The following is a 70,304-nucleotide window of genomic DNA, read 5'->3' on the forward strand; positions in this document are numbered from 1 at the left end:
TCCCAACACTATGCCCACGATCAGCGCCTGGGACAGGGTATGACGGGGGTTACCGGCCACTGTGTCCTACCACTGTGCCCATGACTCGCCGCCCGCTCGAGGCCTCGGCACTATACACCAGGGCCTCGGCAGTCTCGGGGTTCGTGCCTGCCGAGACCCCCCCACCGCAGTACAAGCCTCGGCACCGACCAGGCCTCAGCCTCGCGCACAATCTGTCCACCGTGGCTTGCACGTTCGCCTGCCACGTCTGCTCCGAGACACTCCCTGGGCTCCCACGACGCACTAGGACCTGATGTGACGACCACGCCGCCCCTTTACTCCCAGGATGGACTACTCCGACGGCCACGCCGCCACAGGAACAGGCCACAGGGTTCGGACATGCCGCCCCTGTTGGCACGATGCCGCACAGTAATACATGTACTGTCCCTGCCCTCCCTTCAACTATAAAAGGAGAGGACTAGGGCCACTTAGGGGGGACCGAAAAAACACACACGCACACATTCCAGCCGCTTGAGAGCAACGTCTCAGACGGTCTACACGACACCCTGCCGAGACCTGGGACTAGTTCCCTCTCTCCCTTAGCTTGTAACCCCCTACTACGAGCACTTCGGTGCAAGGAATACAAGTTCGATCTCTTAGACTGGACGTAGGGCACCGATTGCCTGAACCAGTATAAACCTTGTGTCTCTTTGCATCACCATCCGGAATCAGGAGCACACAGAACAAATTCACTAGTCGGTTGAGGACCCCCCTGGTCCAAAACACCGACAGTGCCCGTAGGGATAAACAAGCTAAGATTGAAAGAACAAAGTGGTGGAAACTGAAAGGGGAGACGTCAGAGGTATTTAGGGAAATGGTTATCAAAGAGGGCTCTTGGAAGGAAGAAGACGACATAAACAACATGTGGGACAAGATGGCAACCAACATTCAGAAGGTAGCCTTAGAGGTGTGTGGAGTAACCAAAGGAAGAGGACGCGAGGCTAAAGATACTTGGTGGTGGAACGAGAAAGTCCAAAAAGCTATTAAGGAGAAGAAAGAATGCTATAGACGCTTGTACCATGACAGGAGTGTGGACAACATAGAGAAGTACAAGGTGGCAAAGAAGACTGCAAAGCGAGCTGTAAGTGTGGCAAAGGGTAGAGTGTACGAGGATCTTTACCAACATTTGAGTACGAAGGAAAGAGATAAGGACATTTATAGGATGGCTAGGGTTCATGAGAGAAAGACATGGGACTTCAACCAAGTTAAATGTATTAAGGATGAAATGGAGCATCTCTTGGTGAAGGAGAATAAGATCCGACATCGATGGCAAGAGTATTTTGACAAATTATTCAATGGTGAGAATATGGACAACATTTCAGTTAGATGACTCTTTTGATGACACCAATAGGCGCTTTGTGCGGAGAATCCAAGAATCTAAGGTCAGAGAGGCGTTGAAAAGGATGAAAGGAGGTAAGGCGATGGGACCGGATGGTATCCCAATCGAGGTGTGGAGATGCCTCGGGGACATAGCTATAGTATGGCTAACCAAGCTGTTCAACCATATTTTTTGATCGAACAAGATGCCTGATGAGTGGATGAGAAGTATATTGGTACCGATCTACAAGAATAAAGGGGATATTCAAAGTTGTACGAATTACCGGGGAATTAAATTGATGAGCCATACTATGAAGCTATGGGAGAGAGTTATCGAGCATCGCTTGAGAGCAATAACGCGGGTCTCTATAAACCAATTTGGTTTCATGCCCGGAAGGTCAGCCATGGAAGCCATTTTCTTAGTAAGACAAGTTATGGAGCGGTATAGGGAGAAGAAGAAGGACATACACATGGTTTTTATTGACTTGGAGAAGGCTTATGATAAAATACCAAGGAATGTTATGTGGTGGGCTTTGGACAAACATAAAGTCCCAACGAAGTACGTCGAGCTCATTAAGGACATGTACAACAATGTTGTGACTAGAGTTCGAACAAGTGATTGAGACACGGATGACTTCCAGATTAGGATAGGACTACATCAAGGGTCAGCTTTGAGCCCTTATTTGTTTGCTTTAGTGATGGATGAGGTCACAAGGGACATACAAGGGGACATCCCTTGGTGTATGCTTTTCATGGACGATGTAGTGCTAGTTGATGAAAGCTGGACAGGAGTGAATCAGAAACTGGAGTTATGGCGGGAGACTTTGGAGTCCAAAGGTTTTAGACTCAGTAGAACTAAAACTGAGTATATGAGATGTGACTTCAGCACTACTACTCGGGAGGAGGAAGATGTTAGTTTAGAAGGTCAAGTAGTGCCTAGGAAGGATACCTTTCGATATTTAGGATCGATGCTTGTGGCAGAACCTCCTAAGTTATAGGGCCCACATGCACCTGTCACTGTCCAACGACCTTTGACATTTTATGCATATGTTTCCATTAACTTAAAAAGACTGTCGGGTGTCCTCGGGGAACCCCGAATCATCCACGATTTCTGAGCAGGATCACGTTACAGAGTCATTGCAGTATTACAACATTTATTCAAGTATCAATACCAGAGTAAAAACAGCGGAAGTCTTACGATAGCATAGTTTACAAACCAGTTATTTCAAACCTTATAAACTAAGTTCGATAATTATTACAAACCATAGTAGTAGTGGAGCGGCATAATTAATATATACATAACACACAAAATAAACATCCTGCCCAAGGATCACACATTTTACTTCTCATCGTCAGAACAAACGATAGTCATGCAGCACGATCCAAAACAGATCTGCTCATGAGGCTCACCTGCAACAAGGGGTCAACGAACCCTGAGTACAAAAGTACTCAACAAGACTTAACCGAAACAAAATTGAGAAGACTCAGGAATGCAGGCTCAGGGATTCAAGGTATAGCTTTAACAATAATCAAAGTTCTTTTGCGTAAAAGCTCTTTAATAAGATTCTTTATATAGAAAACTTTATAAAATCATATACAAAGCTGACACGATCCATGTTGAGATCATGAACTTCATATCCAACACCTTCACAAGCCTTATTCGAGTTCCAGTTATTAATACTACGATGATGAACAGAGAAGTGAGTCTCCATAACCGAGGAGCAACGACGATTCGAACCGATTAAAACCCAGCTGGGGATTCCAGACCACACGATATATGTAGGTCCTCGACCTACATATACCAACCTACCCTCGGGTCCTCTAAACAAGAACGGGTCCACGCCACCCGAGAATACAGTACTCCACCAATCCAGCCCATTGCCACATGGGTACATGCTATTCCCGCCATCTCTCCACTCCCAGTGCGCGAGTAGCCATTCTCGTAATAGAATCGCCAAGTTCAGGCTTACCAGAGTATGTGGTTAGTACTACAAAGTCTCACCACACACAGTTCAACAATGGACGTGCCTTAATCGACCCAGGCGGAAAGAACCCGCTCACAAGACCTCCATGTCTTGTGGCTCACACACACCGAGTCCACCCGGTCTAGATTTATTACTCCACATGCTCATATTTCATGATAACATAAGTAACCAAAGATCCATTTAAAACCTGCAGGTGACAGGTAATCATCTGGCTAAGCATGACTAAGCATATCTAGTCATTTTCGAATTAAAACTGGTAACAAGGTAGATATGGAAAAACAAGGTTGGTAATGCACCAATTAGGTTTCCACTTAACTCCTAATCACTTAATGCAGTAACGGAAAGCAAAAGCAAATTTAATTTGTAAAACACAAGGTAGGGTTGTATGCATCCGGGGCTTGCCTTCGTTGATGGAAAAGTCCGGCTCCTGCGACGTTACACAAGTATTCGATCCCACCTCAACAGACGGATTAACCTCCTCCACAACTTGATTAACTACCACGTGCTCACCTTCGTTTACTACACGTAGTAACATTGCCATGTTTAACATGATGCGAGATACAAAATATGATGCTCGATGATGGATGCCAATTAACAACTAATTAAACATATTCATAAAACTTATTTCAATTGAACTCAAATTTTTTTTTGTAAAAGTTCATCACATGATAACTAAGTGGCAAAACAATTTTCATAATTTTTGGATAATTAATTAAGCCTAGAAAAATCATGAAAACTCATTTATTAATTAATTGAGCATTTTTTATCACATTCAAAAATGACTGAAAAGTAACATTTAATATTTTTCCTAAATAATATACATCACAGAGAGGTCACACAAAAATTTTCATAATTTTTGGAGCTCTAAATAAATCTACACAAAAATAACAAATTATAGCACTATTCAATCATTTCTGAAAAAGGAAAAATTCCATTTTGAACTCACCCGCTCACACAAACAACTCGGAAAGAACCAGGAGTCACACAAACAACTCAGAAAAAAAACCTAGAGCTCACACAAACAACTCGGAAAAAGAACCTAGAGCTCACACAAACAACTCGGAAAAGAACCTGGAGCTCACACAAACAACTCGGAAAAGAACCTGGAGCTCACACAAACAACTCAGAAAAGAACCTGGAGCTCACAAAAACTACTCGGAAAAGAACCTGGAGCTCACAAAAACAACTCGGAAAAAGAACCTAGAGCTCACACAAACAACTCGGAAAAGAACCTGGAGCTCACACAAACAACTCGGAAAAGAACCTGGAGCTCACAAAAACAACTCGGAAAAGAACCTGGAGCTCACAAAAACAACTCGGAAAAAGAACCTAGAGCTCACACAAACAACTCGGAAAAGAACCTGGAGCTCACAAAAACAACTCGGAAAAGAACCTGGAGCTCACAAAAACAACTCGGAAAAGAACCTGGAGCTCACAAAAACTACTCGGAAAAGAACCTGGAGCTCACAAAAACAACTCGGAAAAGAACCTGGAGCTCACAAAAACAACTCGGAAAAGAACCTGGAGCTCACAAAAACAACTCAGAAAAGAACCTGGAGCTCACAAAAACTACTCGGAAAAGAACCTGGAGCTCACAAAAACAACTCGGAAAAGAACCTGGAGCTCACAAAAACTACTCGGAAAAGAACATGGAGCTCACCCCGAACGCACTGGAGCATAAAGCTGGATCAAAAGAGCAATGGATGAGTGGTTCGACGTGCACAGGAAGCACCAGTAGCTCACCCTAAACTCGATGGAGCAAAGAACAGGGCTGGAGAAGCAACGGTGAAGCAGGTCGACGATCCGAGCAACCACGGCGGAGCAAAACGTCGACGGTGGCGGTGCTCCGGCGACTGCGGTGGACAAAACTATCGAGCAATAAGGTATTAAGCACCACGGCATCAAGGCAAAGCTGGAGCTATGCCGAGCAAGGACAAATACGCACCGGAGAGCTCTGGCCACGGCGACACGCTCACGACGGCGGTGCTGCCGGCCGCGAGGAAGAAGAGCAACGAACGGGGGTTCCCGGCGAAATCAAGTGACCAAAACTGGCTGGCTGGGTGCGCAAGGATCAGGCAAAGCTAGGACAGGCTTTGCTGGGACGGCAACGACGCTGAATCGACGGTGAAAGCTCGACAGAGCAGCGGCGATGGCGACGGGAGAAAACAGAGGAGAAGGAAAAACGAAGAACGACGACTGCACAGGCTTTATAGGACGGCCAGGAAGCAAAGAGAAGCCACGCAGGGGCCTTTCCCATGCCAGCGCAAAGCCAAGGGTGGCCACAGTCGCGTCTGGAAGCAGAAGGAAGATCGTAGGCGGTGAGTTGGCTTTCGCGGTTACTGTTCATCAGAATTACCAAACTGCCATTCGATTTAAAAATCCAAATTACTCCCAAATTTATGTAACAACTCAAAAATCTCCAAAAATAAAAGTTGTTCCAAATTTAAAGTTCTACAACTTTGCTTTTATAACCATACCCAAATTCGGTCTACATTTTGAAATGCAAATTTGAATTCGAAAAGGGAACATTTAAAGAATCTCGCCTTTTCAAATTACTTCAAATTTTTCTAAACAACTTTGAAAACTCCAAAAACAAACTTTGTATAACTTGACAAGCTGTACACTTTTGCTTTTAGGCCCAACCCCAAAATATGCTTAGATTTTGAAATGAGTTTTTCAGGGTAGGCTTTAAATACTGAAAAATCAAGGTTTTCTTGAAAATTCAAAATCCAAACCAATTTTTTAACTCAATTCAAACCATACAAGGCAACACTCATAACATAAATGTAGACTTGTTTTAGTGAATGCATATCAAAGTTTTCCATATAACCAAATGCTTTGCAATGCATATGATGACATGTCCTGTTTTAGTATTTAAACACCCGAGGTGTTACAATCCTCCCCCCTAAAAGAAATCTCGTCCCGAGATTCAAAGTCATAGGGTAAGTAATGGAAAAGGAAATGTGTCAGTCCAAAAATATCCAAAATCTGTTCATAACAAACCAAACTTTATTCACAAGCCTTTATTGAATTGCACAAAAGCTTACTCTAGACATATTACATAGGGTTTACTACTATAAACACCAGACCCTATAAGTACCAAAACAAGATACATAGCTTAACCATAATTAACTATTATACAACTCTACTCTTTTCCGTGATTACTTCAAACTTCAGGCTCGGTATCCATTCCGGAATTATTACCGCCTTCATCATCACTTTCATTGATCATTACTAATTCTTCAGGATCTTCTTCTTCTTCCTCTTCCGATTCGTTATCATCGGCAAGGATGACACCGGGGTCCATGGCATCAGCTTGAGGCTCATGATTTGGATTTAGTAGATTGCTAAGCCTATGAACTTCCTCATGTAGATAGGTATTATGTTTTTCTAAATCTTCTACATAGAATTCTAGCTCATTAGTTCTAGCTCTAGCTACATTTTCCCTATGCCAAGCCTCATTTCGTCCCTCCACCGTACGAACTAACATGCTTTCACAGTTCCTGTGTGCGGTGGTGAGACGCCTTAATTGATCCTGTAATTCTCCTACCTGTATAGCATCCAAAGCCCTATCTCTAGTAACTTATGCTAATTCTGCAGAAATTCTCTGTATCTCCACCTGGGGATCAGGCCTAGAGCTGCTACTACTAGCACCGTCATTCCTAGGGGCAAGTTGGTGATGAGGAACTCCTTTGGGTCCAGTGGACTTATGGGGCGTCATCTTGGTACGAGCCATACTGTAGGAAGCTAATTTAATCCAAGTAAGACCACTTGATCAAAGTCTAAAGAGCAGCTATGATGGATTACATTACTTAAACCAGACTCACTACTCAACTCTAGACTCAGAGGTGAAGGAAGTAACGAGTGAATTAATAATGATGCATGAATCGTTCTTACGAACAAAATCATCAAAGCTTATAATGCACATAAACAACATTTATTTCTATATAGGGCATAGTAATATTACTACTCCACCACACAAAACCTTTTTAATCAAATAAGGAATGGTGAGAAAGAAATAAGATAAGTCGGAAGCAATTTGGACCAAATTAGCAAGTTAAATTTAGTCATCCCAAATCATTTTGAAGTTTTTGTAAATCAATACAACAAAAACCTTGTAACGATAGCTCTGATACCATTCTGTGGCAGAACCTCCTAAGTTATAGGGCCCACATGCACCTGTCACTGTCCGACGACCTTTGACATTTTATGCATATGTTTCCATTAACTTAAAAAGACTGTTGGGTGTCCTCGGGGAACCCCGAATCATCCACGATTTCTGAGCAAGATCACGTTACAGAGTCATTGCAGTATTACAACATTTATTCAAGTATCAATACCAGAGTAAAAACAGCGGAAGTCTTACGATAGCATAGTTTACAAACCAGTTGTTTCAAACCTTATAAACTAAGTTCGATAATTATTACAAACCATAGTAGTAGTGGAGCGGCATAATTAATATATACATAACACACAAAATAAACATCCTGCCCAAGGATCACACATTTTACTTCTCATCGTCAGAACAAACGATAGTCATGCAGCACGATCCAAAACAGATCTGCTCATGAGGCTCACCTGCAACAAGGGGTCAACGAACCCTGAGTACAAAAGTACTCAACAAGACTTAACCGAAACAAAATTGAGAAGACTCAGGAATGCAGGCTCAGGGATTCAAGGTATAGCTTTAACAATAATCAAAGTTCTTTTGCGTAAAAGCTCTTTAATAAGATTCTTTATATAGAAAACTTTATAAAATCATATACAAAGCTGACACGATCCATGTTGAGATCATGAACTTCATATCCAACACCTTCACAAGCCTTATTCGAGTTCCAGTTATTAATACTACGATGATGAACAGAGAAGTGAGTCTCCATAACCGAGGAGCAACGACGATTCGAACCGATTAAAACCCAGCTGGGGATTCCAGACCACACGATATATGTAGGTCCTCGACCTATATATACCAACCTACCCTCGGGTCCTCTAAACAAGAACGGGTCCGCGCCACCCGAGAATACAGTACTCCACCAATCCAGCCCATTGCCACATGGGTACATGCTATTCCCGCCATCTCTCCACTCCTAGTGCGCGAGTAACCATTCTCGTAATAGAATCGCCAAGTTCAGGCTTACCAGAGTATGTGGTTAGTACTACAAAGTCTCACCGCACACAGTTCAACAACGGACGTGCCTTAATCGACCCAGGCGGAAAGAACCCGCTCACAAGACCTCCATGTCTTGTGGCTCACACACACCGAGTCCACCCGGTCTAGATTTATTACTCCACATGCTCATATTTCATGATAACATAAGTAACCAAAGATCCATTTAAAACCTGCAGGTGACAGGTAATCACCTGGCTAAGCATGACTAAGCATATCTAGTCATTTTCGAATTAAAACTGGTAACAAGGTAGATATGGAAAAACAAGGTTGGTAATGCACCAATTAGGTTTCCACTTAACTCCTAATCACTTAATGCAGTAACGGAAAGCAAAAGCAAATTTAATTTGTAAAACACAAGGTAGGGTTGTATGCATCCGGGGCTTGCCTTCGTTGATGGAAAAGTCCGGCTCCTGCGACGTTATACAAGTATTCGATCCCACCTCAACAGACGGATTAACCTCCTCCATAACTTGATTAACTACCACGTGCTCACCTTCGTTTACTACACGTAGTAACATTGCCATGTTTAACATGATACGAGATACAAAATATGATGCTCGATGATGGATGCCAATTAACAACTAATTAAACATATTCATAAAACTTATTTCAATTGAACTCAAAATTTTTTTTGTAAAAGTTCATCACATGATAACTAAGTGGCAAAACAATTTTCATAATTTTTGGATAATTAATTAAGCCTAGAAAAATCATGAAAACTCATTTATTAATTAATTGAGCAATTTTTATCATATTCAAAAATGACTGAAAAGTAACATTTAATATTTTTCCTAAATAATATACATCACAGAGAGGTCACACAAAAATTTTCATAATTTTTGGAGCTCTAAATAAATCTACACAAAAATAACAAATTACAGCACTATTCAATCATTTCTGAAAAAGGAAAAATTCCATTTTGAACTCACCCGCTCACACAAACAACTCGGAAAGAACCAGGAGTCACACAAACAACTCGGAAAAAGAACCTAGAGCTCACACAAACAACTCGGAAAAAGAACCTAGAGCTCACACAAACAACTCGGAAAAGAACCTGGAGCTCACACAAACAACTCGGAAAAGAACCTGGAGCTCACACAAACAACTCAGAAAAGAACCTGGAGCTCACAAAAACTACTCGGAAAAGAACCTGGAGCTCACAAAAACAACTCGGAAAAAGAACCTGGAGCTCACACAAACAACTCGGAAAAGAACCTGGAGCTCACACAAACAACTCGGAAAAGAACCTGGAGCTCACACAAACAACTCGGAAAAGAACCTGGAGCTCACAAAAACTACTCGGAAAAGAACCTGGAGCTCACAAAAACAACTCGGAAAAAGAACCTAGAGCTCACACAAACAACTCGGAAAAGAACCTGGAGCTCACAAAAACAACTCGAAAAAGGACCTGGAGCTCACAAAAACAACTCGGAAAAGAACCTGGAGCTCACAAAAACTACTTGGAAAAGAACCTGGAGCTCACAAAAACAACTCGGAAAAGAACCTGGAGCTCACAAAAACAACTCGGAAAAGAACCTGAAGCTCACAAAAACAACTCGGAAAAGAACCTGGAGCTCACAAAAACTACTCGGAAAAGAACCTGGAGCTCACAAAAACAACTCGGAAAAGAACCTGGAGCTCACAAAAACTACTCGGAAAAGAACATGGAGCTCACCCCGAACGCACTGGAGCATAAAGCTGGATCAAAAGAGCAATGGATGAGTGGTTCGACGTGCACAGGAAGCACCAGTAGCTCACCCTAAACTCGATGGAGCAAAGAACAGGGCTGGAGAAGCAACGGTGAAGCAGGTCGACGATCCGAGCAACCACGGCGGAGCAAAACGTCGACGGTGGCGGTGCTCCGACGACTGCGGTGGACAAAACTATCAAGCAATAAGGTATTAAGCACCACGGCATCAAGGCAAAGCTGGAGCTACGCCGAGCAAGGACAAATACGCACCGGAGAGCTCTGGCCACGGCGACACGCTCACGACGGCGGTGCTGCCGGCCGCGAGGAAGAAGAGCAACGAACGGGGGTTCCCGGCGAAATCAAGTGACCAAAACTGGCTGGCTGGGTGCGCAAGGATCAGGCAAAGCTAGGACAGGCTTTGCTGGGACGGCAACGACGCTGAATCGACGGTGAAAGCTCGACAGAGCAGCGGCGATGGCGACGGGAGAAAACAGAGAAGGAAAAACGAAGAACGACGACTGCACAGGCTTTATAGGACGGCCAGGAAGCAAAGAGAAGCCACGCAGGGGCCTTTCCCATGCCAGCGCAAAGCCAAGGGCGGCCACAGTCGCGTCTGGAAGCAGAAGGAAGATCGTAGGCGGTGAGTTGGCTTCCGCGGTTACTGTTCATCAGAATTACCAAACTGCCATTCGATTTAAAAATCCAAATTACTCCCAAATTTATGTAACAACTCAAAAATCTCCAAAAATAAAAGTTGTTCCAAATTTAAAGTTCTACAACTTTGCTTTTATAACCATACCCAAATTCGGTCTACATTTTGAAATGCAAATTTGAATTCGAAAAGGGAACATTTAAAGAATCTCGCCTTTTCAAATTACTTCAAATTTTTCTAAACAACTTTGAAAACTCCAAAAACAAACTTTGTATAACTTGACAAGCTCTACAATTTTTGCTTTTAGACCCAACCCCAAAATATGCTTAGATTTTGAAATGAGTTTTTCAGGGTAGGCTTTAAATACTGAAAAATCAAGGTTTTCTTGAAAATTCAAAATCCAAACCAAATTTTTAACTCAATTCAAACCATACAAGGCAACACTCATAACATAAATGTAGACTTGTTTTAGTGAATGCATATCAAAGTTTTCCATATAACCAAATGCTTTGCAATGCATATGATGACATGTCCTGTTTTAGTATTTAAACACCCGAGGTGTTACAATGCTACAGAGGGACGGAGATATTGATGAAGATGTTAGCCATAGAATCAAAGCAGGGTGGATGAAGTGACGGCAATCATCTGGTGTCCTATGTGACAAAAGGGTACCACAGAAGCTAAAAGGCAAGTTTTATAGAACGTCGATTAGACCTGCTATGTTGTATGGTGCAGAATGTTGGCCTACGAAAAGACGACATGTTCAACAGCTAAGTGTCGCGGAAATGCGTATGTTGCGTTGGATTTGCGGTCATACAAGAAGGGATCGAGTTCGGAACGATGATATATGTGAGAGATTAGGGGTAGCGCCAATTGAAGAAAAGCTTGTCCAACACCGGTTGAGATGGTTTGGACATGTGCAACAGAGACCTCCAGATGCACCGGTACGTAGTGGAATCCTAAGTCAGGATAGTAACGTGAAGAGAGACAGAGGAAGACCAAAGTTGACTTATGCAATAAAAGAAGACCTAAAAGGATGGAATATACCCAAAGACTTAGCCTTAGATAGGAGTGCTTGGAAGACAGCTATTCACGTGCCTGAACCTTGATTGCTTCTGATGGGTTTTAACTCTAGCCTACCCCAACTTGTTTGGGACTTAAAGGCTTTGTTGTTGTTGTTGCTGCTGCTTATCCAAAATTCAGAAAATGACAATGTCAAGAAGTTCTAGGCTACATAATCAGTCAAGGAGACAAGCAGGCAGGCCCTGCTGCATGAATAATTTCAACATGATTGAAAAGTTGATAATGGGAACATTCAATCCAAAAGTGAAGATGGCAAGTTTCTTTCGAACTACATACTAGTGTGGTCTTCATACTGCTAAGATCAAAGTGCTTGGTGCTGATGTATTCCCTCCGTTCCAAATCGTTTTGACTTTTTTGGTTCATCCATTTTGCTATGTATCTATACATATTATTATATCTTGATGCATAGCAAAATAAATGTACCAAAAAAGTCAAAGCGACTTATAATTTGGAACGGAGAGAGTATGTATCAATTTCAAAGGTGATCCATTATACAGATAACAGAAACAAAAAGTACCTAGCTGTCCATCATACTCGCTGCTATGATACTTAGCAATTGGTAAGTCAACAAGGCATATAGAGATAGACCATGCAGTTGCGAATAAGATATTTCTAGACGATTGAAGTTGTCTAGGAAGCAAGTCCATTGCAATAATAAACTTCAGAGCCCTATTGCTAACAGTAGAAGCAAAAGAAATATCTACAATAATATAGGTTACCAGAATTTTAAATGCATCAACAATCTCATTAAAATGAAAAAATGCATATTGCCGTATTATAGGAAAGCTGAACAAAAAACTCTTAGAAGACTAAGGTGCTGTTTGGTTCGAACATTTATGGACGTGAACCGATTACAATGTAAGCTGATCGCGGTACTTTATGTTTGTTTCACAACCAACGGGATCTGGTAGCAGGGTAATCGATCCACGCTTCAGTGCGCCGATTACGTCGAATTGATCGGCCAACCATTCCCATTCCCGTCCGTGCTATTACCATGGCCGAACCAAACATTTCACGTAATAAACTATTCCCTTCCCATTCCAGCAGTGGAAAGGTTCCATTTACGTTACCGTTACCTTTTTTCAACCAAACAGTACCTAAATGGATTTCTGATTTCAAATTACCCTCTCTAAGGCGGGGAGTCGCCAAACATGAGGGACACCAAATGCTGCTACAACATTTTTTCTTAAAAATATAATATTCTTGCATCGAGCTATGTTACTGTAAATCTTTTTCCTACAGTGACTGTAATGCCAAGAGCAATAATGGAAAGTAAAGACACCAACTAATAAAAGTATAGAACTAACCTTCTAATGCTTGACCATTAATATGTCCAAAAGTACATAGATTGGCACAATGGAAACTACATTACTAGTTCTGATATTCAAAACACTTTCATCATATCAGTCCTATTGTAATTTTACTAATAGACATTAAAACGAAGCTACAAAACTAATGGTAAAAAAAATCATTGTTGCAACCTTGTGAAATACTTCCTTTGTCTGTGAAATGTAAGGCACATTTTGTTTCGTTAGGACAAGATATCGGCGATTACTCCAATAATGTCATTTTCGAAATACAAACTTTTAATCATAAATAAGTACTTCTGAATACGAATCTAATGACAACAATTTTGTATAAAAAGAGTAATAGATTACTCCCTCTGTTCGGAAAAGAACGCAATTCTAGTATAGTACTAAGTCAAACCATCTTGAGTTTGACCAAGTTTATACAAAAAGATGTTAATACTTGTAATATCAAATAAGTACTATTAGATTCATCATGGAATATATTTTCATAATACACCTACATATATATTGCTAATCTTTTCTATAAACCTGATCAAAGTTTAGATAGTTTAACTAGAGACAGAAGTATAATTGCATCCTTATCCGGACAGGGGTAGTCAGTAGTAGTAGAGTACTTGTTGGTCAAAGTGTTATCCTAACAATACAAACTATACATTACATTTGCAGACTGAGGGAGTAAGGAACATCAAATAAAAAATAACAGAGAGTGCCTAATGAAGTTTTGACGTGTTTCCTCAAAGCAGGGTTAAAAACTGAATTTTAAAACTTCATGGGAAACCAATTAAGGAAACATGACTTTACCAACTACTCTATCCATTCCAAAATGTAGGCCGCTTTAGACTTTGGTTTGTCCTAAGTCAAACTTCTGTAATATTGACCAAGTTTATACAAAAATACACTCTATAACATCAGATTAGTTTCATCAAATCTACCATGAATATGTCTTGACAGTGCATTTATTTTTCTTAGAGAAAGATGGTCCCAGCTTCATAGGAAGCTAGTAAGAGTGTGTTACAAGAATGCTGGTGTTACCAGCACACATTACAGCACAAGATGCTCATTTACTTTGTATTGTAGATGCTGATATATTTTCCTACACAACTGGTCAAAGTTAGAGAGGTTTGACTTAAGACAAAACTAAAACGACCTACATTTTAGCCCATAAAGAGATTCAGAAGGCATCCGGTTTTTTACAGTTAACAAGTATTTGATTCATAAGTAAGCAACAGAATTGACTAATACTAATACTAAACGAAATGATTTAGAAGCGAAGACGAAACAACAAAGGAAGAATAGGATACTTGGTATATCACAAAATTTCATTTGCTTTTGAAACATATATAAATAATTTAAGAACGAACAGAGGAATTTAAGTCACCCATTTGGAATATATGTACGCAGTCAAATGGAAGAATTACCTGAGCTGAGTATTATTGATACCATGATATGTACATAGTTTGCTTCAAGTCCCACACACTGCATGAAGTCTTCAATTAGTAATGATCTGATGCCTAGAAGGCTTTTCAGAACCCTATGTGTGCTTCTTCTACAGGCACGATGAAGGGCGTACCCAGTGCAGAGAGCTCCCGCTCTGTGCGGGGTCTGGGAAAGGGTGTCAGTGGCAAGCCTTACCCTCGCATGTGCAATGCGAGGAGACCGCGACTCGAACCCGGGACCTTCCGGTCATAGGCGGTAAGACTCTACCGCTTGCACCAGGCCCGCCCTTCCTACAGGCACGATGAAGAATTAAGTAAAAAGAAGTAATATCCAATCACGACCTGCAATACTGCATGACCTATGATCTGCAAGAAATATTGCGCAAATACACCTTTTTCTCATTCCACATCAACAAATTGAGTACAGTCAATATCTTGAAGAGTGATCTTGCCAAGAAAGAGATCATTTGCATGCATAGAGCACAAGGGGAGACATTTCTTGTTCAGACTCTCATGAATAGCACCTAATCCGTGGACCCATTTCTTTTCATTCAACGGATCAATATTTAGGCGATTTTGCAGCAAACGTATTCTGTACAGCACAGTTTCTGTTTTTGCACAAAAATGGGCTAGGCATGGATAGGAGGTGCCATCAACTGCTAATCTCACCAATATCATCGTCAAGGCACCATCCACAGGCTTTGGGTCAGACAAGTTTTTATCACCCATCATTTTGATCTCACGTTCTGTTGGGAAGTACACTTCTGCCATTCCATCATCATTTGCTACCTTTAAATCCTTTGTGAAATGGCTAATTGCTTGCCTCTTTGTGCACTCATGCTTCTCTGCTAGTGTCAAGAAGCAGGAGAACCTCAAGTGGTAAGTGACAACAGTCTTGACCATCTTGAAGTTACGGCAACAGCAGAAGAAATCTAACCACCTCCTCCCGACGCCAGCATACCATTTGATGATATCCACATCATCCAAACAGAGAAGTAGCTTAATTGGCCGTGGCCGGCCCATGGAATTTGTGAATCCAGTAAGCTTTACTGCCTTCCTTACAAGATCTATCGGCACATTGGCCCTCATCTTAAGCTCTGTCAAGTCCTCAACAGTCCTCTTCTCATATTGTTTCTCTTCTTCCTCCTCAGCTAGCCTCTCCTCTTCTTCTGTCATGTCATGACTTCTCATCGGCATCAAAAACCTGTCAACTGTCTCTTGAAATTTATCATATGAGTCCACCAAGGCAGGTGGCAATTGATCTCTCACCCTATTCAATGACAAGAAGTCACCTGATGTAAGCAATCGGTGCCAATATTGGCAATGCTCACGTGATTCGAAGTATTGTGCTACTGTCTCCTCTGCCCAGTCCCTGAAAACTTGCTGCACCTCTTTCTCAATCCGGAAATCAAATTCAAACTCCTCACCCCTCCTCATCCTCTTGAACAAGTGGTTCAGTATCTTCAAGCCGAGCTTTTTCCGCCTCGTCTCCCGTGCATTTTTCAGCTCCTGTGCCTTTTCAGCCTTCATCTTCAGATACTTCTTCCTTGCCCTCTTCGCTTTCTCTGACATGGGTGGGTGCAAGACTGACGGTGGCACAGCTTGGAATTCTATCCCCAGGAACTCAATCTTCTCTGATACAGCACTGTGGATTGAGCTCCCCAACCTGTCCACCTTCACCTCCAAATCCCTCTCCAAGGCTGCAATTATCCTGTCCCTGATCTCAATTGTGAGCATCTTCGACCCAGACGTCACAACCAGAATATCATCTAGATACCGAACCGCATACACTCTCACAGGTGTATGCCGAACCCTGTCATCCTTCATTCTAGGATGCTTTTTGTGCACTTCCTCACGGATGGCCATTATCTCTCCATCCACAATATTGAAGAATATGTTCACTAGCGTGCCAGTGAGCTCTGATTCCTGTGGCAGCCCGCGTCCGAGCTCGCAGCCACCAAACTCAAACGCGACACCATCAGAGACGAACAGCTCGTTCAGGAACTCCAGGAACCCGGGATCATCGACCTTACTGGAGATGGCACCGAGCAGACGGCGAACGTGGCGAGGGGCGAAGGGCTGGCGCGGGATGGCGACGCGGAAGAACCAGGACGCGCTGGGAATGGACTTGAGGTATCGGACGGCTGCGTGGCGGCCGCGGTAAGCGAAGGTGGCCGCACGCGGGGCGAACACGGCGTCGAGGACGGAGGCGGCGCAGCGGAAAGCGAGGCGGAGCGGGAGCGTGGGGACGGGGAGCGGCTGGCCCTTGAGACGGGACGGGAGGAGGAGGCGGAGGTGGGATGATGGGGAGGAGAACGCGGCGGCAGCGGCGGCAATGGTGATTGGTGGGGGTTGGGGCGGGGTGGGGAGGGATGGGTGCGCGCGGCGGCTTAGGTGGAGCGCGGAGGAGAGGAGGACGGAGGGGTGCGAAAGGAGGGGGAGGAGGGAATGGAAGCGGTGGGTGGAGGCAGAGTAGTGACAGCGGCGGAGGAGTAGCTCGAGGTCCGCGGCCGAGAGCGGCGGCGCATCGGGTGGAGTAGGAGCGGGAACGGGAGCGTTGGAGAGCGCGCGGGATGTGGGGAGGATGAAGCATCGGCACACGCGGGTGTGGGCGAGGCGGTGGAGCATGAGCGGCGGGGAGATGGAGAAGGTGGACGGGCTGCTCGGCTGCGGCGGCCGGGCGGGAGGAAGGCAGATGTTTCAGTCGCCGATCGCCGCTCGACGGGGAGGAGAGGAGGGGCCGTGGCGCGCGATTTGGGCTGAGCAGTGAGAACGGGCCGACGCGCGTGTCCATTTGCTTAAGCCGGCGAGACGAGCTGACAGACGGAAGCCCATGACCTTATAGCATCTTCAACAAACCAAGGGCCTGTTTGGTTGAATTTTTTTTTTCCTGTTTGGTTGAGTTTTCACCATCTGATTCTTAACTCTAGCTTCTTCATTTTTAATCTTAGACAACTAATCGATACAATTAAAAAGAATAACTCATAAGATATAGTTCATATTTTTTATAGTTAAAAAAATAAAAAAAAACTGCAACAAAAAATTAGGCACCAGAAATATAAGAGAAATGTTATCTCTTACAAGACGAAAGTTGCACCATGAGATCTAGCATTTTATCTTGCCACGTGTTCAGCTATTACAAGGCCACGTTCACAAGGCGCCACTCCAAGGCGCACGCAAAGGCCGGGAGGGAGCCTGCTCTGCCTTTGTTCCTTTCCTTATTAGCTTGAATGACGTCATCTGATGGTAAGCTTACAATACGGCCGTTTTCCTTCAGGAAAATAAATTTAATAATACATTAGAAATACACATATACTAGCAATAAACCTCGCAAGTCATCACCAGATCTGTGGTATGGTACGCTGGCTAAAAGTGTCACCTAAAATAGCTTATATTATACGAGAGTGCAAAAAAATAATTTATTTCTATAAAGAGTATTTTTTTGTGACTTATATTTCTATAAAGAGTAGAACTAACCGAAAAATGATGAAACTAGTATAGTAATATTATTACTGATTAGTCAATACAATTCAAAGATGACAATATATATTTTCCATTTTCCAAAAAAAAAAGGTTTGCTTTGCCTCTACGACTACGGGTATGCTCTGCTCTGCTCAAAATGTCAATCTGCTCTGCTCAAAATGTCAATAATTCATCATCTTCATCTTGATGTCATTTCGATGAACAACATCAACAGGATAACGATATAACATCGAATCAACAGATTTTTTTCATTAGCTTTCCCACTTGACATGAGCAAGTATAGCTCTTGACTCAAAATCAATAGGATCCTCTAAAAAGCATTAACAAATAGACGTCCTAATTCTACAGCAAATATAGGGAGCCTCAAACCAAATGAACAATACAAGTTTTGTACCTGTTAAAATTATTTTTTATTGAAACAAACATATTACATAAGCTGGACCTTACATGTATTAGCACTACCATAATTTTCTTGTTTTTTTTTTTTGAGAAATACCATAATTTTCTTGGTAAAGCCATATATTTAAAAAAAACACGAATGTCGGTATATACAGGGAAAATCATGGAGAAGCGCGGCAACGCCTCGCACAGTTTTCTAGTTAGGCACGGGAACCTGATGAACCTTGCGGCTATTACTGTCGTTTAGACGTTAACCACATGTCCACGCCCATCGCCCATCTCCCTATGGCTGCGGGGCCACCGGGTACGTAAACGAAACAGCTAGCTTCCGGCGCTTCAAATGAAAACTTACTCCCATCGCCCATCTCCCGGCTGAGGGGGAGGAGCAGAAGATGAACGATGTAATCATGTAACCATCCAATCTGCGGTGCCATCTCTTTAGACACCATTGAGACCTGTCAACTTTTTTCATTTCGACTCACAGTTAATTGCACTAAAATATGTCGCCAAGAACGTGTGCTCTGGCCTCGTTCGCTGAAAAAACCGAAACACTGTTCCGGCTGAAAAAAAAACAAGCTGAAAAGTACGGATTATAAGACAAGCGAACAGGGCCAGAGCACGTGTTCTTGGCGACATATTTTAGTGCAATTAACTGTGAGTTTGCTGGCATTTGCTAGAGAAATCAACTCGGTTTTAAGCCTGGAAATTCCAGCATGCCAAGTAAACTCTCCAGGATGGCAACCAACGCAACAACCAAGTACAGCTTGAACATCAAAATAAGCAAGGTAATCATGAGAGACAATAAGTATCTGGAAAAAATTACAAGCATGATCTGTTATCACGGAAACAAACAGGAAGTACAAAACAACAGCCCCCAGAAATAACATTTTACAAACTCTTTTGTACAGCATGATCTGTTGTCTAAATTACATCATATATATATATATATATATATATATATATATATATATATATATATATATATATATATATATATATATATATCCCTTATTATCCCGGGACTCTACTTTTTAAAAAAATAGAACAAATATGGCTTCACAGGGGAAAAAAGGGTTCGCAAGCTCACAAACAAACCTGTGATCTTGGGTAGGAAAGAATCGGAGTGACCGGATCACCAATGCAGTGATCTGGCACAAGTCATCGCACATGCAAATTGTCAGTGAAGAACACAAATCTGGAGCATGAGCAGCTAAAAACTCACTGGACTTGCTCCTCCAAAACCCACCGAGGGTCCCTTGACCCTGGTAGGCTACACTTACAATGACATTATGACTCTTACCACTTCTGAATTAACTATGAGAGATTGCGAGTGCCTGTGCCTGAAAAAATGGTTTTACCTTTGAAAACAGTGTCATTGTGTTTTGACTTAGCAAAGCTAAGCGCAGTCTGTTTGACAGTAGCAGGTTTCAGAACAGCTGGAGGGCAATCTTGAGCCTGTTCTGCTTCCACTTTGGTAGCTTCCCAAATGCCTCCTTTGTCATCCCAAACTTTTCTCTGAACTCCGACGAAGACAGATATGTCTACAATGTGCCAGTATTGTAGTTTTAGGGCTTGAGTCAGTTAGGCAATGGTGCTGTAAGGGCAGAAAGATTTACCTCTCGCTTGGTAACATCAATGTCTGTGGGGGGATTGGTGGAAGATGTCCTCAAGCGGTCATATGGGTATATAGGAAGCCCTGCTTGACCCTCTGCCTGACTCTCTTTTACATCTTCCTCTACTGTAGGAGTTGCAATTTGGACTGTCCTTTGTAGGGTTAATTTCCTTGGCGTTCGTCTCTAGTTTAGGTTTGCTCGCTTCAATTTGGGGCTTGCTTGCATCAGGGCTCGCTTGACACCAAAAGAAGATAGAAGGTAAGAGAAACCAAGCTTGAAATGTAAAATGCCACTATCCTTTTTAGGGATGCTAGCATACCTTTTATTGACTTTGGTATTAGAGTTGCTTTAGGTCGCTCAAAAGTAGAAGAAATTGCAGCGATTGAAGCTGTCCTTGGAGGTGGCTTCGAAGAATCAGGAGATACAGGCTTCGGAAGTTGTTTCCTAACAACTGGTGGAGGAGTTGATAGGTTTCGGGCATTTGGGTTCTCGAAGTTAGCAGCCAATGCATTGAAAGCAGGCGACCTTCCTCTGACTCTTACACGATCAGGACTGAATGACATACTTCTGGAACGTTGAGATTTATCAGGTACACTAGACCTTCCAGTGTGTGTTGATGTTGTTGGCCTTCTTTTTGGTTTCTACAAATATTATAACCATGGATTAGCCTAATTCTAGGAAAAACAGCATTAGGAAACTGAGCTAAACACAGTGAATGCATGTGCTACCAGCTACTTCCAATTTGTTGTTTTGTACGTTCTTGCATGTATGTTCTTGCAAGTTGCAAAACACAAGATATCAAGAAATGCTAAAATTTGAGATCTGACTAGTGATACTTAGCCTTTCATTATTATGAGTTCAACAACAACGTAAATAACTAGCCAAAAGTATCTGGTGAAAATGCACCATTGGTTGCATAGAGTCATGTGGTAAACACCAATAAATGAATGTGCCAAAATACAATGCTACCATAACTCACACATATACAGTACTGCATTTTGTAACAAATTTTATTTTTCTTTATTTCACTTCATTTTTAGTTGACTTAGGACATGTTGATCCAGTCAGCCACGCGTATGGTCCCAACTGCCTGACAAGATACTCCCTCAATCCCAAAAGGATGCAATTCTAGAATAGTGCTCAGTCAAACTGTCTTAAGTTTGACTAAATTTATACAAAAAGGTATTAATGCTTAGCATACTAAATAGGTATCATTTGATTTGTCATGGAATATATTTTCATAATATACCTATTTGGAGTCTTAAATGTTGTTACTATTATTCCATAAACTCAATCAAATTTAAGTCAGGGTAAAACCTATGATTGCATCCTTCCTGGGACGGAGATAGTAATTGTCATTATTGGATACAGAAATCTTACATCTGCTCTTGGTTTTACTCCATCCTTCACTATAGATAGCCTCCTTTCAAATGAGTTACCATGCATCTGAAACAACTCACAAGGCAAAAACATGAGTTTAGCACGTGATATTTGCACAAACTCCAAAGCCACTATAATCCAGAAGGGAGTGCTTACTGCTGATTTTGCTGAATCCCAACTGAAGAACCTGGTGAAATATTGGGGTTCACTTCCTTCAGTGATGACATAAAGTGGTGTTTCTCGTGATACATTCTCCATTAGAATGTCAAGTTCTAGAAATTTCTGCCACAAAGCATGGTTTCACAATCCACTTTAAATTTTGAAAAAAAAAAGCTTCTCGTTTATAGCACTCTATACAAAGAAAATATGAATGTATCATATACCTCTCCAATGTTCAAAGCTTGTGCTCGTATTTTTGTGTCCACACGTTGTCCAACCCATACAAAGACACATGAGTGACAATCCAAAATAAATATATCCTCCGTCATCAAATCATCTTGAGTGAAGTTGAATATTTCTCTGACCTACAAAACCAGTTCACCAGCATTAATTATTCAGCACACTATTTTCATGACAAACAATATATAAACTTCAGCATACGCACCTTAAGCACCCCTTCTCACCCAAAGTATGCCCACGGGAAAAAAATAAAAAAGAGGAAATCAGATAAGGTGCACAATGAATTATAAAGACCAATTAAGATATTAAGATAATGAATAAATGCAGTGGGAAACTTTCAAATTTGTCTTACCCTTTATAAATGTACAAGCAAATAAATGAGGGTCACTTTCTTGATCCCTCACAATCTTCTGGCTGCCATACTCAGACTTGACTCCAAGTAACTTCCAAAACTGATCATATTCAGATCCTTCTTTGAGCATTCTGGATTGCAAATTTGGCTGCATATATAGTGGATAGAAGAATGGAAAGGTTCAGTGTTGTAGTAGTTTATATGATGATAGAGCAGTGAGCAGCGCAACCAGGACAGAAACATGCTCAGGTAAAGTATAAATATAAAGTTACACAGAAGCAATCAACAAGCCAACATGCAAGTTGGGAAGATATGATCAGGAAGCATATATGTTGTCATAATACAACTAGACAAGCAATGAACTGATTTACTGCCATACAATGACTATGTTGATTTAGTAATAACATGATGTACACATGACAGGAAATTAGAATAAGTAAATAATATTGTATGATGTTGATGGTGTGCAAATAAGTTTCGAAGATAACGTTGTACAACATATTAGTAGAAAATATATAAATGGCTGTAGTGATTATTAAGTCATCATAAATGCAGTAACTAGCAATCTACTACATAACTAATTTTGAGAAAATCTTTAGCTTAGATGCTTGACTAGTCATTACACACTGGTTGCCATCAATCTAGAAATAACAGAAAAAAGAAACACAACTAAGGCCTAAATTATCATGTGGATAATGAGTTCATTGAAGTGCAGCGGCAACATAGCAGAATGTTCATTTGAATGGTCAACCATGCCAACATGAAATAATCACTAAAAAACACTCCTCAAACCTTGATCACATCTAGCTGCCTCTCAGCAAGCTCTTGGTCCATTGATGAGCTTAGATTACCGATCCATGTAAATACTGTATCTCCATCATGCAGTATATAACAATAAGAAGAGTTCAGCGATGATGCTGCCTGGTAATAAGAATCATAGCATTGTCATAACTTTTGCAATGTGGTAGAAACATAACCCACTAAGATAACAAGGCCATAACACAACCATAATGCCTTGTTTGGAGAAGACAATAATAAAAAATAAAGTACCGTGTCAACTTGAATAGCTTGCATATTCTCTGGCCCTGAGCCCTGAACTCGAAAAAGTGCAACCCCGTTTTCTGAATAGGTATCATCTTCAATGCCATTTTCCGAGACAAATTTCTTATACCCAGTACTTGTACCTCCCTGTATTTAGTGAACAAAGTAAAATACACATATGCAACAATCATATTACCGCTGTAAGGAGAAAGAATTCACAGAAGCTTATTCACATGAATTTGGTTAAAGAACAACCTTGTATATAACCAAGTTTTGAAATATTGGGAAAAATTCAATGGGTTCCTTTCCTTCATAGACGCGAACCTGTGATGACCAAAGAAAATGAGGTTAGGATAGTTAACCAAGATTTACAAAAAATCTTTTAAGATAAGACTGGAAGAATATTAACCAGAACAGCCTGGAATTTTAAAGACTCAATCATCTTGTCAGCTAGTGAAATGGCTGCACTTCTTTCCTCCTGTTTATATATGGAAAAAGCAACAACATGGTTAAGTAATCCAACTCGATAGCATTTAACAAAGAAACAAAAGTGTTCAGAAGGCCATAACTGAATGCTCCTCGGAAATAGTGATTAATCTAGAAATGTTGGTAGTGTAAGCAACATAGAATCAGTTCCTAGACTAGAAGTTGGATGCTTTGATACTCGTAAGATCATCTTCTATAATACAAAGTGGTATGGTCTCACTAATTTTGATTTTTAAGAATATGCAAGGCTCAATCTTTCTTTTAATGATTCAGCTTAGAACAGCATATGCATTTCCATTTTCTCACAGAACACAAAGCACATTGTTAATAAAAGACATGCACTAAATAATGAGACGTTGCGTAAGTTTCATGGCAATGTATCAATCATATGTGCAATACAGCAAATGGAAAATGCATTAAACAGTTACCTGGACACTCTTCTTCCCAAACCAGGTACCAATAAGGCATTCATCTCCATTGTCTCCAGGGTAGGTGTATTGAAAGATATAGCAGTCTCCACTGTAAAACTTGCATTGCTCAGAGAACGAAAGGAAAGTCTTATCACTGCCATTCACGCGCCAAACCTGTAAGATATCGGCTACCTGAGATTATGTAGATCTAAATGACACTTTAGTTTCTTTTTTCTCGAACACGCAGGAGAACTGCATATCTTCCCAGTGTGCTGCATATTACTTTGTATCGGCTGCCTCTTGGGTTTCTACCCAGTGTGCTGCCTAGGGACTCCAGGCATGTTGCCTGGGACTTCCCCCCTCTTAACTCTCTAGCTTAGCCTCTCTATATATATATATGTAACCGAACTCCTCTTCATATTATCAAGAGAAATATAGAAGCATGTTTATGATCTATTATTTATATTAAGAAGAAAAAGGGGCAAGACCCTTACAACACACACCCTTGTTTCTGAGATTACATATCTGCCCTTCTGTTACAACGAACACGACCATGACACGAGAATTAGAATACCTACTGGTTCACTGCCAGCCCTAGGGCAAGAAGGAAAGAAATGCACTGGGCCCCTGCTAAGCTCCAGTAAAACATTTCCTCAAAGGTGAGCAGCAAAGCTCCAGAAAAATGGCACTTTAGTGTTATGGTAGGAAAGTCTTAAGTGAATGTGTTATGTGGCTGCTAGGATTGAGAGGGAGAGGCGGCGTCGGGTGGGCTACAGTACCCGCGGTGCTACAGTAACCGGGTACTGTTCACACCCGTGATTGTGGCGGCTGGGGCTGCGAGGGAGGCCGGGGGCCTTGCCCACGCCCGAGCAAGAGGGAAGGGATTTCCTTCTTAATTCTTGCTTGATTAGATTAATACATCTTCTCTCCTTATATAGAGAGGTTTCCTTGACTCCCAAGCAAGGCTTACTTGACCCTTAAGCAAGCGACCCTTATCTCTAATTAACCCTAACACTAGCGGGTTATACTTATACCAGCCCAGGCCCAATAGGCTTATGACGTACTCTAACAGAATGAGTGCATGAATGGTAAGAGCAACACTGCACCCCCCCCCCCCCCCCCCACCCTCCCCCAACACGCCCACCCACGCCAAAAAAAAAAACACAAATGTAACAGGCTGTTATATAGCAGTACAATCCTACTATCAGTTGTATTATGTCACAAGCTCAATAAATGATAAATCAATAGCTACAACTGATTGTGGTCTGGTTGCAATATCTTTTCTAAGAAAGGAAGTTCACTGACCTGTAAATTGCCAGTGCAATCAATCTGAGGTTCAGGCTCTTGCTTTACAGGAGCAGCTTTTGCTGGACCCTTAAAATTAAATCCTTGTCGCTTAAGAAGAGCTACAGTAGGAAATTTAGTTATAAAGAATTAGTTGTGGCAAATAAAATACAACAACAACAACATGCCTTTCAATCCCAAGCAAGTTGGGGTAGGCTAGAGTTGAAACCCACCAAGAGCCCCAAGTCAAATAAAATGAAAATAAAAATTGTGGCTCAGATGATAACCTGCCACTTTTCCTCTGCTTTCATCCGACACAACTGCATCAGCTTTCTTGGGCCATTTATCAAACTTTGATTTGAATGTAATAGTCTCAAATCCTTCCATGAGACGGATAATATGACATTTTGGCCGGTTTCCTTCACGTAGTAATTCCTGCAGAAGTCTGTATGTTTAGAGAAAGAAATAGGCCAAATATTGTCTAAAATATGTGGCAAATTGGAAAATGAGAAAAACTGGAACGCCAAGGCATCTTCTCAGATAATGGAATTTAACTAATATTGGGGTTAGTAGTCTGCAACACCAGGGATATCTTAAACTTGATGAAAACCCATATTGTGGATCATGCTGATTTGCTGAACTACCCGCCAAGTAAAGTTGAATTGGTCAAAAGGCCTTCTCTTGCACATAAACTTTAACTTACGTCAAACATGGCACTACTATAATATAGTCAATACTCGCTATAGGAACTCTTTATTATTGATGCGGGTGGGCCCAAACTCTTTTATAGGCAATTTCTAGTTTTATGCCTAAGCTTCCCATGCTTGTCAACATTGGCTGCAAAATTTCTTAGCAAATATACATCTGTGGTTGCCACATTGGTGATGGACCTTAGCTCTATTACATCTGTGGTTGACCTCTCATAGGCCTCCTTTTTTCCCTATATCTGCCTAACTTGTGAACTTTGTAGTGGCTGGTTCACATAAAGTGGAGCATTATCATAGCCACTAAATCAAGATTGCAGAAGCAAGACAATGTTACCTCAGCAGCCGAGCCTCCTCGTTTCCTTTCTTCAAGAGTTGTTTCTCTACCCATCCAGACATAAATTTCAGAACCACAGTCTAGTAGGTAACATTTTGTTGAATCTAATAGCTCTCTTTTCAGAATTTCGCAATCAATAGGAGCTGATTGGCCCTTATTGACACTGGTAAAAAAAATTGAAAAAAACATTTCAGCAATAGACATGCTATAGCATAACCATGAAAGATATAATTCATTCAAAAAGAATCACAATGTTTTGTCCCTTGTGATATATTACCAAAGCAATTTTGTAGTGGAAGTAGAATCTTTCCCGTTGATTTCAGAAAATGTCTTTCTTGGTAAAGGAGCAAATCCGCCAAAGAGACCCCAGAATTCACCAGCATCAGCGTCTGCCATCAACTTTCCATCCTCTGTTTGAAAGACTCAATTATAATTCTGAAAGAATACTGGACCTTGTCCATTTAAGCTTGTATAAACCCTTTTGGGCAAAATTAACTTACCAACTGCCGCTACTTCACATTTCCCATCATGGTTGGTATCTTTAAGATGTTGCACAACCTCAAGTGCTTTAGCCCTCTCCTGAATACTTGAATTTGATCCATTGAATTGGAATATCTTAGATTTTGTATCTAAAATAAATATGTCATCATGGTTGAGTGATGCTCGTGCAAAAGGAACCTGTTGAAGAGGGGAAAAAAATTGGAATGTGGTATCCGTACTAGGAAGCTATGAATGTACAGGGACCAATTGACAACGAAATTCACCTCTTTAACATGAACAGTATGCTTTCCTCTGCAGACAAATAATCGTGTTTTATGCTCCCGCTCATTTACTTCAGCATGCCTGAAGCCAGATGCAACACCACCTTCCTCTGGTATAATACACGGCTTAAAGTACGAAAGAAATTTCTCAGTCTCATTTCCCTGTATTTCACGGTATTGGACAGCTCTTCCACCAAGAGCAGCATCGAGTTCCACAGTCTTGATTGCAGCTGTACCAGCTTCATCCTATTCATTAATAACAATGCAATTTGTAAATCTTCTTGTTCATTAGCTACATTGCAAGCAAATGAAATGAACTTAAAATGTGAAAGCAAACCTGACTGGTATCTTTGCCGAGCCAATAATGGATATCATGCCGAAAAGAACCATTCTTAAGGGCAGTTGTCTGTTCAAAGAACAAAATAACTAATTAATAACAATCAGGATTTCACTCCTGATCGATATGAATATGAGCATATAACTGTAATCTGAGTAACTGCACAATATAAACATTTTATTGTAGCATAAACAATATACTGAAATGATCAGTAGCATCAGAAACAACTAATCCCTTCTAGTATGAAGGATGCATGATTTGATAAGCATGTGAACTGGGGAAGTAAAGATGTAGTGATCTTTGGAGTAAAGATGTAAGCAATGGAAACAGTTGCACTCCTGACATCAGGCAGCTCACAACATTTTCTCCCATAGAACTAAATATAGGAATTGACACATTTACTATATGAGCAAAGCTGAGTACCTTCAGTACTATATAGGAATCTCCTGTGAAAAATTTCCCATACAACTCCTTGGGAACAGGAACAGCCTGTAACTTTTCAATCCGCCATATTTCCAATCCACTGATCGTTGTTAAGGATAGTACTACAGAGATGAATTAATAAGAATCATAGACAAACAGAATTGAATGTTAGCACTGCAGCACCATGCTAACCTAATGTCCCCACTTATTATCACAAAGGTTTACCGTGGACTCGCGGTTCATGAAATATAGTTTGTGGTCAACCCACAAGTTTTTTAAGGATTTTCTACTGGATACTATGGCAGCAGGGACTAATTCGAAATAATAATACGACTGTAATGAGAAAAATGATGGCACATGACATTCTTGGAACGAAACGACTGGCAGCGATAAATATAGATATTGTGACCAGTACAGACTAGAAACTGAAGGATACTCTTTTTGACCTGCACCTTGAAAAACAGGATCCACCTCCCTCATTGAAACAGCCATAGGACCCCTAGATTTTGTCGGACTAGTCTTTGGTGGTTTTTGCTTCAGGAGAGAAGAAAAGGTGTGCTGAAACAGGGAGGAAAAGAAAAGATGAATCCTCAAAGCAAGCCTGTATAAAAGCATTCTTAAACAAGAACATAAATACAGATCCTTTAAAAATATTTTGACATGGATAGTTAAAGTCCAAAGTGAGATGAATCACATGCGGATTTTTGGACAACACTGCATGCAAAAGTTTCCTATTCAAAGTGCCCACTGATAGAAACACAATGTCGCTTGTGAGTTTGCCCTTCATAAAGGCTGAGGACTTCCTTCTATGTCATTAAAATGTCTAGCAATTCCCAAGACCTCTGGTCTGCTCCTGTATAATGATTGCAGCTCGAACAACACCCAAGAAACATCCACAAACTAAAGGAGTTGGCATGACATAGAGCAAGCTAGCATCCTGATCACAGTATCATCCGGCTTCAACAATGTGACAGAAATTGCTTGCATCCAACTATGATGCAGAAAGTACTGAGCATAAGATTTGCAAATACCAGCTAATTCACTAAATTCCAGATAGAACATCACATCTTTTGTGTGCTCAAACTCCTATACCCACAGAATAGACAGGTGCTTGACATGTTTCCAGGATGTTATGGAACTGCTCAGTGAGCTCCCACCTTCCATTCCGATGAAGTACCAGCTGCCGAATTTGATCAGCCCATGTAACAGAAGGTTGAAAGCTAACCTGAGAAATGCGATGTTTCTTTGTGCAACTCCCGGCCAAAGTCCAATTGAGAAGACATGGCATCCTAGGTCCAACAAAACATCCATGTCCAGCTCACTCAATCCAAAACAAAATGGATGTGTGGGAACTTGCATGACTCATACTCCAACACACAAAACTAACCGAACCTTGCTTCCAAAACAATCCAACTGGGTAGCCAAAACCAATGACTTCTGGAGCACGAATCAGCAAACAGAGCCATCAAGTGGCAGATGAACAGGCACAAATCGGACCAAATTCCGGCCAACCCAGATCCACCTCACGCCCAAAAAGAAAAAACAAAATCGCTCCCCTCATAAGACTAGTCTCCAGACAGCGGCTTAAACCATTACAGTGATGCAACGTCTGATCTAAATCGCACAAAATGGGCATTCCCATTCCAAATGCCAAACGGCCAGATCCCAATCCGCCATCCAGAAATCAACCAAGCAAAATTTCCCCACCACTACAACATGCTAAACCCCATAATTCATCCACGACCCACTAACAAATCCCAAAAACTCACAGAATTCCCACAGCCCAGATCCAACGCACCCAAGCCGGGCAGCCAAGCAGAGACCCCCGCGTACCTTGATCGCTGGCCCCGGCGCGGCCATGGTCAGACCTCCCAGATCGCCAGAAGCCGAAGCCCCGATCAGAGGACCAACTTAACCACCCCCGCCGCGGGCACCATTAAACAAATCCCCGGCCCTTCCTTCCCCACATCATTCCCTAAAAAAAATGCTGAAATGGAGGATTCGGTCGCCACGCACCTGGGCCGGGGGCGGTGGCGGAGTCGAATCGTGGGGAGGACTAGCTAGCCAGCGGGTTACTGTCGCTGCTGCCGTTAGCGCGCGCCCGGGCTGGCGTTAGCCTTTTGCGGGGGCGGAACGAACGAGGTGAAGCCTCCGGATTAACTAATAATCCGTTAATCACCCGGTTAAACGGGACGGAGCGGAGAGAGGTTGTGTTGGGGAGGCGAATGATTGGAGGCGAAGGCGAGGCGTGGCGGGTGGCGTGCTCGCCACTATGGCGGAGGAGGAGGACGAGGAGGAGGGAGAGGAAGACAGGACAGGCGAGGTGGAGGTGGAGCAGGTGTTTGGGAGTTTGCGCCATTTATATTTTGGATGGAATTCTTCGCTGCGCCGTTATTCTGTCGTGGCTCCTCGTTCTGACGAGCTGGGGAAAACGGCCGTCTGCAGGCGGGTGTTCGGAGAGACACGTCACGCGGGGTGTTCGGATAAAAAATAAAACAAATTATAGAAGAAGTGATTATTCCGCGGGACGAATTTATTAAGTCTAATTAATTCGTTATTAGTACATGTTTACTGTAACACCACATTGTCAAATCATGGACTGATAGTCTTAAAAATATCGTCTCGCAAATTAGTCTCAATCTATACATTTAATTTCATAATTAGTCTACATTTAATATTTCATGTATGTGTCCAAATATCTGATGTGATAGCAACTAAAGTTTAGGAAGTGCCCCTCGGCCCTGATGCTAACGGCGTAGAGGACGACATGGACCAGATCTACATAATTAGGGAGAAAAAGAAGGAGAAAGGGAGATAAAGCGAGAGACTGAAAGGTTGTTGAAAATGATAGGAGCAAAATGCTAGTCAAACTTTGAAGGTTCCAGCAGCCTGCTTCATATGATAAACAAAACAAGAAATGATGGATAATGTCGCCTTCAAGGAAATGAAAATTCACACACCGTTTGAAATTCATGCCATATTTGAACTCGGGGACAAGAATGGTTCAACTTATGCATTTTAATGCCAACTTAGATGGAGTACTATAAAGATTATCGGGTATATATACGAGTTAGTCTAAGTGTTGGAGAAAAGTTGTGGAGAAAAATACAAAATTATGAGGAAGCTTGGACTCCGGCTACAAAGAAAAAAAAAATCACCGTGAAGTGGTTTGGATTATTTTGACCGTTAGACTAATGGTTATTAGGAAAAATACAAATTCACAAGGAAGTTTAGCTGTGACTCCTGTGAGTGACTCTACTTCTGAAAGAAAAAAAAACTAAAACAAAGCAAAATTACACGCACACTAGGTGGCTACAAGGATACTCATCGCGTGCATTGGTTGATGGAAGCATACTCGGGTATACCGCATACTTGGGAAGTACGAGGGGACAAGGATGCTAATATGCTATGGTCATGTGTTGTTTCCGTGTTTGAGGAGCTTAGGCTATCCGCACTCGTCCACCTCTATTTTCATCTCTAAAAAGGAATATTCTATCCTAGTCATCGAGATTCTCTACTCTATATCCATTTCTCCTGCACCCATATTATCTCTATCCCATACTCTATATCTACTGTTCCATATTTTATTCCACACTCTCCCTCACAAAATTTTTCTCTCTCTGTGCTACAGTACTGCTACGGTGTTTAGCGTTTTCTCTCGCGCGTGTGGGCTCTGTGCCGTTTTTCTGTGCAGCCGCTATGTTCCAGGGCCATTTACAGGCTCGCGGTGCGGACGCCTGATACGCTGCCGATGGCGTACCGTCGCCTTTACCGTTGCGCGGTGCGGACAGCCTTATACCGCATACTTGGGAAGCACGAGCCACGAGGAAGCTGCGACGACGACCGGATGTCAGGAGACGGCGTCGGCTTCCCCAGTTCATAGGCGGCGGAGTATGATTTTTCTGTTCCTGCTCACCTCGGGATCACAAAGAAGATGGCCATGTGCCAATGTATCATGTAGTACATGTACATCGTCCTTTGAATACGTTTTTTTTCATAAATTCCGTATTTTCATTTGAAATTCATATATAATTCGATTTTTTTGTATTTCAAAGGGCTCGTAGACAACTTTTCAACATGACATCTACAATCCGACAAACTTATAACAATTTCTCAACATCAATTTTGTAGGTATACTTTCATATAATAAATATTACAAATGATGTAACTTATACACATAAGCTTTTGTTGTTCAGCATATTTCAAAAAAAAGATACAACTTCACATTTTTACACAGTTTGTTGACTTTTCTCAACCTAAAAATTTGTTCATAGTATATAAAAAAATAGATAAGTTAATATTAAGAAGAAGAAAAGAGAGTGAGATGATAGGGCGTAGGATCGGATATCACGTCATGATTGCAAAATCGTTGTAAGAAAGTTAGGTTTGAAATGTCACGTAGGAAAATTATTAAGATAAGTTGTCTACAAATTTTTATCAAAAAATATTGAAAACAATTATGATTAGAAGTTGTTGTGATAAGTTATGCCCCACAAAATATTACGTGCAACAATTTTGAATATTATAACTTTGTAACTTTCTAAAAATGAAAAATTATGAAAACATTTTTTTCCAAACAAAAGAAAGTCACGGGGTTGTCTTAGTTTGTTGTTTTTTATCATGGCGAATGTTCTCTAATTTGGATTTAGGAATAAAAACATGGTCAATAATCTTTTTTTAAGAGAACATGGTCAATAATAGTTTGGAGCCTTGGAGGTATTTAGAAGGAAAAGTCCATATTACCTTCCCCAACTTTCACGAAAATCCGTTTTCCTCCCCAAACTCCAAAACCGGGCAAAACACTTCCCTTAACTTTTAAAACCGTTCATCTTACCCCCCATGTCCTTTTATAAGCAGTTTTGAAGGCGGTTTTGTCTTTTTTTTTTTAATTTATTTTGGCTAAATCTTTGAAAATCAGAGTAAATCATAGAAAGATCATAAAATGGAGAATTCAATTTTGTTGGACTCCACACGAGTAGATCTACACAGTGAACATATAATACGATATGCTTTAGTACAAATTTTTTGTTATAACTTTAGATCTATGCTTTTATGTAATTAATGGAATAATTCATACATGCAATTTGTTTGATCCAATTGTGATGAAATTTTTATGGTGGGATAATTATTGTATGATTGAATTGTAGTAAAAATTTCATACTCATTGGATCATGTATAACTAATGAGTATGCAATTTTTACTACAATTCAATCATACAATAATTAGCCCACCATAAAAATTTCACCATAATTGGACCATAGAAACTGCAGCTATGAATTATTTCATTTAATTACAAAAAAGATAGATCTAAAGCCACATCAAAAACTTTGTACTAAAGTATAGTACCATATTATATATTCATTGTGTAGATCTACTCATGTGGAGTCCAAAAAAAATAGATTTTATATTTTATGATTTTTCTGTGATTTACTATATTTTTTTAAAGATTCAACAGAAATAAATAAAAAAAGAAAAAAAACAAACCGCCTTCAAAACCGCTTATAACAGGGCCAGGCAGGTAAGGTGAATGGTTTTAAAAGTTGAGGGAGGTGTTTTGCCTGGTTTTAGAGTTTGGGGGAGGAAAAGCGGACTTTCGCGAAAGTTGAGGGAAAACGTGGACTTTTTCCTATTTAGAAATCCTCAAATTGGGTTTAAAAAGTTCCCTTGTTTTAGACAGACTCAAAACTGGACGGCCCAAACGACTTCACAGGCCACAGCTTGGCTCGTCGACACGGACACAATTGCAGGCTTGCACCACTCTGTATTCTGTAACGGGGCACGATCTCTGGGGCCCACATAACATGTCACTTGTCACCGGAAGCCCAGAGTCAGTCAACTGCCAGGCGCGACTCCCGCCACTCTTCTCGGCTCTCGCTTCGCCCTCGCCGGATCCACGCCCCGTTCGCATCACCCGCCGCGGGGCAGGGACAGCTCCCACCGCACCGGTTGCCGGCTTCCCTGATGCCGATGCCGTCCGCGCCGCGGCTCCCCTGGCGCCTCGCCGTCCCGCTCGCCGCCGCCTTCGCCTCCGTCCCGTTCATCCTCCCACTCACGCTCCCTCTCCTCCTCCGCTCCAACGCCTCCCCACGGGCGCTCTCCCTGAACCGCCTCACCTGGCTCCCATCCCCAACGATACGGACAGCTCCGACGGTTTCGCCGCCACTTGCTCCGTCACCGTCACCATCATCCGCGCCCTCGCCGCCAGTGATACAGATGTTACCTTCACCTCCCCCACCACCACCGCCGTCTCCCTCTCCACCGTCCGCGCCCCCATCGACACTGATGATACAGGCGCCGCATTCTCCTCCGCCGCCGGCGATACAAGCGCCGCATTCTCCACCGCCGCCGCCGATACAGGCGCAGCATTCTCCGCCGCCGCCTTCGTCGATACAGGCGCCGCATCCAACACCACCACCGCATTCTCCCTCTCCGCCACCGCCCGAGTCCACGGCGGCGGAAGAGAAGGCGGGTGGAACTGAAACCGGAAGGTGCGACTTGTACGACGGGGAGTGGGTGCAGGACGAGGAGGCGCGGCCGCTTTACCCGCCGGGGACGTGCCCCTACGTGGACGAGGCATACGCGTGCGCGGCGAACGGCCGGCCGGACTCCAGGTACACGCGGTGGCGCTGGGCGCCGCGCCACTGCAGCTTCCCCAGGTACCACTACCAACCCACCCACCGACACGTTTGCGTTGCGTCCCCAAAAATGTTGCTGATTCGCGCGCTAGGTCCGTAGGTTCAACGCGACGGACTTCCTGGAGAGGCTGCGCGGCAAGCGGCTGCTGCTGGTGGGCGACTCGATGAACCGGAACCAGTTCGAGTCCATGCTCTGCGTCCTGCGCGAGGCCCTGCCGGATAAGGCCAGGATGTTCGAGACGCACGGGTACAGGATCAGCAAGGGCCGAGGCTACTTCGTCTTCAAGTTCGCGGTAAATGAAATCAATCAAGTGTAGTGGCAGCCTGCAAACTACTGTAGCTAGCTAGCCTGGAATGGAGGTAGAGGAGGATGATGAACTCGTTCAGCGTGTGTGTGTATGTGACGAACGAACGTAGGACTACGGCTGCACCGTGGAGTTCGTGCGGTCGCATTTCCTGGTCCGCGAAGGGGTGCGCTTCAACAGGCAGGGGAACTCTAACCCGATCCTCCAGATCGACCGCATCGACAAGACGGCGAACCGGTGGAAGAAGGCCGACGTGCTCGTCTTCAACACCGGCCACTGGTGGACGCACGGCAAGACGGCGAGAGGGTACGCACGGCTTTCTCTGGTAGATTTGTGCTGTTTCTGCAGCTCCAATAATCAGCCTCCTCTGGTCATAGTTACTGATCAGTCTCGAATTTTGAACGGTGTGCACAGACAGAACTACTACAAGGAAGGCGACACGTTGTACCCTCGATTCGACTCGACTGAAGCTTACAGAAGAGCTCTGAAGACATGGGCTCGCTGGATCGACAGGAACATGGACCCGGCGAGAAGCGTCGTCTTCTACCGAGGATACTCCACTGCGCATTTCAGGTGACGATAGATCGAGCAACCAACAGAAGTAGTGTGAAGCTGTGGCGTGATGTCATGATCCTTTTTGTTGCAGGGGAGGCGACTGGGACTCCGGCGGCTCGTGCAACGGCGAGGCGGAGCCGACGTTCAGAGGCGCCATCATCGACAGCTACCCTCTGAAGATGAGGATCGTGCAGGAGGCCATCGGCCGGATGCGGTTCCCGGTGCGGCTGCTGAACGTCACGAAGCTGACCAACTTCCGCAGGGACGCCCACCCGTCGGTGTACGGCAAGGCCGGGGACAGGAAGGTGTCCAAGAGGAAGCAGGACTGCAGCCATTGGTGCCTCCCCGGCGTGCCGGACGCCTGGAACGAGCTCATCTATGCCTCTCTTGTCTTGGAACCCAATCCTGTCGCATGGGAAACCAGATGAGAGAGCTTATTAGCAAGGCTGTGAACAGCCTTGATGGCTCGTGTTGCTGCTATCAGCTATTAGCAAGTGTGGTGCTGTTGCTATCGCGGTCAGACGCAGCACTGTGCAATTGATTAACGGACTTTTATACGTGTGCACGCCACTTCAAAAATTTGGTATAGTATCATTCAAATCCCCAGCCTTCGCAAACTATTTGCGTTCTGTCGAGCTTTAGGATCTTCAAGATGCGACTTCACCACTAATAAATGCGTTGTAAAATAAATTTTCAACAAAGATCAGCACACATGATATAGTCTACGTATGTTTCAGAATTTATGAGTTTTATAATAGTTGGAAAAACATGAGATCGAACCGTGGAAAAACAGAAAGTACTCATGCAAAGGTACTAGGAAGTACCAAAATACGTGGGATTGGTACCAAACGTATAGAGAGCAGATACCTATATTTTCTAGTTGTTTTTCTGTATTTTTTTTTTCAGAAAATAAAGGGCACCTAGGTAATTTAACTCGGCTTGATGTCACCGACCCTCAAATCCATCGCGCCCCGGTGCCAATATTCTCGTCTCTCCTCCATCCCCGAGCATCATCACGGACACGAGAATCGTCCATGGTGAGCTCCTTTAGGGCAGCATAGTCAACAAAAGGTGAAGGGTGGATCCCCTCATCCTGCCTTTCCCATGCGTCTGGGCCACGGTTGGCTGCCACCGTCGCTGCTCCTGTCTAGATCGAGTTGGGCGACAATCCTCGTGCACGACCGCCAATGGATCACGTGCAACCTGAGTTCCACCTCCGGAATGCGGGTCCAGGCACACCCTCACCGTCGACAGTTTGCTCGAGGTGGAGATGATTTGTGCGCCTGTGCAACCTAGCCTCAACCCTTCCTCCACGTCGTGCGTGGAGCGCCACAACCGGATAGAGCAGATCCTATGCATCTCAAAAACACCCTCCTCCTAGCCATGCATTGTCACCGTCGCCCTCGTCCTGGACACCATCGTAGGCAGGGCTGGTGGGCTAGTTCTTAGGGTCAAGCCGGTGAGTTCCGACCACAAAGTCATTGCGTGGAATCATCACAACAAAAATAGTTAATAAACTATGAACCATGAATTTGATAGATGTGAAATGATTAATGATTGCTTTTGTGATGATTTGAGCAAGCCATATGTGTTGGTTTTGATTAAACGGTGCAACTGAGTTGTCGTTGAAGCCTACTGTTTGTTGTCGAAGCTCACGAACCGAGCGGGGTGCCTGCTCTCCGGCAGTCGATGAATGGAATGGGGGCGGCTGCATCTACAGCGGAAGGCGTCAGCAGTGAGCGGGGGCCGCTGACATTGAACAGATCGACTTCACTCCATAAAAGTATACGGTCAAATATTAAGCAATTACCAATATATATATCTCTATGAATTTAATTTTTTAATTTTATTTCTCAAATTAATGTTCTGTAAAAATAAAAATAGAAAGCACCTAAAAAGTACCGGTGGTACTTTTCAACCACGAGAAAAGCCAATGAAGACGTACTCGGTCAGTTTACGCGATCCAAACATAAATGGCGTAGCTTCGTGGGCGGCCCAAGCTAGTGAGGCCTAGTACGCTTTATATAGAAAGAAAACTGGTCCCAACCAGGGCGTTCTTCGGTTCTCTCAAAAATCTCCTTGTCTCCGTACTCCTGCATCTCAGCCTCACCGGCGGTGGGTATGGCGTTGCTGGGCCTGCGGATCGGGGTGGCGGCGGCAGCTGCCGCGTTCATCGCCCTCGCGGCGTTCGGATCCGCCTCGTCCTCGCCCAAATCCTTCGTGAAGTCCACCGTCTCCGCCCACGACGTTGTCATCTTCTCCAAGTCATACTGCCCGTACGACCCCTCTCGCCCTTAATCCCTTCTCGTCTTTTTCCTTACGGAGATCCAGATTCTAAGCCGGGATTCTGGGTGCGATTGCTGTGATATCCAACCTAACTCGTAGCTATAGAAAATATGTTATATAGCTGTTAGTTGTCACTGATTTTCATCCTTTCGCTTGCTCAAAATTGTCTGTTGCTGTGGTTTTTTAGCGCACAGGCGGTCTATTATTTTGTAAGCTGATTGCTCGAAAAAAAATATATACTGCAAGTCTGACCCTAATTACTGGTGGAGCTGAGGGGTTGTTTCGCCCTTTTTTTTGGCATGCCCAGCTGTAGAATTCCGGTTTCTGTAGTACAGAAATCCACAACTTGGATCCTATACCAAATTAGGAAAAGCCCAGCACAGTTCTGTCCTAGCAAAGTGGCAACCATGAGTTACTGCCCTTTATGCCGTGACCAAATTGTTGTCTGCTTTGCATTTCTTGGCACATTCTGTGAAAGTGCTTTTACTCTTCTTGAGTGCTTGTATGATGTAAAAATGATTCACTGCTTGTTCTGTTTAACAATTTTATTTACTCTGATGTCACTGTAAGTGTAAGAGAAATGTTCTTGGCAGAAATTACAACAATTCTCTTGAGGTGGTGGCTCTTGTGTCCACCTGATTAGCTCACTAGGTCTCTTGCGGTGCAGTTCAAAAAGCTAAACTCAAATATTTATCAAGTTTAATACACACACTTGTGGGGAGTACATAACATTAAGAAAATGCACTGATAAGTGATATAGTCAGATAATCAGGTGACTTGAGCAGCGAATGCACAATGATAACGTTTGAACAATGAATGTATGGAGATGACGCTTTGTGGTTGTAGCTCCTGTACCAAAGTACATACACTTATCAGCATTTTACATGTCTGGTGTAAGAAACTCTTTTATCTTATGAGAGCACTAAATTTCCCAGGTACTGCAAAAGAGCAAAGGCCGTGTTTAAGGAGCTTGAGTTGAAGAAAGAGCCATATGTCGTGGAGCTTGATCAGCGAGGTTTGCTTTGCGTTCATTTTTGTATCACTAATTACTGTTTTAGAGTGCCTGCTGCCTTGCTCTATGCTCCCTAATTCAGTCATGTTTTGTTGGTCTAGTGGAAGTGTCACAGTTTCGTTGAAATAACGAGGGTAGAGTTATGAAATACATCTTTCATAGTGTTTTCAGTCAGCAAGTCTTTGCAATTGCACAGTTAGATTTTGCATAGTCAACGATACTATAAAATATAAAGAAATATATTGAACCCCAAAAGAAAAGGTAAAGTATCCATGCGGGAGTATTCTTAATTGACATTCTGCATTCTGCATAGAGATGTCCTATAGGCTCGTATCGTAGGTAAGCACAAATGTCTTCAAATGTCTTTCACATCATAATGTGAATTACATAGAACCATAAACAAACACAAATACTTCTTGATGAAGCGTGCACAAATGTCTTCAAGTGTCTCTTGATGGATAAGTCTCTGTGTTGGCTGGTCTTTGTGGGGCTGCAGCTAGGACAGCAGCATCTTAGCATCTAGGACAGCATCTAGGACTAGCATCTAGGACAGCATCTAGGACTAGCATCTAGGACAACATCTAGGACTAGCATCTAGGACCATCTAGGACAGCATCTAGGACTAGTATCTAGGACAACATCTAGGACTAGCATCTTGGCATATGCTTGGCATCTTGGCTGGCTAGCAGCCTATAAATATGTATCCCCAACCCTTCAGGTTGGCATGATATTTTGTAAGAAATAAACCAGAAAATTGTCCCAACTCCTAGTGTCATCCTCTCTCGATGAGAGTAAGAATTCTGCTACTACCAAGAGTAAGAATTCAACGACTAACAAGTGGTATCAGAGCCGTACTATCCTGTAGCCTAAGCATCTCCTACTCATCTCCTTTCCCAGCCGCGCAACAGCCCCAGCTGGGAGCAGCAGTAGCTCCGGCCGCTCTTGCTCACTCCTCTCTCTCTGCGTTGAAGCAGCCCTCTCCCCACGCAGCAGCCCCCCGGTAGCGCGTCATGTCCGCAGGGCAGTCTCAGGGCTCAGTCTCCTCGAGCACGCGGCGTCGGCAGGAGGCCGAACTTGCCGCGGCAGAGGAACGCGAGCGATCGGCGGCAGAAACCGCTGCGGCGGTGGTAAGGGCGTCGAGGCTGGCAGCGGCGGAGCTGGCAGCAGCCAGAGCGGAGGCGGATGCAGCGCGTGCGGCAGCAGCAGAGGTCGAGGCTCTGCGCGGCAGCATCAGCAGCTCCGTTTCTGCTGACGACAGCGCCGACGCGGACCTCGAGCTGCTGGGGAGGGAGGCAGTGCGAGCGCGGGCGGCGCAGTGGGCAGCCGTGCACGCCCACGAGTGCGGCGGCAACCCAGACAGGCGCGGACGCGCCGGCTCCTGGAGGAGGCGCGCACGGCGGTGGCGCCCCTGGTGGAGGCGCGCACGGCGGTGGCGCTCCTGGAGGAGGCGCGCACGGCGGTGGTGCTCCAGGAGGAGGCGCGCATGGCAACGGTGGCGGACGGGTCGATGGAGAGCGCGGCCTTCACAGGTAGCGTGGCTCTCTCTCCCCGGATCGGTACCGTGGTTACTATGGGCTCCAGGCTGTTGTCAGGGACGTCGGCCCCGGCGGTGGGTGGCCTACCCTCACTAAGACCAACTACGTCGAGTGGGCTGCGGTGATGAGGGTAAAGCTCCAGGTGCGGCACATGTGGGAGGCAGTCCAGTATGGCGACGTCGACTACGACCAAGATCGACGAGCGCTGGATGCCCTCATCGCTGCAGTCCCGTCCGAGATGCAGTTCTCGCTTACCAACAAGCGGACTGTCAAGGAGGCTTGGGACGCCATCGCTGCGGCATGCATCGGCAGCGACCACGCCCGCAAGTCCACACTGCAGGCACTTCGCAAGGAGTAGGAGAACCTGGCCTTCAAGCCAGGTGAGGACGTTGATGACTTTGCTCTCCGTCTCAACACTCTGTTGCAGAAGATGGTGCAGTTCGGCGATGACACCTACGGCGAGGAGAGAGCTGTCGAAAAGCTCTTCCGCTGCGTCCCAGAGAAGTACAAGCAGATGGCTCGCTCGATCGAGTCCCTGCTGGATCTCTCCACGATGTCGATCGAGGAGGCGATAGGTCGCCTCAAGGTCGTCGACAGCGATGAGCCACAATCTCTCTCGGGGTCCATCACCACTGGCGGGAAGCTCCTTCTCACTCGGGAGCAGTGGGCTGCCTGCCAAGGTGACCGGAAGAAGGGGGAGCCTTCTTCCGCGATAGGCGGCCGCAAGCGTGGCAAGCCGCGCAAGGCGCACAGAGACGCCCAGGCCGGGGCGCGAGGACGTGCCAAAGGGTGATGCCCGCGGAGGCGCCCAGGGCGGCGCCGCCGGCAAGCACAAGCCGGCACGAGACGACACCTGCCGCAACTGCGGCTAGCTTGGCCATTGGGCCAAGGACTGTCGACAGCCACGACGCGGCCAGGCCCACGTCGCACAGGCGGAGGAGCCGGCTCTGTTCATGGCACATGCAAGCATCGAGCTACCTCCAGCGACACCGGCCTAGCCAAAAGCACATGCCCTCCTCGGCGACGGCTCCGTCAACGACAAGACTGACGGGTGGTGCCTCGATACCGGCGTCACCCATCACATGACCGGTCGACGGGAGTTCTTCACCGAGCTTGACTCTAGCGTCCGAGGCTCCGTCAAGTTTGGGGATGCCTCCGGCGTGGAGATCAAAGGCGTCGGCTCCGTCATCTTCACCGCCGTGTCTGGTGAGCACAGGCTGCTCACCGGAGTCTACTACATCCCCGCGTTGAGGAACTCCATCATTAGCTTGGGACAGCTGGATGAGAACGGTTCGCGCGTGGTGGTTGAGGATGGAGTCGTGAGGATTTGAGATCGCCGTCGCCGCCTTCTCGCCAAGGTATCCAGAAGCGCAAATCGACTCTACATCCTTAACGTGCAGGTGGCACAACCCCTCTGTCTCGCTGCTCGTCGGGATGACGAGGCGTGGCAGTGGCACGAGTGCTTTGGGCACCTTCACTTCGAGGCCCTGAAGCGGCTCAGTGCCACGGAGATGGTATGAGGCCTGCCGTGCCTCGACCATGTGGAGCAGCTCTGCGATGTCTGCGTGTTGACGAAGCAGAGGCGACTCCCCTTTCCCCAGCGGGCGAGCTTTCGAGCCAAGGAGAGGCTCGAGCTTGTGCACGGGGACTTGTGTGGCCCGGTGACACCGGCCACACCGGGAGGACGACGCTACTTCCTGCTGCTCGTCGACGACCTCTCCCGCTACATGTGGGTGATGGTCCTCGGCAGCAAGGGAGAGGCTGCGGACGCCATCAGGCGCTCGCAGGCTGCTGCAGAGGCGGAGTGCGGCCGCAAGTTGCGCGTGCTGCGCACCGACAACGGCGGCGAATTCACGTCGGCTGAATTCGCGTCGTACTGCGCTGATGAGGGCATTCAACGCCACTACTTCGCGCCGTACAGCCTGCAGCAGAACGGCGTCATCGAGCGGCACAACCAGACGGTTGTGAGGATGGCTCGGGCCCTTCTCAAGCAGAGGGGGATGCCGGCTGTCTTCTGGGGAGAGGCGGTGGTGTCGGCCGTCTACATCCTCAACCGCTCGCCTACCAAGGCGCTCGACGGCAGGACGTCGTACGAGGCTTGGCATGGGCGTAAGCCGGCGGTCTCCCACTTGCGGGTCTTCGGCTGCCTCGCGTTCGCCAAGGAGCTTGGCCACATCAGCAAGCTCGACGACAGGAGCACTCCGGGAGTGTTCATCGGCTACGCGGAGGGCTCGAAGGCCTACCGCATCCTCAACCCGAAGACACAGCGTGTGCGCACGGCGCGCGACGTTGTGTTCGACGAAGGGCGAGGATGGGCGTGGGACAAGGCGGTGGACGACGGCTCGGCTCCGACGTACGACGACTTCACCGTCGAGTACGGCCACTTCGAGGGAGCTGGGGGAGTGGGCAGCTCTTCTTCGATGAGCGCGTCTACCCCAGTCCCCGAGCCTCCACCGACCCCGGCGCCTGCTACTCCGACAGCACCACGCTCTTCAGCCAGGACCTCAGCTGCGATGAGTTCTTCGCCGGCTCCACCACAGCCGACACCGCCACGCACTCCAGCACCGGCAGGCACCTCTCCGGGCACGTTTACTCCAACACCATCTCGTGTCGAGCACAGTCCGGTTGAGCTCGCTACTCCGCTCTCTCACGACGAGGAGCGCATCGACGCGTACCACGACGGCGAGCCGTTGCGGTACCGTACGATGGAGAACCTTCTCGGCGACCAGCTGGTGCCGGGACTGGTGCCTCACGACCTGGAGGCGTAGTTGCACCTTGCGTGTGACGACGGCGAGCCTCGGTCGTTTGCAGAGGCCGAGAGACACGCGGCATGGTGCGCCGCGATGCAATTGGAGATGGATGGGGTTGAGAAGAACCACACCTGGGAGATTGCTGACCTTCCTCGTGGTCACCGCGCGATCACCCTTAAGTGGGTGTACAAGCTGAAGAGGGATGAAGCAGCGCCATCGTCAAGCACAAGGCTCGCTTGGTGGTACGAGGTTTCGTGCAGCAGGAGGGGGTCGACTTCGACGACGCCTTTGCTCCCGTGACACGGATGGAGTCCGTGCGACTCCTTGCGCTAGCTGCCCAGGAGGGCTGGCGTGTTCATCACATGGACGTCAAGTCAGCGTTCCTTAACGGCGACTTGAAGGAGGAGGTCTACGTGCACCAGCCGCCGGGATTTGCGATCCCGGCAAGGAGGGCAAGGTGCTCCGCCTGCGCAAGGCCCTCTATGGCTTGCGGCAGGCACCGAGGGCGTGGAATGCCAAGTTGGATTCCACGCTAAAGGGTATGGGCTTCGAGCAAAGCCCGCACGAGGCGGCCATCTACCGACGGGGCAGTGGAGGAAATGCTCTGCTGGTGGGTGTCTACGTCGACAACTTGGTGATCACCGGCACCAAGGATGCGGAGGTGGTGGCATTCAGGGAAGAGATGAAGGCCACCTTCCAGATGAGTGACCTGGGGCCTCTCTCCTTCTACCTGAGAATCGAGGTGCACCAGGATGACTCCGGGATCACGCTTCGATAGACCGCCTACGCCAAGCGCATCGTTGAGCTAGCTGGGCTCACCGATTGCAACCCAGCTCTCACTCCGACGGAGGAGAGGCTGAAGCTGAGCCGCGACAGCACGACGGAGGAGGTGGACGCTACGCAGTACCGGCGTCTTGTGGGGAGCCTTCGCTACCTCTCCCACACACGGCCGGACTTGGCATTCTCCGTCGGCTACGTTAGTCGGTTCATGCAGCGACCGACGACGGAGCACCAGCAGGCTGTGAAGAGGATCATCCGCTACGTTGCGGGGACTCTCGACCACGGCCTCTACTACCCTAGGTGCCCTGGTGCGGCACACTTCGTCGGATACAGCGACAGCGACCACGCCGGCGACATCGACACCAGCAAGAGCACGAGCGGGATCCTCTTCCTCCTCGGCAAGTGCCTCGTTAGCAGGCAGTCGGTCAAGCAGCAGGTGGTGGCCCTGTCCAGCTGCGAGGCCGAGTACATAGCGGCCTCCACCGCTTCGACTCAGGCGCTCTGGCTCGCCTGACTGCTTGGTGATCTCCTCAGCAGAGACACTAGAGCGGTGGATCTCAGGATGGACAGCAAGTCCGCTCTGGCCCTGGCAAAGAACCCTGTTTTTCATGAACGGAGTAAGCACATCCGGGTGAGGTACCATTTCATCCGAGACTGTTTGGAGGAAGGGAGCATCAAGGCGAGCTACATTAACACCAAGGACCAGCTTGCGGACCTGCTTACCAAGCCTCTTGGGAGGATCAAGTTCCTTGAGCTCTGCTCCAGGACAGGGATGGTTCAACTTTCCCACAAGACGACGCACAAGACTTAGGGGGAGAATGATGGATAAGTCTCTGTATTGGCTGGTCTTTGTGGGGCTGCAGCTAGGACAACAACATCTTAGCATCTAGGACTAGCATCTAGGACAACATCTAGGACTAGCATCTAGGACCATCTAGGACTAGCATCTAGGACCATCTAGGACAGCATCTAGGACTAGCATCTAGGACCATCTAGGACAGCACCTTAGCATCTAGGACTAGCATCTTGGCATATGCTTGGCATCTTGGCATATGCTTGGCTGTCTAGCAGCCTATAAATATGTATCTCCAACCCCTCAGGTTGGCATGACATTTTGTGAAAAATAAACCAGAAAATTATCCTAACTCCTAGTGTCATCCTCTCTCGATGAGATTAAGAATTCTGCTACTACCAAGAGTAAGAATTCAGCGACTAACATCTCTTACGTCATAACGTGAGTTACATTGAACCATAAGCAAATGCAAATACCTCTTGACGCCTCTTCCATTTCACAATTGTTCTACACATTCACTGCTGCCACAATGACAGATGTGTCCATGAAGACAGTGGACAGTATGCACATAATGGGCAGAGGATGGCAGTTTAACTGATAAGATTGCACTACTGTATTGTTGTTTCTTTGGACCCATCTCATTCAAGTTTCATGTGCCCTATTCAAGTTAGCCAATGATATAAGAGACGTTTCATGATAAATGAAAGACGTGGTTCATATAGTAAAGCAGTAAAGCCACAATATAATTACCAAAGTCAGTGAGAAAACAGGACATGAGACATCAGCAATAGGACAGGAAAATGTGAAGTAAAGGCCTTTAGGATGCACCCTTGTTCTTCCTATCTGTTTATTCCCTTTTTATCTAATATAAAGCAGAATGGTCAATTATATCAAATCAAACAATCATACGTGTGAATCCTTTATGCTGATTTTAGCCCTTGAGCATATTCTAGGACAGTTTGTGATGATGCCACAATGGAACAATGCTTTCTTTTTGTGGTGCAGAGGATGGTTCGGAGATTCAGGATGCCTTACGTGATATAGTTGGCAGGCGTACTGTTCCTCAAGTTTTTGTCCATGGAAAGCACTTGGGGGGCTCTGACGGTACCTTTTTCTGTACACAAATCAGATAAAATAAAACGGATGCTTTGTAACATCCTTTGAATGCTGATGCCTATTATTTTTGCACGTTTATTTGAATTGCAGATACTGTTGACGCTTATGAAAGTGGAAAACTGGCTAAACTTCTGAACATCGGAGTCAAGGACGATCTTTGAGTGACATGCTAGCATCAGTGGTCTCTTGTTTTGAGTGATCAGTGGATTTTTATGCGACTGATTAACATATAAAGGATATGTATCTGAATGTTTTATTATAGTTTATACCCTTTGAACCGTATTTTGATTGTTCGCCCATTAAGCATTATCTCGTGTTAATTTTATCATTAGATTGGGCTATCGGTGATTGCACAATCATTCTTCCCATTGGACATGCACATACCTAGATAGTTTGATTTACTCGGAGCATTCCAATCATTGAAACATTTTGTTCTATATCTTTTATAGCATGTACATGTCCAAAACTCTAAATAGGAACCGTCCGTCCACCCTTTTGCGATATTGTTTGCAGATTGCTAATGCTGATTGAGTTAACCGTTAACTCCGTTGACTGTATCTACGTTAGGTGATAAAGTCTGTGAGAGCCCATTTGTTGGATACCTCAAAGTTTCGACTTATCCCGCACTGCCAGGTCTCCATACAACTGTGTGGACTACTGTTAATAGGAGTTTTACTGTTTTAGCCAACCTCAATGGAAAGATCTGTATCATTTTAGTTGGCAGTCTCAGACCTCAATTGAGGTCTTTCAGCTTTCTTGTTTTAGCCAACCTCAATGCATGGAAAAATGAAAAATCTGTATGATCTCCGTTGACTTATCCCAATGGCAGATGGGGCATGCACTTCCTCGTCAGGACCGCAAGGCAAGTCCTTTGAAAACTCCATGGTCATGAGTGGCCATGATTTTACTGTCATAACATCGTTGATCTCCTTACTGATCTCTGATTTGTTCATTCCTTCAGTGGTCTAGTCCAACTTGCCGTGATGGGTATCCAATGTTTCATAAGCAACCGTGGATGACAAAGAATAAAAAAAAACAATAACCAATCTTAACATGTGACTCTGTCAGGAACCTAGGATTAAAATCAAGTAAGATGGAGGATGTAACAGGGTACCCGTAACAGTACGGGAACTGAATGGATTTAGGCTAGAGCACACATGGTTCTTACGACAGTCAGCAGTAAGAAATGGTTCAAACTATTTCAAAAAACATACTTCAGTCATTCTTTTTTTTTTGAAACTTGTTACATCCACAATTCATTCATATAATATACTCACATATGTAAAAGTTAAGATGCAAACTCAAAGTAGGAAAATTCATACCAAAATACACACGTGGAAGTCACACTGGGGAGGTCAACCAGTAGTTTATCGGGGTATTTACATATTTACCATTATTACGGATGGCATCTTACACCATGTCACTGACACATGAGTCACTGATATGGTATTTTTTATACCACTCACATCATAAATGATGGTAAATATGTAAATAATCCTAGTTTATCTGCTGGAATATCTTTTGAGAGGAATCTGCTGGATCTAATATCGCCGGAACCAGTAGTTTAACAATATTGGTCGGGCTCAAATTCTCGATTGGGCTGGAAGGAAAACCTGCCTGATGACCTAAGGCCCAAGAGAGAAAGGCTTAAACTGACGCCTCGAAGCCCAAGGCCCGACAGTAACGTTACCTCAAAGTCTCGAACGAGCCCTAGCCGCCGCTACACGGCCGCAGAGGCATCGTCTACTGGAACTCCAGTCTCACCAGCCAGCCACCACGCCCACTCCGTGCTCCGGTCATTCCCCATGATTTTGCCGCGGATGCCGACGAATCTCCTCCCCGCGCGGACGATCTCCCCTGTCTCAAATGGCTGCGCAGCGACGGCGAGCCCCTCTTCGCCCTCGGTGGCTGCACGGCCACGGCGACCCTCTTCAGGCCTTCAATCTGTGTATGTATCACGGGTCTCGTCCCAATCTACTCTTTTGCTGAATGCGACTTCTTCTTGTTTCGTGTTCCTGTTTCTTGCAAATATCGATTGGATTTCATCTCACCATGGAGGATGATATCTTAGTCGTATCAAATTTGGCGTGCTTTTGTTCAGTCAAATATGGTCAAACCGATGGCAATAGTACATTTCCTTTGAAAGGATATACTAAGAGATGATTATGAAAAACAAAATGAGCGAAAAAAACGAAATTGGTAGTATATTTTTGAAAGTTTGAATTCATGTCCAAGGATGCATGAATCTAACACTATGGGGAGAATTCATCGTGTCCATCTCTTCTTCAGTATCTCTGTACTTCCCATACAATTCACAAGGAGTTGCCATGAATTTTTATTTTACTTACCATTCTGCATTCATCCTTGCTTCCAAACACAACACGCTAATACAGGTGGGTACTTGTGCAGGACTGGCAGAGGGAAGTTTCCCTTGGCAGCCATCGCTCTAGATGATTATCTTCCAATGCGAAGTACTGAAGTGAAGAACCGGTAACTTGTTTATTTCTAAAAGAATGCTAACAATAATTCATCTGTATTTTTGGTAGCTGACAGGATGTTAGTTTTTGGTGAAATTTGCCATATACATCAATCTGATGAGAATAAAATCGCTTCTTCGCCTTTGATTGTCCTGATCAATCTTTTTTGCTTATCTTAGCCCTCATATTCTGAACTGTTATTGATAATTAATACATGCTGGAAAAAAAATCCATTTTAGATAGCCACCAGTTGGAGCTTGATGCCAGCTTTTCCCATATCCAATTTTTTTGTAGAACAGTTGTAATTGTTCCTTGTTGCTTAGATAAGTCAGGTTCAAGATATAGCTAGCTTGAAATCATTTCATGGCCTTGTTTGAGCTTTAGATTCCACAGACATGATAGGTGTATGATAAGTTCAAAGTCTTGAGCTAGAAGAATCATTTACTCAATAGAGTAACATGATATGTTGTTATTTTCATTAAGCTAATATGTGAAATTGTCCTAATTATGTTGAATCAGCAATTGTCTCTGCAAGATTAAAAATGCTGCAGCTAGAAAAATCTAGTCAGAAAGTAAAACGTGAATTGCTTTGTCTGGAAGAAAAGAATATCAATAAATATATGCTTGGTTATTAAATGGTACTTGTAGTGCTATTTGAAGTTTGTTCTTCTTAATGAATGAACGATCCTGTACATTCTTTGGTAACTGCAGTTGGTATTTTTCTGTTCAGGGTTTTATAGCTCAGTAGTCAAGTGGATACTACTGTTTGCTCACAAGTAGTTGAAGGATTTGATTCGAGTTATCTTCTGCTTTGGTCTGATCTTCCTGTGTCTGAGATGCAGGACATCAACAGATGACATCACAAGTCTGAGACTAATCACAGCAGTCAAAACCCCCTATTTGCCTGATGGAAGATTCGATCTGGAAGCATATGATTCTCTCATAAACATGCAGATAGAGGGTGGTGCTGAAGGTGTAATAGTTGGGGGAACAACAGGAGAGGGTCACCTCATGAGTTGGGATGAACATATCATGCTCATTGGGCATACAGTGAACTGCTTTGGCTCTAGAATTAAAGTGATAGGCAACACAGGAAGTAACTCAACCAGAGAAGCTGTTCACGCAACAGAGCAGGGATTTGCTGTTGGCATGCATGCAGCTCTCCACATCAATCCTTATTATGGGAAGACCTCAACTGAAGGAATGATTTCTCATTTTGAGTCTGTCCTCCTAATGGGCCCGACCATTATCTACAACGTGCCATCCCGGAGTGCCCAGGATATCCCCCCTGAAGTTATTGTGGCAATTTCAGGCTATCCAAACATGGCAGGTGTCAAGGAATGCGTTGGGCATGAGAGGATCAAGCACTATGCTGACAAAGGTATAACAATTTGGAGCGGTAATGACGACGAATGCCATGAGTCTAGGTGGAAATATGGTGCTACTGGAGTCATTTCTGTTACTAGCAACCTTGTTCCTGGGCTCATGCATAGCCTCATGTACAAAGGCGAGAATGCGATGCTGAATGAGAAGCTATTACCCCTGATGAAATGGTTGTTCTGCCAACCAAATCCGATTGCTCTCAACACTGCTCTGGCTCAGCTCGGCGTGGCAAGGCCCGTCTTCAGACTGCCATATGTTCCGCTTCCTCTTGAAAAGAGGACCGAGTTCGTCTGGATTGTTGAGGCTATTGGACGGGGGAATTTTGTGGGACAAAAAGAGGTCCGGGTTCTTGATGATGATGATTTCGTGTTGATCAGTAGGTACTAGGAAGTGAGTTTGGTAGTCTCTGAAATTTGATGAATAAAACTCTAGTTTGTACCTTGGGTTTACAGACTTCGTTCTGTTCATCAGTCGTTGGTTTTATCTATCAATTTATTAATGGCTCTACTTTGGCTGCATTGTACAATGTATGTATCAATTTATTACTGGCCCTACCTTGGCTGCATTGTAGTTTATTACATTGAATTGACTACTAGTTACATGAAAAAAATAATCACTTTTTCCTATCCCTGTCACATGCCAAAACCTGTTGACAGTTATACAAAATTAATATAGATTTTTAGCGACCTTGCTACACGAAAACATCAATTATATATGTTGGGCAACAGGGATACGGATGCCAAGAATTGTCGACGGTTGGATCAAGACAAAAGGCTGCCAGTATGGAGGGTAATCGTGCCACCGAATTGAATAAACTGGTGCTCGGTCATCAAATCTTCTCGCTCCCTCGTGCTGGGGTCATAGAGTATGCTCCAAAACTCGGAGTGATGCCAATGCGCCGAGGCGGGTAGTAGCTCCATCTTATCTGCACGTTAGGCCCTCCATAATGTGCTCCTGGAGTGATGCCAGAAAAAGAGAGAAGATTTAGGCACTACTTCTCACATTGCAGCATACGGTGCCAAGTTCTAGTGAAGCCAGAAAAAAGTTGAAACGGCGTAAGAAGAGGAACCGACACCCATTCAATAAAAAATGAATTAGTTGCTCAGCCACCCATATCCCTCCTCACACTCATACCTGTCCTTGCCTGCGCATGCTCTCTTTTTTGTGGCTCTGTGGCCAGTGGATCCATGCAATGATGCTATCGATGCCCACCATTACGGTATACGAGGAGTGATGCCAGTAAAGAGAGTGGGACCTAAATATTTTTGGGGGCATCACTACGCCATTGTGGAAGGCCTTACCTCCTTGTCACTCTTGTTGGTGGCCGAGGTGGCTAGTAGCCCCATCTTCCATATCTGCATGTTAGGTCCATGTCACTCTTGTTGGTGGCTTCATAGTAATCCATAGTCACTTGCAGAAGCTACGAACACCCTGTCAGACAAAAGTTTCGGGAACCGTTCAAACAAGTGTTATAGCGGGAGTATGCCCTTCACGCCTTTCCAGAGTGTTGGAGCTTAGGGATCTAAGAGAGTAGGAGCGGGAGACGAGAGGTCTGGGCTTGAAACCCCAGCGACGAACTGACGGCACCGTGCTCGGTGTCTGGCTGAAAGCTTGATGACAATAGGAGATCAAGAACGGTAATGCCCGAGGGCCCAAGGTGAGATAAACTCAATCTCAGGCTATCCTTTATTCCTTTAGATTGTTTGATACTTATAACAACTCAATAACAAACCTTTTCTAAATCTAAGGGCTAACAGCCCTGACTCAACAAACTCCAAACCAACTAGGACTCTTAATGACTAACTCCTATAGACCCGGCTGGAGCCCAAACCGGCTTCCACGCCTTGCCCTGGTGGCTGGCCGCACCCTAGTGCCTGGCCCGGCCCCTGCTACCTTAGCCACTTAACTTTTTACCGCGGTGGTACACCTTTCCCACCATAACATCACTCCCCCCCTCGACGAATAGCTCGTCCTCGAGCTGGAAGGCAGGGAACTCAGCGCGGAATTCGTCCAGCTGCTCCCAAGTGGCTTCATCTTCCGGTAGCGTCGCCCACTGGATCAAGACATGCCAAGTGCCCCGCCGAAGCTGGGCACGCAGAGCCCGTGCCGGTTGCTGGAGACGACGGCCGTGACGCAGCGGAGGAAGGGCCGGGGTGTTGCTGGAGGAGTCCCCCGGAACGGCTTGAGGACGCCCACATGAAAGACGTTGTGGATGCGCGCTCCTTCGGGCAACAGCAGCCGGTACGCGACGTCGCCAATGTGCTCGGTCACCTGGAAGGGGCCTGCGAACCGTGGGCTGAGCTTGCCCCGCGGCCCCGGCAGCAGCGACTGCACCGGTCGATGAAGGATGCGGAGCCACACCCAATCGCCCACTGCAAACTCCAAGGGGCGATGGTGGCCGTCGTAGTATAGCTTGGCATATTCCTAGGCCTGGAGAAGGCGTTCGCGCACCTCAGCCAGGAAGGCGTCATGATCCTAGAGAAGCGCGTCGACGGTGTCGGTGCGCGCTGTACCTGCAGTATAGGGGATCAAGGCAGGCGGCGGCCGGCCATACACAACCTGAAATGGCGAAGTCCGTAAGGCAGTGTGGTATGATGTGTTGTAGCAGTACTCGGCCCATGGCAGCCACTCCAACCACGCCCGGGGACGGTCGCCGGTGATGCAGCGCAAATACATGGCAATTGTCTTGTTGACTGTTTCGGATTGGCCATCAGTTTGCGGGTGGAACGCCGTACTGAGGCGTAGCTTGACCCCCGCCAACTTGAATAGATCCCGCCACACATTGCCCGTGAACACGGGGTCCCTGTCGCTGACAATGGAGTTGGGGAACCCATGCAGGCGAACAATGGCCTCGAAGAAAGCCTTGGCGACGGAAGCTGCGGTGTACGGATGACTGAGCGCAATGAAGTGCGCATGCTTGGAGAAGCGATCGACCACCGTTAAGATGACGCTCTTGCCACTAACACGTGGCAGTCCTTCGATGAAGTCGAGCGAGATGTCGGACCACACTTGTGATGGCACCTCCAGGGGCTGTAGCGAGTCCACCTTATTCTTCTGGCAGACGACGCAGGAGTGCACATAGTCACGCACGTGTGTGCGATCGCCCTCGACGTAGAACTGGGCACGCAGGCGATGGAGGGTCTTCTAAACGCCCTCATGCCCAACCGAGTGGGCCAGCTCCTGCACTGTGGGCAGCAACGCCGACTGCACCGGCACAAAGACGCGGGTGCCGTGCAGGATGAGGCCATCCACAACACGCCAAGGGGCGCCGCGGTCAGCGGCTATGGAGTCCCGCAGCGCACGCATGGCTGTGTCCTTGTCGAGCTCGCGGCGGAGGCTGTCGAAGAGGTCGAACGATGGTCCTGACAGGGCATGTAGCTAAGCAGCAGCCTCGTCACGCCGGGACAGCGTGTCCGCCACCACGTTCAGGCGGCCCGGCCGAAACTCAACGGAAAAGTCATAGCCGAATAGCTTGGAGACCCACTGATGTTGAGGCAGGGTGGAGAGGCGCTGGTCGAGGAGAAACTTGAGCGCATAGTGATCGGTGTGCACGGCGAAGCGACGCCCCCAAAGATATGGCCTCTAGTGTCGAACAGCTTGTACCAATCCAATGAGTTCCCGCTCGTACGCCGCGAGCTTCATGTGCCGTGGCGAGAACGGCCGGCTGAAGAATGCTATAGTGCCCGTGCCCTGGTGTAGCACAGCACCGAAGCTCGATCCAGACACATCGCAATCCACCGTGAAGGGTACCTCGAAGTCCGGCAACTGGAGAACCGGCGCTGCAGCCAGCGCCTGTTTCAACACTGTGAATGCCGCTGCCGCCACCTCCAACCAGATAAAGGCATCCTTGCGCAGGAGCTGCGTGAGGGGCGCAGCGATGGCGCCGAAATCCTTGATGAAGCGGCGGTAGTAGCCCGCCAACCCGAGGAAGCCACGGAGACCCCGCGCTGAATGTGGCTGAGGCCACGACGTCACTGCCTCCACCTTGGAGTGGTCCATGGCCACGCCACCAGCGGAGATGATGTGGCCTAGGTACGCGACGGAGGGCGCGGCGAACGAACACTTGCTGCGCTTGACGTGCAACTGCTGTTCCCGCAACACTGTGAGGACGGCCTTGACATGCTGGAGATGCGCCTGTCCATGAAGGGCTGTAGATTAGATTGTCATCGAAGAAAACCAACACGAACTTACGAAGGTAGAGCTGAAGGACCGTGTTCATGAGGCTCTGGAATGTTGCCGGTGCGTTGGTCAGGCCGAACGGCATGACCAAAAACTCGAAGTGGCCATGATGTGTGTGGAAGGCCGTCTTCTCAATGTCATCCGCATGCATCCGGACTTGATGGTAGCCTGAACGAAGATCCAATTTGGTGAAGAATTTGACGCCTTTGAGTTCATCCAGGAGCTCCTCTACCACTAGGAATGGGGAACTTGTCCTTAACTGTGCGGTCGTTGAGGGCAGCGATAATCCACACAAAAGCGCCAGGAGGCGTCCGGTTTCTTGACCAGCAGCACCGGCGCTGAAAATGGCGACGTACTTGGCCGGATTATGCCCTAGGGACAGCATAGCCGCACACTGTGACTCGAGTTCTTCTTTCTGTAGCTGTGGATATCTGTAGGGCCGGACTGCCACCGGCGCTGTGTTGGGCTGGAGGTGTATGCGGTGATCACACGAACGGGCCAGCAGTAAGCCCTGGGGCTCAGCGAAGAGGTCCTCGAAAGACTGTAGCAAACGTTCCATCAGAGCCGGGCCATCTTGACGCAGTGTATGGAGGCGCTGAGTTGATTGAACATCGCGCCGTGTCGAGCTGATGCCGCACCAGAACACGCGACGGCCGTTGCGTGAGAACGCCATACACAAATCATCGAAGTCCCAGAGGATGGGTCCCAACGTCCTCAGGAAGGTGACGCCGAGGACCATGTCATAGCCGTCAATCGGGATCGAGTAGCAGTCGATGGAGAAGTGTTCGTCGGCGATGCGAATGGTGACATCCTTTGCGAGGCCACGGCAGGCCACACGGTCCCCGTTGGCGACGATGACCCTGGCGCCCGGACAGGGATGGAACTGAAGGCCAACGCGTCGGGCGACGTCGTCGCGCACAAAGTTATGCGTGGAGCCCTAAATCTAAGAGCGCAACAAACTGCTCATTGCCCATCTGGATATAGAGCTGCATGGTGTCCTCAGTCCGAATGCCCGTAATGGCAGTTGAGCGAGATCATGGGGGCATCGGGGTCGAAGGGCGGCTAGCTCGTTGCTGCAGGTGCCGCTGGTCCCTCATCGGTCATCTGGTTCCTCGACGATGTAGTCCGATGCCTCCAGATAAAAAAGTCGGGCGCACTTGTGGCCGTGGAGGTACTGCTCATCGCAGTTATAGCAGAGGCCCGTGTTTGCGACGTTCAGCCATCTCCTCAGGTGACAGCCGCTTGAATGACCTGGTAGTGACTGCTGGCGCTGATGAAGGTGGCCCGAACTCCCCTGGGACCCTGCCGGCGTAGTAAGCGCTGGTGCCGTCCCCGCACTACGGTGAGCCGAGCGGCCCGACGGCGCTGGCAGGGCGAGCTGTGCAGGCATATTCCGCCGCTCGTATGCGCGTGCCAAGCGCATGGCCCGCTGGACATCTTGCGGGTCATGGAGCTCGACGTTGACGCGGATGTGGTCTGGAAGTCCCCCGGTGAATAGCTGAGCCTGCTGGTGCGGCGAGAGGCGACCGGCGTGCGCCATCCGCGCCTGAAACGCATCTAGGTAGGCATCAACCGATGATGTGAAGGGCAGGCGTGCCAGGTCTGCCAAGTGATTGGTACTGAGCGGGGGTCCGAAGCGTTGATGGCACAGCCGCTTGAACTCTTCCCAATCGGGCCAGCCGGCGTCGCATTCCAGGATTATGTACCACATCTGGGCTGTGCCGGTGAGGTGGTAGGACGCAAGCCAGACCCAATCCGCGTGCCGAGTTTGCTGGCCACGGAAAAACTTGCTCACACTTGAGCAGCCAGCCAAGCGGATCCTCCTTGCCGTCGTAGGTGGGGAAGGACAGCTTATGGTACCGGGGGACAGCAGGACCCTCCGGCTCCGGCGGTAGATGAGGCAGTGGCAGGCGGCGTGTGCATCGCGTTCGAAGGTGGCGGTGCAGCGATCCCGCCGCCTTGCATGATGGATGACAGGGAAGGCACGGGCGACGGCGAGTGTGGGAAAGGAATCTGGGTGATGGAAAGCCCCACAGATGGCGGCTGTGGCGGGAGGGACAGGGCACCGGTGGTGGTGACCCCCGTGGTCGGCACTGGTGGTGCGGAGAACGAGAGTTCCAAGATGGCCGGCCTCGAGGCAGGTAGCGCCGGGATGCCACCGTAGCCCGGCAGCCCGTACTGGAAGACCGGGGGCCCCGAAGATGAGGGCTGGCGCTCCACCGCTGCAAGACGCAAGGAGATGTCCCCCATCTGACGTTGCAGCGCATAGATGGCCGTCGTCAAGGCGTTGAAGGCCTCGGTGGGGAATGCTGGGGCTGCGGGTGTTGGGCTGAGTAGCGACGCGGTGGTGGCCACAATTGGCGCGGAGGTGGTGAACACAGGAAGGCCGGTGGTGGTGGTGGTGATGGTGGCAGCGGCGGTGGTTGGAGCGGCGGCGGCGGCGGATGACCCAGGACCAGACATGGCTGATACCAGGTTGTTGGAGCTTAGGGATCTAAGAGAGTAGGAGTGGGAGACGAGAGGTCTGGGCTTGAAACCCCGACGATGAACTGGCGGCGCCGTGCTCGGCGCCTGGCTGAAAGCTTGATGACAATAGGAGATCGTGAACAGTAACGCTCGAGGGCCTAAGGTGAGATAAACTCAATCTCAGGCTATCCTTTATTCCTTTAGATTGTTTGATACTTATAACAACTCAATAACAAACCTTTCCTAAATCTAAGGGCTGACAGCCCTGACTCAACAAACTCCAAACCAAGTAGGACTCTTAATGACTAACTCCTATAGACCCGGCTAGAGCCCAAACCGGCTCCCACGCCTTGCCCTGGTGGCTGGCCGCACCCTAGTGCCTGGCCCGGCCCCTGCTACCTTAGCCACTTAACTTGTTACGGCGATGGTACACCTTTCCCACCATAACAAGGAGATGGAGAGAGCATGAGAAAAATAGCATCCCGCAAAAACTAGAAGGTGCATTTCACTTTTTTTAGTGCCGGCCTTTGCTTGGGTTGCAAATTTGAAAGGTATGGTACAATGTTTTTCTCTCAACAAAACAACATCAACTGATTTATCAGCCGCAAAAACCATCAGCCGAACAGAGTCAACTGTCTGCGTTGGGGCTAGCTTAAGTTGTGTGAATGACGAAAGGTCGAAAGCCTAGACACATTACACACACTCTGCCCCTGGTACCTCCTCAATACATCCTATACCTGGATTGTTACAGAAAAAAAAACTAATAATAATTCCTTCCAATAATTCGCATTCCAATATTACGGAGCGTTTATTCACCACAGGGTCACCACCCTGCCGGCCATGTAGTTGTTGGTTATGTACTGCCCAATGTGGTTCTAAGTTTTTATTTATCAAACTATAATAGGTAGCCCTCCTGCTTGTTCGTTTAAAAAAAATCACTGCCGGAAACATTTGAAACTGTTAGGTAGCAAAAATTTTACATTCATACTCATCCACACCACTTCACTCGTGCATTTTATGCTTATGAACAGCAGTCACAAAATGCTTCAGCAGCAACTGGTAATTCAGAAATCAGACAAACAGGACCACATTCAGTACCAAAGCATGATAGGCTGATAGGTCAACGTTATCTCATAATGAACAACTTCACGTGGTAACATAATGTTGTGATGACACATTACGGTGGTGTTTATATGTACAGATGACTTGCCACGCTGTCGACTTTAGACAAAGGTTAAAAGAAACAAAGAATGAGACAGGTAAAAACATGTTTGCCCACATTATGTCCTTGGATAGTTGGATGAGCCAATCGAACCACGTGGGCATCATTGCTTCTTCAAATAGGAGGTATGTTGGAAAAGGAGAAACCCTTGTACCCTTTGTAAGCATAATATGCTATTCTTGTGTAGTAGAACCCTGGGATGAACATTACCACACCCAGAACTGCAAAGAAAATGCCTGTATCCAAAAAAAATGGGGCTAGAGATCAGGTTAAGAATGCTAAAAGTATATTTTATATTGATAATTTGTATATTTATTGTAATTCTTTTTACATAAATGCTACTTCCTCTGTTCTTCTTTGAACGAGGTTCGGACCAAATAGTTTAGCCTGTTTATAGTACAACAGCCCTGTCTGAAACGATGAACTTTCCAGGACCGAGGTAGTACCGACTACTGAGCATTATATACTGGATGAGAACTTTTGAAGAGTTAAACACTCGTGCACACTCTCAAACAATTGTATTTGGAAAAGGCAAAAAAAAAAACCCAATTCTGTATGTTATCAAACCATTCTTAGAAATAAATAACATGCATCGCAATGCCAAAGGATTTTGTATCCCTCGACTGAACTAAGACCCCTTTGGAATGCGGTTTTTCCCTGTTTCCTGTGTTTTTCATGTGAAAATGAACTAAATCCTATGAATTTTCTATACGGTTCATGTGAAATTCCTACGTTCCAAATGGGCCACAAGCATTTTTTTTCTTTCTGCAGGAACATGTGTCCTTTGGCACATTGATGGGCTTGACGTCAGTAACCATAGCTAAAAATCATTAAATTGATCCAATTTGCACACAAAGCCACGGTTCGTTGCCTATATAATTGTAATCAAACAAATGGGATTTTTATAGCTTCATTGAAGTAGTTAGCCTTGGCTCAGAGTTGTATAAGTCTCAAACAAACTCAAGGATCTTAGTCTCCGAAAACTAAGAAAGCAAACAGAGCACACGGGCAATGCTCCAGGATCTATTGATTTTTGGCCCTAGCATTCTATTTCCTATCTTTATTAGAAGAACACTCTCACCAGAGGGTCCAGTTTTACACAATCCCCATGGTTGTTTGAATCCTACTTATATGATCTGCAATAATTGTTTGGCATGATCTAAATATGATCCAAACAGCATAACAAAAAACTAAAGTTTCAGATAGGTCATCCAAACAACATACTTTTTCCTATATCTTTATTAGCAGAAAACCTACCAGAGGTTTACAGTTATATACATTCGACATGATTGTTTAAACTTTTATGATCTACAAGGAAGCCTTTTGGTTGTCTTCAGAAAGCATGAACGTGAAACATTCTTTCTAGTAAAAGGATCTAAAAGAACATATTACAGATAGGTAGATCGACTAATGATCCAGGGCCCTAGAGAAAACTTAAATAATTATTACTCCTCCCCTTCGTATTAGTGCTAAGCCTAGCCAATCCCAAGTTCCAAAGTCAGCACCCAAATCGTACGAAAATGAATTGAAATCCAATCAGGTACTAGTTTTGCCTCACCGTGGGCGCGGTCACCGCCGACCTGGTGCGCGGCCATGAAGGATCCCGCGACGACACCGAGGACGCCGAACGCGAGGAGCGCGGCGGCAAAGGCGATTTCCTTGACTGGCGCGCCACGCGGGCCTCCCACCGCGCCGCCGACCAGGTCGTCGTCGTCGGTGATGGAGAAGGCGTGGTCCACGTACGCCATTCCGATGAATCCCGCGGCGCGGGTAAGGTGGGCACTCGCCTCGCCTGGCTGCGGGTACGGTGGTTTCGCGATCTGGAAACTCGTGGAAGAATCGGGGAAAGCGCGGGAGGGGAGGAGGCGGAAGCTTGGGAGGCGGGCAAAGGCGACGATGAAGAGTCAGATGGCGCTGTCGATTCTCGCGGTCGTTGCGGGGTCTTAGCTCTGGAATCTGACAGTTTTTTTTTCATCAATTTCCCCCCTTTTTTATTGATTGATCACAGGATGTGCCAATTTAAAGTTACAATATTATTTTACAGTTTAATTATAGTGTAAGACAAGTTCATCTCAAGCCCTTGAACTACAAATAAGTCTGATTTTAGTTAGCCAATAATGTTTTACGTTTAAATATATTATAAAGGGCATATTTGGTTGAAGGCTTGTAGATTTACTTAGAAAGTTGATGCTTTTTTGCCTGTTTAGGCAAGTTTATGATAGAGTTGTTTGATTTGAGTTGTGTGCCTAATAATGCTAAAAAGTAAAGATGATTATAATTAACCTATACTTCTATAAGTTGACTAAAAAATAAACGATTTAGGTTAGTACTATTATTTTTAGTTAATAAAAATGGAAATAAAATTTTTATCCATGTTAAATGATATAATTATGCTTTACACACTAATCTTTCATAAGAAATATGTATGGTACCAATACATCTTTTTAATTCATACCTATGATCATTATACACTTAAATAGATGGAGTAGATTTGCTTATCTTTTTAGTTATAATATTGAATAGAAAATTTCTCGCATACATATATTTAGGAGGTGTTTGGCATGGCTCCTCTCGAGGAGCCAAAGCCGTTTTGTAGGAACCACAATTTGTGGCTCCTCCAAAATAGCTTCGTCTCCTCCGTTTTTGTTGAAAAACGGCTCCTCCAGAAAAAAAAAACGTTTGGCAGGGCTCCTCTGCAGGAGCCAGAGCCAGAGCCAGAGAGGAGCCCTGCCAAACAGACCCTTAATGTAAAAATCTTCACATAATCTAATGAAAAGTATGAATATTTTCATAACTATCATTTTTCATTGTTTCTTAAGTGGCAAAAATAATCAATAGATAACTAAAAAGAAAATTGCACTAGGCAAACATGGCATGATTTACTTGTGAGGATTTTTTTCGCATAGAGTTTGTGTATATAGTGTCCATTATTAAATAGTTACAGTAGATAATGTTAAAGAAATATGTTGACTAGTTTGGTGATTAAGGCAGGCAAGCAAACATCATAGACGATAGAGCTAGTGAATAATTCCTCTCCTATGAGATTGAAGCCACTTTTGTGATGCCTTTGTTCACTACTGCTTATGTACAATTTCATGGACTCAGAATGTTTTTGGCTTGAATAAATTTTGTTATAGGATCTACTGATCCTTGGACTTTTATTTGAGGGAGCCAAATTTTTCACCTTTACTCCATCCGTCCCCGAATATAAGGCATGCACGTATTTTAAAATTCAAACTTTGTTATCTGTGACTAATAATTAGTCTAATTATATCAAAAGTTTATATTATAAAAGTAGTTACATTATATTTGTATTTAGAAATACTTTCTAATGATTAAACTTGTATTCCTATAAAGTACATATTATAAGAGGAGTCATAGGTCAAACTATATTTTTGAAGACCGCACCAAGTCAAATCACGCCTTATATTCGGGGAGTAAACAGGCCCCATCACCGACCCCTGGCTCACCGCGCCCCTTCCTCCAGTTCCCGGCCCGTGCCCCATGACTCTCTGAACAAACCTTTGAAACACGAAACACTTGCAACAAAAAACACTTAAATGCAACATAAGTCTGAAAGCAGATGAAACATTTAGAATATACACTTACAATATATGTGTGAAACATATGCAACATCTAGATAAACACTTGTAACTTGCAACATAAAAACACTTATTGCAACATAAGAATGAAACAACTGAAACATTTCGAACATACTCTTGCAACATATATGTGAAACATGTGCAACATCCATATAAAAAACGCTTGTAACATATCTTTGAAACAGATGAAATATTTTTAACAAACGCTTGCAACATGCCTCTAAAACACTTGCAACAAATGCCACATCCGACCTACTTTTGCAACATGCATATGAAACACTTGCAACATACCTGTAACACCCTCGGTGTTACACCTTAAATCATTTACTAAAACATGTCATGAACATGATGTTTATGTGTTAATGCATATGATAGAATGTGTAGATAAATTTCTTGTAACTTAAAATGATCAATAAAAATATTAAATAAAAGTTGATTCAATAGCTCATGTATATCAAGTACGGTTGAAAACCAATTTTTATTAAGCAAAAATACTATAGAACATGTGTGTGATACTTAAATAAAGTTTGAAGTACAAACTTTGTAGATAACAGTGAAATACTTGCTGTTGAAAAATGATATTACTAACTAAAATTTCTACTAGCCTAGAAATTACAAATTGAAATCAAGTTCAGCTAAAAAACTTAGAAAATTTCCAAGTTTGTCAACCGCTAGACATTGCTATGTTTAGCAAATTATTTTAAGAGATTAGGTTAAGGGGTGGTGCAGTGTTATAGTTTGATTTGATAGTCTCATATGCCATCTTAAGTATGGTGAAAATGGTTAAGGTCCAGAAGCAACCGTTTAGTTTTTTTATATATGTGCTTTAAAATTCGTGCACGATATGGTTTCGGGCTAGTTGGCCGTGTGGGCGCGGTCACCACGCTCTGGCGTTTGGTGTCGCATGCTGGCTGTCCCGTGCGCATGCGTGCTGTCGTGCGTGGACGGCCACGGTTGCTCGGGCCTGGCTGTGGCCTGTCTGCCACTGGCTCCTAGTGCGCGGAGCCACCGCTGCTGCTTGCGCAGCCGGCTGCTGCTGCCGCACTGCGACTCACCCCATGCCGTGCCGTAGCTGCTACCGGTGCCATCACCTCGTTGTCATGTCTGTGCCTCACTCTGCATCTCTACGCCACTACCGGCCCAATGCGATCCCGCCTCTGCCGCACGCACGTGGTCGAGCTCGCCATCGCCTTGTCATTAATGGCACTGCAGCGCGCGGGCCACGCCCGTCGCAAATGCACGTGCCTGTTTGCTAGCGCCTGCACGTGGGCCTCCACGATCATGCCGACCGCATCTCGCCAAGGAGAGGCCGAGCCAAGCCCACTTGCCACGCCCCGTCTCTCTCTCTTTCTCCCTCCGCTGCCATCGTCGAGCCGCGCCATCAAATTACCTAGCGAGTGATCACCTCTGTTCAATTCATCGCATTCCATGGCTTCACCATCATGTTCTCCCGCTGCCCAACCCCACCTAGCCTTGAAGCACGCACGACCAAGCTCCAATTTTGGAGTTTCTCTGCCACCGTGCTGATAAGGCCGTGTCCGGTCGTGGATGTGGGCAGTCCTCCTACCATCCCTCCTGAACCAATTCACCTGCACCACTAGCTTCACCTTGCCTCCGCCTCCCCGTCGTCGCTGACACGATCATGCCACCACGGTGTGCTGCCAAATGACTTGGCCACACATGGCTAGCTGAAAGCTCTAGTTTGGTTTTGGTGAATTGATGAAACCCTAAGTGCTAACCTAGTTTATCAAGTGATCATGAGATAGGTAGCACATTCCAAGTGGTGAAGCAAATGAAGATCATGACATGATGATGGCGATATCATGGTGATGATCAAGTGCTTGGACTTGAAAGGAAGAAAGAGAAAAATAAAAGGCTCAAGGCAAAGGTATAATTGGTAGGAGCAAATTTGTTTTTGGTGATCGAGACACTTAGTGAGTGTGATCACATTTAGGATCAATAGCCGTACTATTAAGTAGGGTGAAACTCATATCGAAATGCAGTTATCAAACTACCACTAGATGCTCTAACTTATTGCATATGCATTTAGGATCTAGTGGAGTGCTAACATCCTTGAAAATGTTTGTGAAAATATGCTAACACACATGTGCACAAGGTGATACACTTGGTGGTTGGCACATTTGAGCAAGGGTAAGAAACTTCACCAGTGGAGTGTCCGCCCATAGAGTGTAGACAGTCCGACGGTGCCACCGACGCCCTATACAGAAAGACAGGGTTTCACAGAGCGTAACGGACATGTCCGGTGGCTTAACCCAGGTGAATGGAGGTCACTGTAAGTGACCGGATGCTGGTCTCTGTAGGACCAGCACGTCCGGTAAGTGGCAGCAATGAGCATGCGGTTTTAGTCTCATGACCGAACGCTAGCGCGAGAAATGACCGGACGCTCAGGGTCTGAGTCTGGTCAGTATGACGTATGATGACATATGCAGCGCACAGGGGAGACATTGAGTGACCGAACACTGGGTGAGTCCGTTCAGGCATGACCTGATGCGTCCGGTCGTGATTTTTCGCTTCTGGTACCTTACTAGAAATGACCGGACGCTGGTGTTGCTGTGTTCGGTCAGTTTGAGCAGCGCGTCCGGTCACTACTTAAATGTACTGATGACCATTGAGATTAGGCGATCAATGTTTGAAGCCGATGACACATGTCAAGCATCACACGACCGGACGCTGGGGTCCTGGGTTCGGTCAATCTGAACGGAGCGTTCGGTCATCGCGAGCAGTGCCCAGTAAGGGGTACAATGGCACTATTTCGTAGAGGCTTCTATTTAAGCCCCATGGCCGGCTCTAGCTCACACTCTTGGCCATTTATATTGATATAGCAACCTTGTGAGCTTAGCCAAAGCCCTCCCACTCATCTCCATCATAGATTCAACATCTTTGTGAGATTGGGAGAGAATCCAAGTGCATTGCTTAAGTGTTTGCATCTAGAGACACTTGGTGTTCGTGTTTCACTGCAGGATTTGCTTGTTACTCTTGATGGTTGCTGCCACCTAGATGGCTTGGAGCAGCAAGGATCATTGAGTGGTGGTTGGTGATTGTCTTCGGCTCTGATCGTGGTGATTGTGAGGGGTTCTTGACCTTTCCCCAGCGGAGAGCCAAAAGGTACTCTAGTGAATTGCTCGTGGCTTATGTGATCCTCATCTTGTGTTGGTTGTGTGACATCCTATTGAGGGTTTGGCGTGTGATGCCAATTAGCACGTGAACCTCCAAGTGAGTGAATCACCACAACGAGGACTAGCATGACGGCAAGCAAGTGAACCTCGGTAAAAAATCATTGTGTCATCATTTGATTATGAGGTGATTAGTCTTCATTGATATTCATTCTTGTGATTGATTGATTCACTCCTTGACTCGGTGGTATAACCATCTTGCTCACTCTCTTTACATTACCATAAACTAGTTATCAAGCTCTTTAGTGTAGCTAGTTGTGAGAGCTTGTTAGTTTGGTTAGTGTGGCTCTTTAGTTAGCCTTGGAGAGCACACTAACTTAGTATAGTGACATAGCCATTGTGTGGTTAGAAACTATAGAAACTAGAATTGTGGTAGGTGGCTTGCATTTTTAGTAGGCTAGCGCAACACTTGCTTCGCCTCATAATTGTCTAACCGGTTTGCTAAGTGTTGTTGTAGAAAATTTTAATAGGCTATTCACCCCCCTCTAGCCATTAGGACCTTCAAGTTGTATTAGAGCCGAGGTCATTATGATTTGAGGCTTAACAACCTTTGGTGTAAAAATAGCTCAAATCAACAACACCAAAAAGCCACCCCAATTTGATGGCTCAAATTACCCTTATTGGAAAGCTAAGATGACAACTTATATTAAGTCAATCAATAGGAAGGTTTGGAAGGTGGTAGAGACAAAGATTGAGATTGAAGATGAAGAGGCTCCCACTGCCGCCGAAGAAATGCTACTCCAAAATAATAACATAGCTCTTAGTGCCATCCATGATGCTTTGGATGAGAGAACTTTTGGGCAAATCAAGAACATTGAGAGAGCTCATGAGGCATGGAAGAAATTAGAGGAATCATTTGAGGGCACTCAAGCCGTAAAGGGTGCAAAGGCATGTATTCTCAAAGAGAAGTTTGCAAGCTTCAAGATGAAGGAGGATGAGAGTGTGCTAGAGATGTTCCATAGGCTTCAAGTGCTTGTTAATGATCTCAAAGCACTTGGAGAAGAGGTGAAGGACAAGGACTTCTCCCACAAGTTCTTGAGATGTTTGCCTTTAAGATTTGGCACATTGGTCACTATTCTAGTGAGGAGTAGTTTGGACACCATGACACCAAACCAAGTGTTGGGAGATATAATGACTGATGATACATATAGAGATGATGATGAGAAGGAAGAAAAGAAGAAGAAGAAAGATGAGAAGAAGAAGAGCGTGTCATTCAAGGCCACATCATCCAAGGGCAAGGTAAAGCAAGATACCTCAAGTGAAGATGATGGCTCATGGGATGATGATAAGATGGCTCTCTTTGTCAAGAGATTTGACAAGTTCATAATGAAGAATGGCTACCTTGCTAGAAGGAAGAAATCTTTATCCAAGAACAAGGATGAGTCAAGAAGGTGCTTCAATTGTGGAAGCAAAGATCATCTTGTTGTTCAATGCCCATACAATAGTGACAAAGATGATGACAAGAAGAACAAGAAGGACAAGAGGGAAAAGAAAGAGAAGAAGGACAAGATGACCTTCAAGAAGAAGAAGGGTAGTTCATATGTGGTCACTTGGGATAGTGATGCTTCCTCAAGTGATGATGATGATAGTGATGATGACAAGACCACCAAGAAGAAGGCACTTGCAAGCATTGCTATAAATGAGAAGCCTTCTCTCCTCAATACTCCATCATGCTTCATGGCTAAGGCCACTAAGGTACAAATTTGTGATGATGGAAGTGTTTACACCAAAATTTGGAAGAAGATGTTGTAGGGACTCGAAAGATCCCAAGATCATGTCACTAAGGAATCAATTGCGTGCAGATCAGAACTAGCTGATTCGGATGCAGAAATTAGTATCGACTTTCCTCAGATAACGCTAGCAGATAACAACAAAGGCTACGTTCGGCGCCAGGACGAAACATGCCGGACTCTACAAAAAGGGAAAGATTAGAGTCTAAGTTATCTTAAATTAGGAATGTTTTCTCTAGGGTCAAAAATTGTAATAAGTCATGCTTAGACAGGAGTCATGCATAGGGCCCGGGTATAAATACCAAACCCTAGCTATTGTAAAAAACAACAATCAATCCAATACACAAGTTATTTACTTTTTCAGCTCTGGCCAGCCTTAGGAGTAGGAGTAGAGTAGATCTCAGCGAGTTCTTCAACAAATACGACTGCATCGATCTGGTCAACCTTCACTGCTTGTTGTAAGTACCATCATGGCTTATACCTCTGTTCGTATGGCCACATCGATCCGGTCGACCTCCACTATGACTCTGGTATAAGTTAGTTATCGATTCTTGGCTAGTTCAAGTATGGCTGCATCGATCCGGTCGACCCCCACTGCATGAACTAGATCAAGGTCAAGTTATTAGCTCTACCTTAGAATGGCAGTCTTTGGTAGATTCATTAAGTTATCGATATTACTTATTGCTTTCATTATTTACCTAATTACAACAATATCACTCTGCCCGATTGGGATTGATCTAGATTGGCCTTATATCTTATTTAGCCCATCATTTGCTAATCTCAAATTGATCTAATCTGCACCTTAAACGATGAGTCATGTTTTATCAGCTGTTTTATGTCAATCTTGATCGTGCATAGCGTGCGGTTAAGGCGTGTTGCATCTCGAGTAGGTTTATTGGCTAGCGAGAACCGTTCCATGGCCCATTATCATGGCCTGTGTGATTCTACCTCACACCCCACTGTTAGCACCGTGGAGTGGAGACCATTATCTGGTAGATCTGTTCCTGATAAGATATGATTTTAACTATGCGCTATGCCTAAATCGGCTGTTTTAGCCGATATCGAGCGCTTTCATGAACAGTTCGCATCACAAGACCGTTGAAGTAAAGATAGGTTGAAAGATATGTTAGCCCTATGATCTTATTATTGTATTATGGCCTGCATAATTCTAGCTCATGCCCCACTGATATTAGTAATGAGTTAGGGTCGTTGAGTCTATTGTTATATCTATGGCCTGCATGATTCTGCCTCATGCCCCACTGGTCATAGTGATAGATGAGATCTAACATGTTCATTAGATTTATCTTTGTTAAATGGTTAAGCGATGTTAAATTGTTTCTTTATATAAAAAGGGGTTCTGTTACTTGTAATCATTGGCTTGGCATAAACCAATCATTGTTGATATCTTATTGCCATTGATTCATATTTGTTCAAATAGTGATATTTATCCTAAATGATAACCGATTCTTCCTATACAACCCAATGAGCTTTACCCAATTTATTCTCATGAATATGCAGGAATCGACTATTTAGTCGATTTCCTTTCATATCGGCTTTTAGAGCCGCACATTCGGGACTGTCTAGCAACACCGGCAAGTTCTGCCCTTAATTATTGATGAACTTTCTCTTCTTATCAATTACAGGTTTAAATTGACTGGCATGTCTCAGGAGGAGTGCGCAGGATTGATCAACCCTGTGCTGAAGCTAGGTGGATCTACAGCTCCATCGAGCAGACTCTTTCGGCTTGCTGCGTGTGTCCTCGGCACAGGACGAAAATTCTGTGTCGACACATGTTTCTGGCATGCTCGGTGGGACCCCACAATTGTCATGGCGATTCACAACAACAACGACATCCTTATGCTACATTATGAAGATCTACCTGATGGGGATAAAGGTATCATCAGCAAAGCTATAGAAGAGTTTCAGAATAAATGTTTGTTGTCCTACACCAAAACACGTGACAACACAATTGTTCAGAAATTTCCACTACCAAGAGTTCTATTACAAGGGTAGACGAATACAACTAAAGCTGAAGACAAGCGTTTCTTTAAGGAAGTTATGGACAAATCTATTCATGATGCCATATCAAGCCATAACAAAGCTTTCATGGACATATTCCACAATGCCATGAAAGAGGTGATTCATGGGTTTCTAGTTGGTTAAGGTGGGTCGACTTATTACAACATTCTAGATCTGTCGACCTAAGGGACCAATCAAGTCGATACTAGCCATCACGAAGCAGCACCAGCTAGTAGTGGTGATGTCCAGACAGTTCAGGGTTCATCAGAACAAACTCAAGGAACTACTGCAAATCAAACACAGTACAATCCTAGACCATTAGTATAGCATGTGCAACAGCCAGCGGGGCAAAGTCAGAACCAGGTGATCAATTTTGGCATATCAGGCCACATACCGTTGTCGGCTCAAAAAATAGCATCATCAATTCAAAGGATCCATAGAGATATAAATCCTTATGTCTACAATCAGAGACTTCAAACAGCAAGCCAGCAAAGGACCCAGCAGATTGAGATTCCACAAGGGTATCACTATGTCACATATTATAATACTCTCCACATAATGCCAAATTAGGGATATCAAGGCACACAAGATTTCAATCCACAGATGGGTCAACAGGTATAGAGAAATCCAAATTCGCAAGCTGATGAATTATTGCTGAGGGTGACTGAGATGATGAAGAATCAGTTCGGTCTGAAGCCAAAAGGGCTGACCTTTTTATACAAACATTCATATCTAGAATGATATGATTTGGTCGCTCTTCCAACAAATTATAGGCTCCCGGAATTCGCTAAGTTCACTAGCCAAGACAGTACAAGCACGATAGAGCATATCAGTCGGTATCTTACACAATTGGGTAAAGCGTCAGTTGAAGATGCACATCAAGTTTGTTTTTTCTCTCTATCCTTATCAGGGCCAGCTTTCACTTGGTTTTCATCATTGCCAGTCAATTCCATTGCCAATTGGGCTGATCTGGAGAAGAAGTTTCATACATATTTTTACACTAGGACTGAAAAAAAGAAGATTATCGATCTAACAACTATAAGACAGAAGACTAGTGAATCAGGCACTGAATTTCTTTAGAGGTTCTGAGAAACTAGGAACTTGTGCTTCTCCTTAAACTTGTCCGATGATCAATTAGCTGCTTTAGCTATTCAAGGAATGCTGCTGATGTGGAAAGAAAAGCTACTGGGACAAGAATTTGACAACTTGGGTCAATTGGCTCAATGAGTAGCAGCGCTCAATGGCCAATTCTAGAGCATGCGTAGAGATACCCAATTTTAGAAGAGTACCATAGTAGCCAAAGCTTATGATCCATACTCAGTCGATGATGACTATGAAGATGAAGAAGAAGAGGTTGTTGCGGCTAAATGGAATTGGGGCAAGAAGACAGTGATGGTGCTAAATCCTTGGGGAAAAGGAGTCAAGGAGAGCTATGACTTTGATGTCACCAAATCAGATAAGCTCTTCGATTTCTTGCTGGAGAAAGGACAAATCAAGTTGCCCGATGGCCATGTCATGTTGCCCCCTAATCAGTTGAAGAATAAGAAGTTCTGCAAGTTCCATAATGCTACTTCTCATTCCACTAATGAATGTAGAATCTTTAGGCAGCATATACAGAGAGCTATTCAGTAGGGGAGGCTCAAATTTGATACACCTCAGAAAATGAAAGTTGATGATAATTCTTTCCTAGGAGATCAAAACATGGTTGATGCTGGGTTATTCAAAGGAAAAACTAAGGTCCTAACATTAACCAAATCAAAAGAAGCTGGAACAGTCGATCCCAAGATGCAAATATTAGCTGACGAGTACAGAGAGATTAGAAGACATCGTGCCGAGCAAAAGAGCCGATACGAGCAGAGGAAGACGTCAAAAGCAGAGACAACAAAGCTACAAGTCACATCTCGGATTCTGTTGAATAAATGGCAGCGGCAGAAGGAAAAGGATTATCCACGTTGGTTGAAAGAACAAGCGTACCATCATCAACTAAAAGAAGAGAGGCATGAAAGAAAGCAAGCCGAATTACATTGGAATTGCCCTTTCTTTAGACATTGCTGGAATAAAGGTTTAAAGTTGCCTACCAGATATAACTGTCTAGAATGCAATAATCAATATCGGGAGTATAGGCAGTCTCAAACCAACCGCCGGTCTATCCATGCTCAAGATGCATATCATCA

The 70,304-nt window shown here is 45.2% G+C and overlaps 7 protein-coding genes across 8 annotated transcripts; 3 read left to right on the forward strand and 4 right to left on the reverse strand.

Moving 5' to 3' along the window:
- Positions 1-14,064: 14,064 nt before the first annotated feature.
- On the reverse strand, positions 14,065-17,953 carry LOC136525313 (nuclear intron maturase 3, mitochondrial-like). 2 transcript variants are annotated; one of them, XR_010776485.1, is made up of 3 exons: positions 17,764-17,953; positions 15,025-17,637; positions 14,066-14,722 (listed from the first exon to the last, which is right to left on the reverse strand). XR_010776485.1 is itself a non-coding variant. In XM_066518315.1 (2 exons), the coding sequence occupies exon 2, from the start codon at positions 17,308-17,310 to the stop codon at positions 15,082-15,084; it is 2,229 nt and encodes a 742-aa protein (XP_066374412.1). In that variant the 5' UTR covers positions 17,311-17,637; positions 17,764-17,953; the 3' UTR covers positions 14,065-15,081. The 2 variants fall into 2 exon arrangements, 1 of the variants encoding a protein (XP_066374412.1); XM_066518315.1 differs by having other exon boundaries at positions 14,065-17,637.
- A 1,714-nt stretch (positions 17,954-19,667) lies between these two features.
- Positions 19,668-30,050, reverse strand: LOC136525312 (villin-3-like). The gene is given in 24 exon segments (XM_066518314.1): positions 19,668-20,105; positions 20,181-20,315; positions 20,317-20,411; positions 20,497-20,818; positions 21,558-21,623; positions 21,714-21,839; positions 21,941-22,081; positions 22,162-22,172; positions 22,309-22,456; positions 23,101-23,229; positions 23,359-23,496; positions 23,605-23,673; positions 23,759-23,827; positions 24,264-24,419; positions 25,551-25,651; positions 25,817-25,964; positions 26,571-26,733; positions 26,848-26,980; positions 27,071-27,248; positions 27,335-27,577; positions 27,669-27,737; positions 28,092-28,191; positions 28,528-28,649; positions 29,925-30,050. Coding segments are annotated over 24 exon segments (3,003 nt in total). The 5' UTR covers positions 29,952-30,050; the 3' UTR covers positions 19,668-19,991.
- Positions 30,051-33,955: 3,905 nt separating this feature from the next.
- Positions 33,956-36,185, forward strand: LOC136529680 (protein trichome birefringence-like 5). The gene is made up of 5 exons (XM_066522756.1): positions 33,956-34,747; positions 34,827-35,019; positions 35,144-35,337; positions 35,446-35,604; positions 35,678-36,185. The coding sequence occupies exons 1-5, from the start codon at positions 34,053-34,055 to the stop codon at positions 36,012-36,014; spliced, it is 1,578 nt and encodes a 525-aa protein (XP_066378853.1). The 5' UTR covers positions 33,956-34,052; the 3' UTR covers positions 36,015-36,185.
- Positions 36,186-37,608: 1,423 nt separating this feature from the next.
- On the forward strand, positions 37,609-46,140 carry LOC136528922 (glutaredoxin-C8-like). Its single transcript, XM_066521926.1, has 4 exons — positions 37,609-37,862; positions 38,808-38,887; positions 45,748-45,846; positions 45,949-46,140. Exons 1-4 carry the CDS (start codon positions 37,708-37,710, stop codon positions 46,017-46,019), a joined length of 405 nt encoding a protein of 134 aa, XP_066378023.1. The 5' UTR covers positions 37,609-37,707; the 3' UTR covers positions 46,020-46,140.
- A 1,456-nt stretch (positions 46,141-47,596) lies between these two features.
- Positions 47,597-50,283, forward strand: LOC136528905 (4-hydroxy-tetrahydrodipicolinate synthase, chloroplastic-like). The gene is made up of 3 exons (XM_066521900.1): positions 47,597-47,806; positions 48,268-48,348; positions 49,178-50,283. Exons 1-3 carry the CDS (start codon positions 47,664-47,666, stop codon positions 50,103-50,105), a joined length of 1,152 nt encoding a protein of 383 aa, XP_066377997.1. The 5' UTR covers positions 47,597-47,663; the 3' UTR covers positions 50,106-50,283.
- Positions 50,284-55,748: 5,465 nt separating this feature from the next.
- LOC136526676 (early nodulin-like protein 18) lies at positions 55,749-56,360 on the reverse strand. Its single transcript, XM_066519267.1, has one exon. It carries the CDS (start codon positions 56,358-56,360, stop codon positions 55,749-55,751), a length of 612 nt encoding a protein of 203 aa, XP_066375364.1.
- A 1,067-nt stretch (positions 56,361-57,427) lies between these two features.
- LOC136529323 (uncharacterized) lies at positions 57,428-59,488 on the reverse strand. Its single transcript, XM_066522402.1, has 2 exons — positions 59,144-59,488; positions 57,428-57,821 (listed from the first exon to the last, which is right to left on the reverse strand). The coding sequence occupies exons 1-2, from the start codon at positions 59,331-59,333 to the stop codon at positions 57,700-57,702; spliced, it is 312 nt and encodes a 103-aa protein (XP_066378499.1). The 5' UTR covers positions 59,334-59,488; the 3' UTR covers positions 57,428-57,699.
- Positions 59,489-70,304: the final 10,816 nt, after the last annotated feature.

The sequence above is a fragment of the Miscanthus floridulus genome, chromosome 19 (genome assembly GCF_019320115.1).
Source record: "Miscanthus floridulus cultivar M001 chromosome 19, ASM1932011v1, whole genome shotgun sequence".
In the NCBI taxonomy this organism is placed as follows: Eukaryota; Viridiplantae; Streptophyta; class Magnoliopsida; order Poales; family Poaceae; genus Miscanthus; species Miscanthus floridulus.

What these genes read in the sequence shown, in the direction of transcription:
- LOC136529680 (XM_066522756.1), top strand. Translation starts at nt 34,053, where the DNA reads ATGCCGATGCCGTCCGCGCCGCGGCTCCCCTGGCGCCTCGCCGTCCCG. An exon ending in CGCCACTGCAGCTTCCCCAG is followed by an intron (nt 34,748 to 34,826) that starts GTACCACTACCA and finishes CTAGGTCCGTAG; the next exon opens with GTTCAACGCGACGGACTTCC. An exon ending in CACGGCAAGACGGCGAGAGG is followed by an intron (nt 35,338 to 35,445) that starts GTACGCACGGCT and finishes CGGTGTGCACAG; the next exon opens with ACAGAACTACTACAAGGAAG.
- LOC136525313 (XM_066518315.1), bottom strand. Translation starts at nt 17,310, where the DNA reads ATGCTCCACCGCCTCGCCCACACCCGCGTGTGCCGATGCTTCATCCTC.
- LOC136529323 (XM_066522402.1), bottom strand. Translation starts at nt 59,333, where the DNA reads ATGGCGTACGTGGACCACGCCTTCTCCATCACCGACGACGACGACCTG. An exon ending in CGGCGGTGACCGCGCCCACG is followed by an intron (nt 57,822 to 59,143) that starts GTGAGGCAAAAC and finishes TTTTGGATACAG; the next exon opens with GCATTTTCTTTGCAGTTCTG.
- LOC136526676 (XM_066519267.1), bottom strand. Translation starts at nt 56,360, where the DNA reads ATGTCTGGTCCTGGGTCATCCGCCGCCGCCGCCGCTCCAACCACCGCC.
- LOC136528922 (XM_066521926.1), top strand. Translation starts at nt 37,708, where the DNA reads ATGGCGTTGCTGGGCCTGCGGATCGGGGTGGCGGCGGCAGCTGCCGCG. An exon ending in CGTGGAGCTTGATCAGCGAG is followed by an intron (nt 38,888 to 45,747) that starts GTTTGCTTTGCG and finishes TTTGTGGTGCAG; the next exon opens with AGGATGGTTCGGAGATTCAG. An exon ending in GCACTTGGGGGGCTCTGACG is followed by an intron (nt 45,847 to 45,948) that starts GTACCTTTTTCT and finishes TTTGAATTGCAG; the next exon opens with ATACTGTTGACGCTTATGAA.
- LOC136528905 (XM_066521900.1), top strand. Translation starts at nt 47,664, where the DNA reads ATGATTTTGCCGCGGATGCCGACGAATCTCCTCCCCGCGCGGACGATC. An exon ending in TCTTCAGGCCTTCAATCTGT is followed by an intron (nt 47,807 to 48,267) that starts GTATGTATCACG and finishes GTACTTGTGCAG; the next exon opens with GACTGGCAGAGGGAAGTTTC. An exon ending in AGTACTGAAGTGAAGAACCG is followed by an intron (nt 48,349 to 49,177) that starts GTAACTTGTTTA and finishes TCTGAGATGCAG; the next exon opens with GACATCAACAGATGACATCA.